This window comes from Myxocyprinus asiaticus, chromosome 13, assembly GCF_019703515.2.
Source record: "Myxocyprinus asiaticus isolate MX2 ecotype Aquarium Trade chromosome 13, UBuf_Myxa_2, whole genome shotgun sequence".
Taxonomy (NCBI): Eukaryota; Metazoa; Chordata; class Actinopteri; order Cypriniformes; family Catostomidae; genus Myxocyprinus; species Myxocyprinus asiaticus.
In genome coordinates, this window is record NC_059356.1 from 12,775,752 (window position 1) to 12,847,840 (window position 72,089).

General features: G+C 38.8%; 1 protein-coding gene across 1 annotated transcript; it reads left to right on the forward strand.

Moving 5' to 3' along the window:
* The first annotated feature begins 37,955 nt into the window (after nt 1–37,955).
* On the forward strand, nt 37,956–50,243 carry LOC127450653 (meteorin-like protein). The gene is made up of 4 exons (XM_051714924.1): nt 37,956–38,422; nt 42,017–42,405; nt 47,788–47,847; nt 49,373–50,243. Exons 1-4 carry the CDS (start codon nt 38,325–38,327, stop codon nt 49,684–49,686), a joined length of 861 nt encoding a protein of 286 aa, XP_051570884.1. The 5' UTR covers nt 37,956–38,324; the 3' UTR covers nt 49,687–50,243.
* Nucleotides 50,244–72,089: the final 21,846 nt, after the last annotated feature.

Here is a 72,089-nt window from a genome sequence, read left to right on the forward strand (position 1 = left end):
TCTCCCTGACATTCACCATGACCAAATCACTGCAATGAAATCAACATTTATTTTCCTTCTTATCTATTATTTTAAGTAGTATTTAAGGAAATATTAAGAGTGGAAACAGGAAATCTGATGGGAAAAAGAGTGGGATAAAACGTGGATTTGAGCCACGGCCGCTAGGACAACAGTACACATTCACACCGTCTTTAAACCGTACGCCACTGCAGCAATTGCATCTATTGGTTAGTTTGTCGTATATTTCTGTGGTTCCACGAGACAGTTGGGGTGCAAATAGCTGGCCTGTGTGGCAGATGCTATTTACACTGGGGTGCAAATAGACATGAAAAAAAAAGGCATGTTTAATTTAAGAAAATTAAGGCAACTTAACATGCAAAAAAATATGTTTTAAACTCTCCTGGCTTCTGACAAATATGCTTCTTTAAAATGACCTCTATAAGACAATAATATAATAAAAATGTTGAAAAGAAGTTAATATGTTGTGTTTTTGTGTGTGCATAATTATGAATTAGGGATGCCTGCATTTTAAGGCCATTTAATCCAAATTAGTCAAATTCCAACTTCCAATATATTATTATTTATATTCTGAAAGATAATAGAGAATGATTTGTTTATATAACATTAGCTTCCTCATTTATTACACAATGTGTGTAAACATGGGCAAAAAAAAAAAGAAAAAAAAAAGGGTTTTCACAACTTTTTACATAGTGTCTTATGTGTTTTGGGAGCAAATTGTATTGTGAAAATTATGGTGAGAATGATAATAACCCCAAAACATATACTGTCTCTGAAACCACCAGGATGTTATTTTCAAAATACACCAGGAACTTGCAAAATTGGCAAAGGATAAGAAGCAAGGTTAACAAAGCAATGAATTAGCCATTCATTTCGAAAGCAGAAAGCTGAAGTGAATCTTTGAACTTGTTTTTATTTGAACATTGGGTTGAGAAATACCAGTTGCTTCTGTTTTTTTCCCCTACAAATTTCACATCAAGAAACCAAGATCTAGTTTCATTGCATAGATCCTTGACATCTTTGATGAGCAAACAGCCACTCGGCAGCAGGTATTTACTCACAGAGCTGTCATCACCCTTTTCCAAGTCGAGTCAATGAAGCAGGTGTCCACCCACCTGTAAAATAGCAGTGCAAAACACCATCTTTGAAAGAGAAGAGCACTTGTTTGAATCCAAAGACTACCAGAAGAGACGGCTGCCTAACTGAACTCTGATAACCTTTGACCCCAAGGTCAATGTGAAACTGCTGCACAGAAAAGCTCAGGCCAGATGTCCCAGGAGAATGCCCCATTTCAACCTGCATTATTCTGCCACATACTGTATCTGAAGGTGTAGTTCATGAATATAACCAGTGACATACAACAAATCTGTGGGGCCCCCTGTGAACCTACAATTGTTGGGTGAGTTACTCAAAACAGCAATCCATTACAAACTATAATTACTTCTCTAAATATTGTAATGGGATTACTTAATTTACTGATTAATTAGTAAAAAAAGTAATCACATTATTAATTACTTTTAAGTTGCATTCTGAAACACTTTTCACAGAAAAGTTTGTGTCTATCCACTCAACGAATTAAAAATAATATTGTCATTGTCACAAGCAAGTCATACTGTATATGCAGCACCACACATTTCTTCCTTTCAATGACTCGTTAGGGGATGCACGGCCTTCAGCTCTCACAGAAATGCAAACAGACATATAAACATAATTCATATTCTCCTTAATATTATTTTAGAAATTTGTAGCCCAAGTAATGTAATAAAAAGTAATAACCTTAACTTAAAATCAGTAACTTTAATCTGATTACAAGCATTTAAAATGTAATGTGTTACACTACTTTTTGTTGTAAAAAGTAATTTGATTAATGTAATTAATTACTTTGTAATTAGATTACATCCACAGGTAGTAGGTAACACTTTAAAATATGGTTGTGTATATTAAATTTAGTTAATGTATTAAATAGGTATCATGAACTAACAATGAACAATTAATTTTCATAGCATTTATAAATCTTGGTAAAGGTTATTTTTTTTTATTTTTTTTTTTAAATACTATTGTTCACATTAAGTGTATGATAGTTCATAATACATTGTCTAATGTGAACAAATATAACGTTAAAAAAATTTTTTTTTTAAATAACTAACCAAGATTAATAAATGTTGTTAAACTATTGTTCATTGTTAGTTCATATTAAGTACTAGTGTTAACATATATTGTATACAACCTTATTGTAAAGTGTTACCAAAATATCAGCCTCACTGACGGAGATAGTGATGTTATTTTCAACAATCTAGCCCTCTTTTCTGTGTATTTCTCTTATTTGTTTCTGTGCTCTGCTGAAATAATTTCTGTTCATCCTTCATGTCATTTAAAAAGTGTAATTCTAATGGGACATTAAGTGCTGGAAATTTTGTACCAACCAGTAAATTACCGTGACTCAAATGAGAGAAAAGAGATTCCAAATGATATCACAGGAAAGCAGGATGGTGCCACGAGAATCAAATATTTGAGCTTGTGATACATTGTTTCCTGTGATTGTAATACCTGTGCAAAACATTTAAGCAACTTCTGACATAATAGAAAATTCAACATGTAAACGTAACCATACAATATGCTTTTTGGATGTGCCTTTGCAGTGTAAAAATGGCTCTAGATGGGCAAACATAAAAATTGTATAGTTGTATAATGCCATAAGGGGCCCCCACACAGTTGCCAGTGAATATAACTAGGTTAATAGGTTAAGACATCATGCATACCTCAGTGCCCACATGACAGGGACTTCCCCATCCCATACCATAGTAGGATAAATTAGGTATCACGCATAAAATAAATCAGTTGACTGCTATTGGAAATAAATAGATGATTACAAAAATATATGGTGTGTCTATTATTTCCATGCAGTCTCTGGTATTTGTATATGATTTTAGACAGTTCTGCAGCTGTAATTGCAGAAGAGCTGTACACCTGCTATCATCTTCACCTGCCAATAATCTGCTTTATGCCTCATTACATGATTGGAATCCACATGAGATCATTAAAACACACTGCTATAACAACTTGATTATGACTAGAAGTAAACTATATGCACAAGACAATGTTTATTTTATAATGTTTACTATTCTGTATTTAGGCACTAATGTTAAGGGCTAATGCTATTTGCAATTAAGACATGGTCTTGGAAAATGATTCATATAACTAAGAGTTTTAAAGTTATCAACCTCAAGTTTGAAATAGAACATTATCAGACTTGTGGCTTTGCTCCATTATGTTTCTATGTATCAACAAGGCCAGTGTCATAAATTATTTCATATAAATATTTATGAAAAAAATTAATACATTTCTGATCACTTTACACTAAATGTGAGCTTTTCTAACAATTTTTTTTTTCAGGACTTTTATTGATTTTTACTTTTTAACAACAAATGTCCAAGTGTCTCCTTTCAAAAGAGACCAAAATTATTCCTGTAATACAATGTGGGGATGAACTACAGCCATTGTATTTTGAGTATGTCCTTTTAGGATTGTGCTCAAAACAAGGGGATGCACGTTAACACATAGTGTTTTACATACTACTCCAGGAACTGAGAGCTTGTTTGACATTGATTTAAACAGTCATAAAGTCATAAACAATAAGATTGACAAAGTTACACTCATAGTTACACATAGTTAGGACAAACAATCCTGAAACTTTCTGAGGAATAACAAAGACCTAGTGCCAATCACTGTTCTCCAGTGTGTGTGTGTGTGTGTGTGTGTGTGTGTGTGTGTGTGAGTGTGTGAGCATGTAGTCATTTTTGCAGGTGTAAATACAGTCAGGAAAGCTATTAGCTTAACTACTGTGGTAACTTTACAAAAGAAAATGGAGGACCGGCTTAGTACACAAATATGTTTACTCAAAAGAATGTGTTACCTACAGCTTCTCAACAGGCTGTACACATTATACAAGCAGAGTTGGCCACAATCACTTTCTTAAAGGAACAGCACAGGGCATGCAGACTGAAACAAAGCATTACTAAATAGATTCTGTAACAACTACATTTCTCAGTAGTGAAGTGGTTGCTTCTCTAGTTTTTAAATTAAGTAGCTTTTAAGTATGACGCTATTTAACTGATTAGATAGGGGCTTAGCGCTGACAGCTACACCGCTATATCAAGTCGTGTACCCCTTGTTTACTGTTGCCAGTGTTAAATCTGAACTAAAGATGTCTGATTCACAATTGAATCACTCATTTGAGTCAGTGCTTTACAATGAACTGGTCACACGTGATACCAAATCTGTCCGAACCAGTGCGCGATTCAATCTGAAGGACTCAAATGTGCCCGCTGCTGAATCATTTGGAGTGGTTTCTGGCTCGCCAACATGCTAATAGAATACTTTAAAACATGGAAAATAAAGATAACAAAATAAAGATATTTTTCTACAGTCAATGGAAACCAAACCTGCAAATGCATCCAAGTGGAGAAATTTCATGTAATTTAACTCTAGTCATAAATTGGACGTGGCCCCTTTAAGAACCGGGGTTTTGCGACACCTGCTTTCCGGCACTCCCTCATGTTGGAAACGTGAGAGTATGCATTGTGCAAGAGAGTTCCCGGTTTTGTTCATCGGTTGATAATTCTCAGTGTTGGGGAGTAGCTAACTACATGTAGCGACACTACTAACTTAACTCTTTTCAGTAAAAATTTTTCAGTAGCTTGACAGTAGCTCGACAGTAGCTCGACAGTAGCTCAGCTGCTTTTAAAACGGAGTAGCTCGACAGTAGTGAACTACTTTTTCAAGCAAGTAGTGGTGTAGCGTGACCAAACGCTACATCAAGTTGGTCAGATTATAACTAATAGCCTTCCTTATTGTGTAGAAGCCAAACTTTTACCGGCAAAACGTCCAACGATCTGGCAGCATATTTCTGTCTGCTGATCAGAATCAAGCAGCGTCTTCTTCTTCTTTTGCAATGGCAGATCACAAACAAAAATAGTGAATTACCGACATCTACTGAGAGCTTATTACAGCTCAACTGGATAAGAGATTGTCTGATGGTTATGTAAAGTGAGCAACAGTTTGTTTACCTTTACAAGACGTACAGGGGCAGGTAAATCTGAAAATGATAAAAGAACACAATTTTATTCTTCTATGTAACAAAGAATGTTTCAGACACTTTGTTCTTAATAGATCACACAGCATATTTACCTTTACTATTTTAAAGAGAACCTATTATGGTTTTTCAAATATTACCTTTCATGTAGTGTGTTATATGGCTGTTTGTGAATGTAATAAAGTCTGCAAAATTTCAAAAATCAAAGTGCACAAAATATGGATTTATTGACACCCAAAAAAAAGAACTGATTCCGAACACCTGAAACAAGTCGTTAGTAATTCCAGACTTACTTCCTGTACTAACCTACATAATTTGGTAACAAAAACTGTTTACATTTACAGCCAGTGCATGCTGTTAACCTGTTAGCTGTTAGCCTCTGCTAACCGGCTAACTCACGTTATTGTCAAACTACATATAAACTTACCAATGAGAAACGTCCTGTTCTCGTTGTGCTTGCGATGGTGGTTCGGTTTGATCTTCCTATGTATCACTATCGGACTTGTGCTCAAATTGGTAAGGTAAAACAGACATTTTTTCAGATGGAGCTGAAACTCGGGTATGGTAGTGGGCGTTTCCTTTCCAACACGCGCTGTAAGAGGTAGACCAATTACAACAGACTGGGACATCTGACCAATCAGAGCAGAGTAGGCTCTCTGAAAGGAGGAGTTTAGAATTAATTCTTCAGAACTGAATCCTTTTAGAACTGAAGGAGTCGTTTTTTGACACTGGGAAAATAAGGTAATGCTGCAATTTAAATTATGAGCAAATTAAAGTGTTTTTTGACCTTGGATGCATGTAAATCTATTGTATGAGACCTTTAAAACAAAATTAGGCACGTTTAAAAACCATAATAGGTGCACTTTAAAAATATCTATAATATGAGTGCCGAATGCCATACTTTTTTCTAAGAAAGGTTCTACAGATATAACACTTCTGTTATGTTTGGGTCATTTTGACCCATTTAAGAGTTAAAAACAGTGAAAAATCTTAATCTTGCATTTGGTCAAAATGCCTTTAGATTTTCCACAGAAATTAGAAAATAATAATAATAAAAATAATAATAAAAGATACTTCTTTATATGCAATATCAAGGTGATTTGGGTGGTTACTAAGGCACTGCTATGGTATTGCTAGGTGGTTGCTTGGGCATTACTAAATTGTTACTAGAGAACATCCCCAAGTCTCTATGACATCCTGATCCCTAAATATAAGCGGTGAACTTTTCAGTGGATTGTTCGCAAATTTTTCATCTGCTGAATGAATCTTTTAGAACATTGAAGGAGTCGTTTGAGACACTGGGAAAAAAAAAGGTAATGCTGCGATTAAAATTAAAGTGTTGGATGCATATAAATCTATTGTATGAGGCCTTTAAAACAAAATTAGGCACCATAACAGGTGCATTTTAAATAAAATAATTCAAAGTTATAATTGCAATTTTGAGGGATTTTGTTTCTGTTCTAAATATGTTTATTTTGCTTCTCATCATCTGTGCGTTATTGGGAGAAGCGAGTGAATTATTATTATAATATTTATAAATATACAGTATATATTAATTATTATAATAATTACTATCATGCAGAACTATTTGATTTCTCCATTTCTTAGCATTTAATTAACTATTATTTTCATGTAAAATAAATCAAATGATTGGTAAAAGAAATAATTTATGGCATGTATTATTATGCAACAATCTAAGATGACCATACGTCCACTTTTTTTGGACCTGAACAAAGCAAACAAATATTTGTAGAGCAACCTCTGTATGTGACCTGTAAAGCTGGCACTTGCATGTCAATGGCAAAAAATTCTGAAAATACAATGAGCATGAACACAGGTGAGGGGAGAAACAAGCCCTGAGTCTTTATTCACATATTATCCACACTAAATATTATGTTGCAAGAACCATAAATGCCAGCCCAAGGAGAGTTTGTCATAAAAATGTGATCTTTAGGGAAGTAGGCTACACCTGGCCACAGCAGGACTGAAAAGTGTAAAGTATAGTATAAAATGATTTTTAATGGCATCTGATCTTTTTTGTTTTTATTTTATACTGTTGTATTTTATTTTATGGCCATTATTAACTGTATTAATGTTACTATTCATTAATACATTTAATTAAACACATTAAATGTATTTAATTAATACATTAATTAATAAATGCCATTAGTGTACATTTTGTTATTAATATTATTGGTTTGATAGTATCATTTAAAAAAAAAATATTGCCTCATTAAGTAGCTTAAATGTAGCTAGCTACATTTTGATAGTAACTTGTAGTGTAGCTAACTTCTTTTTCAAAAGAGTAGCTTGACTGTAGCTTAACTACTTAAAATTACGAGTAGCTTGTAACTTGTCAAACTACAGTTTCAAAGTAGCTTCCCCAACACTGATAATTCTTTGGGTAAATATCAAATTTTACACAAAATGCTCATAAATTGCATTAAATATGTGTTCAGAAGAGTCATATGTTAAAATTTAGAATTTGTTATGGGTTATTTTTGAAGGATGCATATGGATTGCATGTGTGGAGTTTGACCACGTTTTTACACATACAAGGACTGGGTATATACATTTAGTTTTAATCATATCTTATTTAATGATTTATAGACCAGAGTGTTTTCCAGTTTAGTGAATAAGTGTAATATGTCTTATATGTGAAAATATGAGTGGTATTGTTGAAACTGTTACACATGTCCTTAAAGCCTGGTTAAAAACAATGTGTTTAATGCATAAGAAGCTTTGAGTGGTTTGAGCAAGCACTTAAGTGCATAGGGTGCTGTGAATGGTATAAGCATGTATTAAGTATGTGTTGAGGCATGTGGGTAGGCTAATGCCCTATTTGTGTTTTCATTTAACATTAGCCTCTACCGTATTTCAGTTTCTGTGTTTTCTTTATTTTTTTATTTTTAAATACAATACGGCTCTATCGACCACTGTTTTTTTTTTATATATATATGAACAGCTGTCAAAAGAAAAGCCCAAAATATATTTTTGTATACTGTGTTGTTTCTTTACAACCTACCGGCTACATTTTTGGTATCAGGAGTGGGGTATCTGACTGTTGGGAGCCTATAGGTCAGTTATTTATTTATTTATTTATTGCTTGTTCATTTTAAAATACAGTAGAGGTGAAGATAGGTGCCTGTGGGACACAGAGTGGAGGCTGTCTTCAGTGGTGCAGTGGTCCAGTGAACAGATGTCAGCCAGAGGTGACATGGCAAGGTGATGAGACTGCTGGATGGGAGAGAGAGATCACCTGATTTCCGCTGATTCCACAGGGGTACTGTTTGATGAGACAACTATCCAGTGACTGTCTACAAGAGAACATAGAAGTATTATACAGACAGTTGGCAACATATCCTTTGGTTTCAATGTTACGGACTGATTAAGAGACATTTTGTTTTGCCCACAAGTGAACTGACACCGTTTTTTACAGTTTACATTTTAATTTTTCAAAATGTTACAATCTGATGATGATAGTCCAGTATTATAAAACAATGATGATAAACATGGTACAGGTGGTAGTATGCATGATGTTCAGGGACAGATTCAAGAACTTAACAGAAAGCATAATGAGACCATGGCAGTTATCGCCAATTTGAGTAGAGAGCCAAACAGATCTTATGTTTATGTGCAAGATAATGTCACATAAGTGCCCAAGCATTTATTGGTGATCTCAGCAATGATGGGAGAAATGTTGATGAGTCTGTTGACGAAGTAGGCAGTTAGACCTCCCTCTTAAAGGGTGCAGTCTTAGAAGAGGTCAGATTACGGATGGGGAATAAACGAAAGCGACCATGTGACCTCTTTGTGTACGTGAGAGAAGCTTTTCGAGAAAAGCACAGTGTGTCTCAGTTATTGCAAACATTCTATAGCTGTAAACAAATGGAAGGTGAGGATGTTCGTGCTTAATCTCATGCTTTGTCTAAAATTCTGAGTTCTATCCTGAAACAATCATCAAATAAAATATCAAATATGAATTTGGCAATCCAAGATCAATTCATTGAGGGGATTAGGGATGCAGGCCTTAGAAGGGAGCTTCGTAAGCTTGTGAGAGACAAGCCACAGTCAATACTAATTGAAGTGCAAGATGAAGCCCTTATGTGGTCTCTAGAAGATCCTAAATCTCGTGTCACAAAATTAGTCAGCAACAGAAGTGTTGTGTCTGAGACAGCACAAGCTCAGTGCACTACTGTTGGTATGCCTGAGAAAAACCCTGCTTCTCTTGAAAAAGTTTTAAAATTGTAGCATAACAAGGAAAAGCTATAGGAGAGCTAACACAATCTGTCGAGAAATTTTGCAGTGCACTAGGTCAGAACCTATTGCTCATTGTAAAGCCAAGATGCAGCCAAGGTGTACAGATGATGGCCAGCCAATATGTTTCCAGTGTAATGGCGTAGAACACATAGCTAAGAGGTGTGTGAAGAAAAAGAAACACATTGTCACGGAGAATGCTACATCATCAGTGCAGCAGGAAATCTTGCACCCTCACTTGCTGTGAGCCAGGCGGTACAAGGGCAGTCCATAGGCTCAGCCAGTATCGATACTTGTTATGACCGACTACTCAAGTGTGCTGTGGGAAAATGTCAAAGATTAGTGGAGTAATGGCCTCTTGTTTACTTGATACAAGAAGCCAATTCAGTACTATTTCTGAGAGTTTCTTAAGAGAACACCTGTCTGGGGAGGATGAAGATATCCTGTCCACAGCATGCTGGCTAAAGATTACAGCTGCCAATGATTTAGACATACCTTACCAAGGTTATCTTGAGTTGGATGTTGAATTCATGGGTATTACCCTAACAGAGTGTGGTTTTCTAGTAGTCAGAGACTCACAAAACTCTTCTGCTGTACCAGCCCTCATTGGCATGAACATCATTAGCAGAAGTAGACAACTGGTTCATGAAGAGTTTGATACTATCCTAGGTGGAGAGTTGCAGTCTGATTGGAGGGAGGCATTACAGCAGATGCAGAGTTCCAGCAGTCTAGATAAGCAAAGCATAGTCTGAGTAGCTGGAAAAGACATGGTACACATACCTGTGTCATCACTTACAATGGTAATGGTCAAGGAAGCAAAGAGTATGTTAAATGATGGTTCACGGGACTTCCTGTTAGAACCAGTGAACACACCCTTATCTGGTGGTCTGACTCTTGTTCCCTCTCTTGTGTCTTCAGATAAACTGGTGTTTCCTGTACAGGTTGTGAACCACTCCCCAGAAGATATCTGGTTACAGGCCAGAACCAGACTTGGTACTCTGTCTCGTGTCAAGAGTGTGAAGTCCAATGAGATGTGTGAGGTGAGATTTCAGAGAATTTCTGCTGATATTGAAGAGATCAGTGCAAACACAAAAGGCAATCATTTATTGGAGGACAGCTCCAAAGAGTTTCTCAACAAGCTACACATTGGTGGTACTCCTGAACAGCAGGTAGACCTGAGTGATTTGTTGATGAAGTACTCTGATGTTTTTGCTTTAGAGGATGAAGAACTCGGTTTAAAGACAAAGCGCAACATGAGATTCACGTGGTGGATGATGTACCGGTGGCTCAGGCTTATAGGCGTTTCCCACCCACTCAGTATAGGGAAGTCAAAGAACATATCACCAAGCTCCTTAAAAAAGAGGTGTTCCAAGAAAGCACTAGTGCTTATGCTTCACATATTGTGCTAGTTAGGAAAACTGATGGCAGTCTAGGCTTTGTGTTGATTACAGGCAACTGAACTCAAAGACCAAGCGAGACGCATTTTCTCTGCCTGGGATAGATGAAAGCTTTAATGCACTACAAGGAGCAAAGTTCTTTTCTTCCATCGATTTAGCTAGTGGATATCATCAGGTTGCTGTCCACGAGCGAGACTGCATTTACGACTCCATTTTGGATCTTTGAGTATTTTCGGATGCCCTTTGGGGTTTGCAATGGACCTTCAATGTTTCAACGTCTTATGCAGGCTTCCATGGGTGATCTAATTTTTCAGATCATGCTGGTGTACCTTGATGACATACTAGTGAACGTGCCCACTTTTCCTGAGCACTTGCGAAGACTGGAAGTAGTCTTTACCAGACTAAAAGAAACAGGCCTCAAAGTTAAGTCTGAAATGACATTTCTTGCAGCAAGAATTAACTTTCTTAGGTCATCAGATCTCAGCTCATGGTATTGATACTGATCCAGGTAAAGTTGAAGCAGTCAAGCAATGGAAAATTACCTGTACTGTTAAGGAATTACTCTCATTCTTTGGGTTCTATATTTATTACAAAAAATAATTCTAGAATTGTCAGCCCTCTTCATGATTTAGTGAACCTGTGTATCAAGCAGTTTGGCACCACAAAGTGAGAGTTTTGTGCTTTGCGGTCATCAGAGTGCCAATCAGCATTTGAGCTGATGAAGGAGAAGCTTACATCTCCTCCTGTGTCAGGATATGCAGATTTCAATCTTCCTTTCAAATTGGAGACTGATGCAAGCAGTGAAGGCCTGGGTGCTGTCTTATACCAGCAGCAGGGTGAGAGTAGGAGAGTCATAGCTTATGACAGTAGGAGACTTCGTGAAGCAGAAAAGAATGACAGAAATTACAGTAGCATGAAGCTTGAGCTACTGGCCCTCAGGTGGGCTATCTCTGAAAAATTCCATGGTTATCTGATGTGTTCCAAGTTTGTGGTCATCACCAGAGTATGTGAGTGGAGTGCAGTGGCAACAATTTCCCCTCTGTGCTCAAAGCATTCTTTAATCACTCCACTCCAGCTCCACTCCGGATTGTCCATTTCCCGCTCCTCGCTCGCTCCGCTCTCCTGGATTAGAGAAACCCCGCACTGTGTTCGCTCCATGGCAAAATTAGCGCCTAACTACCTCTCCACTGTAAAGTTATTTCAGTATGCTTTTTAATATCACAACCTTCCATGCAGAAGGTGTATTAAATGAAAAATAAATACACAATACTAGAAGAAAAGCTACAATGTGCTTTATTAGAACACTAACATTAGCCCAAGACTAAATTAAATAATATTTATAGCTTACTTTTGCAACATATCGGCAGCATTCTCTGAGTTTGATGAATTAAATAAATTGCTAGATGCAAAAAAACAAAAACAAAAAAATATATATTAAATTAAAAATATAAATTACCTAACAAATTGTTTTTTATAAATTACCAGAACAAAAACAAAACATTAAATTAAATCAAATTAATAAATTACCAAAACAAAACAAAAAAAAACATCATTAGGCCTATGTATTATTGCCTAATTATTGCCTATTATTTTCTATTATTGCAGTTCTTTTAATTAACCTTGCCCTAACTCAATAATAGGAAGCGTGAAAACAGAAAGCAAAAGTAACCTTCACGCTTGAGGTTGAACATTACCAAGTGCCGCTAGATTTTAAAGTAGTATTTTTTTTTAATCACATTCTTTCTGGTTATATCAGAAATTCCATCTTTCATTCATGCCAATAGTGTTTAACACTGCTTAACATGTGGTGAATTATTGCATTAAGGTCCATTAACAGGTGTTGTGCCCGTGATGGAGCATTAGTGGAGCGCTCTTGGAGTAAGAGAAAACAATGACGCTCCAATTTTTTAAAAACCCGCTCCGCTCACATACTCTGGTCATCACAGATAACAACCCTCTGTGCCATCTAAAAATGATTTTCTGAAAATACTGCTCAGGACGGCATAATGCTGCTGCTGATGCTCCCTCTAGGCAGCCAGATTGTATTGCCATCTGCAATATAAAAAACAAAGGAACAGCCTTAGATCCTGACTTAGTAATGGCTGGTGAAAAGTGCTATAGGGTTAGACAGATTCGTGCTTTAGTGTGTGGAGTAGAGGAAGGCAGTAACCCTCAAGGAAGTACGCCTACTCTGCCAGGTAATACAACAGCTGAACTGAAGGATTTTCAAAAGAAAGATCCCACTCTCAGTTCTTTCACAACCTTTTGGGAACATAAACAAAAGCCCACCACTCGTGAGAGGTATGGTCTATCAGAGTCCGTACTGTCACTGATATAGCAATGGAAGTGTGTTAGAGAGCAGGATGGCTTCCTTTATCGCATTGTGAATGACTAACATCATGGTGAGTGTCAAAAGCTGCTCTTACCCTCATGTCTAAAAGAACAGGTCCTTGAAAGTGTTAATGACAGTATGGGACATCAGGGCATTGAGCGCACGCTAAACCTGTTGAGGAAATCATTGCTTCTGGGTTGGCATGTATAATGATATGGAGCAGTGGATCAAATAGTGTCAAAAGTGCATCTTAACCAAGATGCCACAGCCAAGGATGCATCCTCCTATGAAGCCATTTGCTTCAAGGCCCCTTGAAGTAGTGGCAGTAGATTTTACTGTGCTTGAGCCTGCCTCTGATGGATGTGAGAATATGTTAATTGTGACTGATGTTTTCACAAAGTTCACACCGGCATTTCCAACCAGGGATCACAGGGTTGATACCACTGCCAAGATCCTTCTGAAAGAGTGGTTCATGAAGTATGGTGTGCCTGAATGATTGCATTCTGATCAGGGCAGAAATTTTGAAAGCAATGTAATTGCTGAGCTGTGTAAAATGTACGGTGTAAAGAACAGAACAGAACGCTCCATGATATATTACGTACACTTCCCCTTGAAAAGAAAAAGCGTTGGCCAGAACACCATAGTGAGTTGGTTTATGCTTATAGTGTAACACCACATGCAACCACTGGATACTCACCACATTACTTGCTGTTTGGAATCAACCTACAGCAGATGCACTGCTAGGTCAAGAGCAAACTCTGGATAGAAAACATGATTGTTAGTGATTCACCTAGACAGATGGGAGAAGCTCATGAAAAAGCCAGGGAATATGCCAAACACAAAGCTGCTGAGAGACTTGCCCCTTTGACCCATTCTCCTACAACACCACAATCAAGGGTAGAATCTCTAATAGGTGAACCTGTACTGATTTCAGAGAACATTGAACAACCAGGTTCAGTACCAGAGAGAGTTGAGTCTAACAATGACACAGCTTCTAGAGTGTATGAACCAGAGATGAAAAAGCCTGTATCAGCACCAAGAAGAACCAGAAGAGCCAATGCTGGCATACACTCAAACCCATTTAATGAGCCAAAATCAGCATGCATTGCTGTTTCACCCAGTCCTGAAGTCTTCTCTCAGGTGTTAACAAGCCTGGGTAGTGTGTTCTTTAGAGAAGCTGTAAAAGAAGTTAAAAATATGTATTAAGACATCGGGGACAATGACTTTTAGTAGAGGAGAATGTAGCCAAGTGGAGAATTTTCATGTAATTTAACTCGTCATAAATTGGATGTGGCCCCTTTAAGAACCGGAGTTTTGCGATACCTGCTTTCCGGCACTCTCTCGTGTTAGAAACGTAAGAGCATGCATTATGCATTTGCATTCTGGTGAAGTTGATAATTCTTTGGGTAAATATAATATTTTACACAAAATGCCCATAAATTGCATTAAACAAGTGTTCAGAAGAGTCATATAATAAATTGTTAAAATGTTACTTAAATTGAGTGTTTGTTATGGGTTATTTTTGAAGGATGTATATGGATTGCATGTGTGGAGTTTGACCATGTTTTACACATGCAAGGACTGGGTATGTCATTTTAATATTAATCATATCTTATTTAATGATTTGTAGCCCAGAGTGAATAAGTGTAATATGTCTTATATGTGAAAATATGACTGGTATTGTTGAAACTGTTACACATGTCCTTAAAGTCAGGTTGAAAATAAGTAAAATACTGTGAGTGATTTAAGCATGTGTTAAATGCATAAATACTGTGAGTGTTTAAGCATGTGTTAAAGGAATAGTTCACCCAAAAATGAAAATTATTTTTATTCACTTTCCCTTATGCCATCCCAGATGTTTATGACTGTCTTTCTTCAGCAGAATACAAATAAAGATTTTTAGAAGAAGATAGAGCACTGTCAGGTCCTTATAAAGCAAGTAAACGGGTGCCAGCACTTTGATTGTCCAAAGTCACATTTAGGCAGCATAAAAGTAATCCATGCGTCTCCAGCCGATCAGTGAATGTCCTCTGAAGAAAATCGATACGTTTGTGTAAAAAATAAATCGATAAGTAAAACGTTATTAACTTTTAAAAAGCGCTTCCTGCCAGCAGTTGATGCATCAGGTAGCTGTTGCATGATGTAAGCACGTTGGCGAGTTCACAAGAGAATCCTGAAGCGGCACTTGTTTACAGCAGAAAAACAAATGTTACACGAGAGTTCAGCCATTTCAAACAGCATCAGAGCCCTGGATGGAAGCACTGATTTAAAGTTAAAAAAGTTTTAATTATCAACTTGTTTCTTACATAAACCTATTGATTCGCCTCAGAGGAAATTAATTCATTCATTGATCAACTGGAGTCATATGGATTACTTTTATGCTGCCTGAATGTGACTTTTGGACTGTCAAAGTGATGGCACCCATTTACGTGCATTATAAGGACCGGACAGAGCTCTATCTTCTTCTAAAAATCTTCATTTGTGTTCTGCTGAAGAAAGACAGTCATACACATCTGGGATGGCATTAGGGTAAGTGAACAATGAGAGAATTTTCATTTTTGGGTGAACTATTCCTTTAAATGCATAAGATGCTTTGAGTGGTTTGAGCAAGCACTTAAGTGCATAGGGTGCTGTGAAAGGTATAAGCATGTATTAAGTATGTGTTGAGGCATGTGGGTAGGCTAATGCTCTGTTTATGTTTTCATTTAACATTAGCCTCTACCATATTTCAGTTTCTGTATTTTCTTTATTTCTTTCTTTTTAAATACATACATACATCGACTGCTGTTTTTTTTTTCTTTTTTTTTTTTATAATCAGCCATCAGAATAAAACCCCAAAAGATATTTCTGTATCCTGTGTTGTTTCTTTACAACTCACCAGCTATATATTATTCAGTTCAACATGTGTGCAGCTTGTGAATGCCCATACAAAAATTGAGAGTTCACTGCAAATTTGCCACAAACTTGCCGCAAATTCGCCACAGATAATTTTCACATGCAAACATTTGCGGCGAATCACAAGCTCATTTGCATAGGAAAATAATGAGCGGCACATTTTTGTAAGGGCGATTACTGCAAGTAAAGAAATTTTACTACCAAAGGAGTATCAAAACACTTAGTAACCTACACAAAAACACACAAACGGAAAAGTAACATGGCATTACCATGTTTTTTGGACATGCACCATTACCTGGAAGCACCACGTAAATACAGTGGTATATGAATATTGTAACCATATATCAAATACCATGGTAGTACCATAGCATTCTTTGAATTACCTTAAGGAACCATGTACATACGAAACTAGATTAATATGTTAACCATATATCAAAGTACCATGGTATTTCTTGAAGTAGGCTATTTTGAAGCACCATGTCAATAGAGCATGTTCCATAAGTATAGTAGCTGTATATCAAAGTACGATGGTATTACCATCTTACACCATCAGATACTGGTGTGGTATTGTGCAGATGTGCTCACACACATGAGCAAATTGCCCATTTTACAGAATCTTCCAGTACATACAGAAATACAACAGCTGGACACAGGATTACAGGATAAGATTAATAGTATATGTAGGTACAGTTGTTATACAGGAATGTGCAAAATAAATGATGTTCAAAAGGGTGTGTACAGGTAATACTATAAATATGAAAAATAAAATGTAAACAAAGTTATTTTGTATATTGAACACATGGACTTGTTTAGGTAGTAGCATGTACTGTATAAATATGAATATAAATGATTTATACATGCACATACATTTTATATTGCACCATACTGTATACTTGTACACTGTATATCACTATACTGTAGGCCTACTGTACTGTACCATGGCTTTGACATACGTCACGTGAATAATTCTTTTAGATGCTTTGTCTATGCTCCGTGCATCTGGATGAAAAAAAAGAACTTAAAAGCTACTTTTGGTGTGTAGCTTGTAGTATAACTTGCTACTTTCTCTGAAGTGTAGCTTTCAGCTAACTTTTTTTTATTTATCTGTTGAGTACCTGGTAGCTTAGCTAGCAACATTTTTGAATAGTTTGCCTAACACTGTAGCTGCATCCGAAATGTGTAATGTCACTGTATGTACTGTGTTTGATGAAGGACGCACGTATCTTCCGCCAAAACAGTACGTTCTTTTAGGTATGCATGCGAGTAGTATGAATAGATTTCAGACATACTTCATCTGAGGACGTGGGCATTGACCCGTGACCCTCATCTGCTCTGGTTTTGTTAAACAAGCTCAATTTGAGCACAAGGAAAAATTATTTTGGTATATGTAGCACTTACATTTGAGAAGAGCCATCTGACTCGCAATTCACCGGCGTTCTTTTAAATCCAGCATTTTGAATGTGACATCGCCTCAGCTCCCGAGGGGTTATGGGATTGTTAAGTGTCCAGTCGATCCGCACTTCAGAATCTCACCGGAAATATGTAATTCAGGTATTTCTCGCTTACTGCTTCATGAATACTGTGGATTCGGACATACTACTCAATTGGCATACTGTTTTTGGCATACTATATAGTAGAGAAGTATGGATATTCGGACGCAGGGTGTGTACATATACAGTGGCCCAAAAAAGTATTTGGAGTGACTATTTGCACCCTGGCGTAAATAGCATCTGCCACACAGTGCAACTATTTGCACCCCAATAGCCTGGTGAAACTACAGGAAAATATGACAAACTAGACAATAAGTGTCACTACAGTGGGGTGGAGCGTCAACCCTAGTTCGATTCCACTTTTTGTCCCACTCTATTTCCCATCCGATTTCCTGTTTCCACTTTATGGAAACAGGAAATATATTTCCTTTAATACTACTTAAAATAATTGATAAAAATTAATATAAAGGTTGATTTCATCACAGTGATTTGGTCACAGTGAATGTTGGAGAGTACTGAGAAGGGTTTGATTCGGAGGCGGGGTCTGTCGATCACACTCTTTCAGGCAGCTCGGCATCACTTGTGTGTAGATTGTATCACTGTGTTACTATAGTAATATTGTTGTGACCATGTTTTTTGGCAGTAATGCAATAAATTATGGTGTTACCACAGTTATATGGTGGTAATATAGTAACGTCCTGGTTACTTGCGTAACCTCCGTTCCCTGATGGAGGGAACAAGATGTTGTGTTGATGTAGTGACACTAGGGGTCACTCTTGGGAGCCTGAGACACCTCTGGTCTTTGATAAAAGGCCAATGAAAATTGGCGAGTGGTATTTGCATGCCACTCCCTTGGACATACGGGTATAAAAGGAGCTGGTGTGCAACCACTCATTCAGGTTTTATGCTGAAGAGCCGAGACAAGGTCCGGCCATTTCAGCGGGTAGTTCAGCGCTGTGGCAGGAGGGACACAACATCTCGTTCCCTCCATCAGGGAACGGAGGTTATGCAAGTAACCAGGACGTTCCCTATCTGTCACTCACTCGACGTTGTGTCGATGTAGTGACACTAGGGGTCCCTATACGAAACGCCACAACTGGCTGAACTGTGTTACGTGAACTGGCGGTGTGTGATGGGCAGACCACTGTGTGCCTCGTAGCCAGCACACCAGGTTAACACGTAACCTCCCCCAACATAGTTATGAGTGTCGATCGGCCCTTTGGGGACAAGTCGACTACCCAAAAGATAGAGACAGGCTAACCCAGTCGTGGCCTCTTTTCCCCTTCTTTTTTTCAACTCCTTAAAAAAGAAGGGGGGTTATCTGACTGGGCTGCTAGGTCTAGTCGGTGGGTGTCCCTCCCAAGGGGAGGACACCGCAGAGATCACACCTCGCCCAAAGTGAGGGGGGATATTTAAGTGGAAAAATACGTCACACGATCTTGACGACCAAGTGGAGAGTCTCAAGGTAGATCCTACCCAGCGGGGGAGGAGTTACTACAAACATGGAGACTGGGGCGGAGGGGCTCTGCCCAAGGAAGACGCAGTTTGCCAACAGGGAAACGAATTAGCGGAAGATATACATCGCATGGGGTTTACCTTACAGGGAACCGCCATATGCGGAACACCTACCCCAGAACAGGGCTCTTAGTTAGCACGTGTACTGGGCCGGCAGTGAGTCTCTCCGAAAACTCGACTGCTACAGGGCTCAGAGGAAGTCAACCAGGGAACATAGTTTGTGAACACTACTGGGAATTAATGCTGCACATCTTCAGCTCAAAAGAGGTGGAAGGCGCTATGTGCAAGCGATACACCCGGCCGACTATCCCGGGCTTATCCGCTTGTATTGCGTGCCACTACCTGGGATGAAACCGGTTCCACCCGGAGGTTGTAGAACCTTGCAAAAGTGTTGGGTGTTGCCCAGCCCGCTGCTCTGCAAATGTCTGTTAGAGAGGCACCCCTGGCCAGGGCTCAGGAGGCTGCTATACCCCTGGTAGAATGGGCTCATAGCCCTACCGGGGGCGGCACGTCCTGGGCGTGATATGCCATAGCTATGGCGTCAATGAGCCAGTGGGTGATCCTCTGCTTGGAGACAGTGCTTCCATGCCTATCTCGGGACTCAAGTCTGAAGCCAGTGCTGAAGCGGTCTCATATGCATCAACTCGAGCGGGGTGGCCACCGCTGAGGATGCCATATGCCCCAGGAGCCTCTGAAAGAGTTTCAGTGGAACCGCTGTTTTCTGTTTGAACGCCCTCAAACAGGCCAGCACTGACTGTGCGCGCTCGTTCGTGAGGCGCGCTGTCAAAGAGACTGAGTCCAACTCCAAACCAAGGAAAGAGATGCTCTGAACCAGGAGGAGCTTGCTCTTTTCCCAGTTGACCTGAAGCCATAGTCGGCTGAGGTGTGAGAGCACCAAGTCCCTGTGTGCACAAAAACATGTCCCGAGAGTGAGCTAGGATTAGCCAATCGTCGAGATAGTTGAGAATGCGAATGCCCACTTCCCTTAACGGGGCAAGGACTGCCTCTGCGACTTTTGTGAAGACGCGAGGAGACAAGGACAGGCCGAAAGGGAGGACCTTGTACTGATATGCCTGACCCTCGAATGCAAACCGCAGGAAGGGTCTGTGTCGAGGTAGAATCAAGATGTGGAAGTACGCATCCTTCTCAGGTCTAAGAACCAATCTTGATGCCGGACGCTCGCCAGAATGCGTTTTTGCGTCAGCATCTTGAACGGTGTAAAGCCCGGTTCAGGACTCGCAAGTCCAAGATTGGCCGCAACCCACCACCTTTTTTCGGTATGATGAATTAGGGGCTGTAAAACCCCTTCTTCACCTCGGCCGGAGGGACAGGTTCTATCGCACCCTTCCGTAGGAGGGTAGCGATCTCAACGTGCAAGTTAGCAGCATTTTCGTCCTTCACTGAGGTGAAGTGGAGACCGCTGAACCTGGGCGGATGCCTGGCGAACTGAATCACGTAGCTGAGTCGGACAGTCCGGACCAGCCATCGTGACGGATTGTAAAGCGCAAGCCACGTGACCACCCCCGGAACAGCCTGGGACGGGGGAGGAAGAGGCCTGTCCTCGTGACCCATGGAGACTGTCACATCGGTGGTGGATTTGTGCCACAGCTGGGTGCTCAGGGACGGAAAACCGCCACTGGAGCGCTAAACCTGCCAAATAGAGTGGTGGACGTGGTCGTGATGATGGCCGTGCACACCGGATACCTGACCCAGGGAACAAGGAAACCGCTCATGCTGAACTCTTGGGTACTGCAGCCACTTGGGCGTGCAGCGCAATTAAATGCAAAGGTAACAATAAGATTCTCCTCCCGGCATTCGACCGGGAGATGGAGAGGTCTGCTTACCAGCTCCAGAGCAGCGGGTTTCATTGTCCCTGGGTCGCCCGTCTCAAGGGTGCTTTGAAGCCTTTCACAGGTTCTTGGCGGCCGCGAAACGGGTGCCATCTGCTTCCTGCAGTGGGCTCCACGCTGGGGCTGGGCCGAAGGGGTTGGCTGCGTCGGAGCCAGTGCAGTCACCACAGGGGGACGCCCTTGGCGACGAGCAGATGGTGTGTGGGATCTTGAGCCTCCGTCTGCTGCTCCACCGTCGAGAACTGCTGGGCAAGGTCCTTGACGGTGTCACCGAATAGGCCAGCCTGGGAGATGGGGGCAGCAAGGAACTGTGTCCTGTCGGCCTCACCCATCTCGACCAGGTTGAGCCAAAGGTGGCGCTCCTGGACCACTAATGTGGACATCGTCTGCCCGAGAGACCGCACCATGACCTCCGTTGCTCAGAGAGTGAGGTCGGTCACCGAGCGCAGTTCCTGCATCAATCCCGGGGTGGAACTACCATTGTGCAGTTCCTTTAGTGCCTTGGCGGACTTGCAGGAGAGCCATGGCATGCAGGGCGGAGGCGGCTTGTCCAGCAGCACCGTAGGCCTTGGCCGTCAGGGACGACATAAACCAACAGGCCTTGGACGGGGACTTTGGGCACCCGTGCCAGGTGGCGGCGCTCTGTGGGCATAGGTGCACTGTGAGTGCCTTTATCCACCGGAGGATTGCCGAATAGCCCTTGGCCGCCCCATCATCGAGGGTAGTGAAGGCGGGGAAGCTGAAAAGATTGGGACCGGGCAGTAAAAAGTGCCTCCCATGACCTTGTCAGCTCTTCATGCACTTCTGGGAAGAAAGGAACTGGGGTGGTGTGTGGCTTTGAGCGGCACCGTGAGCCCAAGAACCAATCATCGAGCTGTGAGGGTTCAGGGAAGAGAGGAGGGTTCCACTCTAGCCCGACGCTTGCGGCTGCCTGGGAAAGCATGTAGTCATCTCCGCGTCAGCCTGTGACCGGGCGACTGCACCCGAAGGGAGGAGCCCAGCTGAGGCTTCCGCATCTGACTGGATGAGCACGCTCTCCGATGCTGCGCTCCAAAGCTCATTACCTTCGCGGGCTCCAAATAAGAGGTCGAACTCGCCATGAGATGAGCCGGCGGACTCATCCGGAAGCCCGATCATCGCAGATGAGCGTGCTGGGGAATGGGAGGTCTGCGGGGGGATACCCGGTGGAGGCGGTCCCATTGAGGTCCCCAAATCGCCCCCCCAGTGCTAGCCACGCTGGCCTCATACCCGTGGGTAAAAGGACCGAGGCGGGGAGCCTCTGGAGTGGCTTGCTTTCTTACGAAGGCAAGCCGCGACCGCACCGTTGCCATGGACATGTCCTCGCAATGATTACATGACCCATCCACGAATGCTGTCTCCGCGTGAGCAGTGCCCAGACATGAAAGACAGTGATCGTGACCGTCAGAAGGCGAGAGATAACGAGCACAACCAGGAATAACACACAAGGAAAGGCATCTTTAAAAAGACGCATCTTTAAAAAGACGTTCCGTGTGTGCCGCTCTTTTAGAGAAATATACTCTTTTAGAGAAATATACTCTTATTTCTGCCGAAGCACCCAGGGGCGGTCTCTGCAGTGCACCAGTGCAGAGGAGGGAGAAACTGCTGAAATGGTGAGGTGAATGAACAGTAGAATTTAGCACAATGAGCATGACCGTTCGGCTCCGAAGAGAAAATCTGAATGAGTGGCTGCATACCAGCTCCTTTTTGTCCGGGGGAGTGGCATGCAAATACCACTCGCCAATTTTCATTGGCCTTTTATCAAAGACCAGAGGTGTCTCGGGGTCCCAAGAGTGACCCTTAGTGTCACTACATCGACATAATGTCGAGTGAGTGATAGATAGGGAACCATGGTTAATTTTGTGGTTACTGTAAATTTACAACAAAATACCATGGTAAAACTATGGTTACTGAAGTAAAACAAAGATTATTTTTTTCTAAGGATAGGGTTAGGTTTAGGGGTAGGGGTTAATGTGGTGTGTCTGTGGGACTCTAATTAAACACATTAACATGCTACAGTTAGTATTTAAATATGGGTGCAAATAGTATCTGACACTATGTGCATTGGGGTGTAAATAGCATATATTATTATTTGCACCAGGGTGCAAAAAGCATCTGCCAAAAGTATTTGGGCATGTAAGCCACACTTAAAAAGATTCATTGCAATAGATATGCAATATCAAACCAAGTGGCATCTGTAAACAAATTATGTTTTCTCAGAACTAACTACACTTTTTTTTAGCCCTTTTTGAAATTACTTTTTACCAACTGGTGTCAAGGTGGAGGATTTTATTTAGCATAAAGTCATTTTCCCTCAAGTTCATCACATTAAATATGGACATATTCCACTAACGTTTGGCAACCATAAAGTGTTTAAATGCATTTTGGCTCTGTTTCAGCATATTAATTGAAATGGAACCTCATAAGTGACCATGTTGGAACACTCTACAAAGGCAGCATGTGCATCATTCATCTCTTGTTTGATCATTTAAAACCTGACAAACCACTTTTTCTTACATGTTTTCTTAAAGTGTGCTAGTGCTATCTTTCCTTAAAATAAATGCCACTCAGTTTGATATTCTGTTGTTTACTGCAATACAATTAATACAACTGTGGCTTAAAGGGATAGTTCACCCAAAAATGAAAATCCTCTCATCATTTACTCACCCTCATGACATCCCAGATGTGTAAGACTTTCTTTCTTCTGCTGAAAACAAACAAAGATTTTTAGAAGAATATCTCAGCTCTGTAGGTCCATACAATGCAAGTGAATGGTGATCAAAATTTCAAAGCTCCGAAAAGGACATAAAGGCAACATTAATGTAATCCATATGTCTCCAGTGGTTTAATCCATATCTTCAAAAGCAATATGATAGGTGTGGGTGGGAAACAGATTTAAATCCTTTTTACTATAAATTATCCTTCCTGCTCAGTAGGCAGCGATATGCACAAAGAATGCAAATTGCCAAAAACAAAATAAGAAGAATGCAGAAGTGAAAGTGGAGATTTATAGTAAAAAGGGACTTAAATAATTATCTGTTTCTCACCCACACTTATCATTTCACTTCTGAAGACATGAAAATGCAAAAAGGTCTGCACTCTAAAAATATTTTATTAGATTCAAGCAGGAGATAAAAAATAGTACAAACGTTTCGGCTGTCTGCCTTCGTCAGTGTAACACTTCACTTGTTCTCAATAGTTATATAAAAAGAGCACGCTACAAATCTTCAGGTGATCATAATCAAATAATCAACCAATCAATCCACAGACTCCAATTCAACTCCATATGAAACAACAAATAATACTTCTGAAGACATGGATTTAAACACTGGAGTCATATGGATTACTTTTATGCTGACTTTATGCGCTTTTTGGAGATTCAAAGTTCTGGCCACCATTCACTTGCATTGTATGTACCTACAGAGGTGAGACATTCTTCTAAAAATCTCTGTTTTTGTTCTGCAGAAGAAAGAAAGTCATACAAATCTGGGATGTCATGAGGGTGAGTAAATGATGAGAGAATTTTCATTTTTGGGTGAGGTATTCCTTTAAGTGTCAAAATGCTTTTCAGACCCACTGTGCATGTTTGATGCTCCTTTATGGTTGAATGTTAATTCTTTGAAAACTCTTACCAGCATTCACATTTCCATAATGGTATGACCTCTCCAGATAGCCTACTACTTACATTTATTTGGTGGTGTCAGATCAAAGCATCATTTGAAAACATTCGCTTCAGAGATTTGTTTGTTTCAGAATACTCTGTCTTGTATAACTGGTTTCCTTTACTCCTTTTGAGTCATGCAAGACTGAAATCAGAGGCTGGCATTGCCTTTGTAAAAAAAAAGAAAAAAGAAAAATTGTATTTGTTGAAAAGTCTGAATGTACTGCAGAAGAATCTAAATGAAAATGTTATCTGTTAAGCATGTTATCTGTGAAGCCAGGGGCCTTTACAAGAAACTGTAGTGCTCTCCTACACACTATGATCCCCACGCCTGTCTTCTGCCATCAGCTGCGCCAGTGGATGATGCTTTTTATGGTCTGCCCACCACGGGGTTCATGCGTATCTAAAATGATTGTCTTCAGCAAGCAATTTCTGATCTCTCCTCCCACACCAGGGTTGGAATGCTGTCCAAGAGGGAGCCGCTTCACCACAGGGCTGTATCAAAATCAGCCTGACGATACTGATCTGAAAAGAGGAAGGGCCCCACCTAAAGATGATGAGTTAAACTGTGATCACTAATGCTATCTCTGTGACAACAACCTTTAGCTATTCTCCCTCCCACAACCAGCTGTTACTAATGCAGCATTCTTTCTCAGAAGACATGAACAAAATCTGGAGCAAAATATAATGAGAAAACATTAGCAGCAAGGCTTGATATTAACTTTTTGGCTTACCGGCCACTGTGGCTAGTGCTGTTTAAACAGGCCCTCGCTGCTAGTTCGGACAGACACGAAACGAACTAAAGCACTTGGGGTGTTCATAGCCAATGTTATGTTGCCCTTACTCCGTTGATGAAGATGTGGGATTTCTGTGTATGATTTAAACACTCATGTTGCATTATGACATCCCTTCTAGCATACATTTTAACAGCAAGGTTATTCATTCTATAGTGATGTACAACTTCTGAATGTTGAATATATGTTGAGTTCAGTATGAAATGCACTTTATGTTGATGCATGTAGCATAAATGCAGGTATTAATTTAAATGTTGAGTTAGTAATTAGCGAATGCTTTTTTTAGTTAAGGACACTAACGAAAATTAACCATGGTTTTATTCAGTAATACTGCAGTAGCCAGTATTACGTATTTAAAATTCAAAATATAAGTAACTGCATTCCACTACAGTTACAATTTAAATCATTGGTAATTAGAATACAGTTTCATTCAAAAAGTATTTTGATTACTGAAGAGATTATTTTGCATTTTATTGTCATTTTTTTCATTTAATATTTAGTCCTTTCAGTTGGTAAACATTTATCCATATAAATGATGCGATCCAAAGTGCATTTGAACAGCGGTGAAACACTTTCTTATGATGTGTTACGTTCATACAAGCAGACAGAGAAGTGAGTTTGAAGTAAGTTTGGAGCAGAAGAAATAGAAATAAACCTTGTGTAAATTGTTAGCTTTACGCTAAGCTAAAATGCTATTTCTAGCCATTTTACATGCACGTTACCAAGCACGATCATATTTTTTTATCAAGAAAATTCACATTGGATCTTTTTTTCTAGTAAGACCTTTGATATTAGGGCAAAAATCTTATTCTTGATAATAATTTTTGTATTGTTTTCCTGTAAAAATATCGAAAAATTCTTAAAACAACATCAGTTTGATTTATCTTGTTTTAGAAACATCACTGCATAATATATTTAGGTTTTTCAGAGAATGTATTTTTAACATGTGTATTTTGTCTTACTGTACTGGCTGAGTTTTTATAGTCAAAACAAGTGAAAAAATCTACCAGTGCTGAAGAAGTAATCCAAAGTATTTACAATATGTTACTGACCTTGAGTAATCTAACGGAATACGTTACAAATTACATTTTACAGCATGTATTCTGTAATCTGTAGTGGAATACATTTCAAAAGTAACCCTCCCAACCCTGGTATTAGCCATATAGTAACCATGGTTTTACTATAGTAATATTGTAGTAGCCATAACTGAAGTAACAATGACTGCTGTCACCATTGTTTTCTTGGCAGAAATCATAGTTTTGATACAATTAACCATTGTTTTACAATAATAATACTGTGGTTTCCATATAGTAACCTTAATTTTACTATAGTATTGTAACCATGACAGTAGCCATGTTAATTTTGTGGTTACTATGATTTTACTAAAAATACCATGGTTAAACTATGGTTACTGTTGTAAAACCATAGTTATTTGTAGTGAGGGCAAATCTCTTGAAGTGTCTGTTACCAAATAGAATATATTTATTTTGGATTTGGCAGTAATATTTCTTTTTCTGAACATAACAATTACCGAACTGTACCGAAACTGTGACCCTAAAACCGTGATACAATCTGAACCGTGATAAATTTGAACCGTTACACCTCTACTATCTATCTATCTATATTGTGGCAAGCAGGGCATGGCCGAGCGGCATCAGGGCAGAGCAAGGCTGGAGAGATAAGTGGTAAATTAGTTCCACCTGTTTGCACACCGGTCTCGCATTCCAGGGAGGAGCGGTAGGAGTATTTAAGGAGAGAAGACAGAGAAGACAGAGAAGACAGCAGCAGATGGGGAGAGAGAGACGCACGGAGCTGTGTGTGACTGTGCCACAATGTCTGCTGAAAAGCAAGGCTGTTGAGTGTTGCTGAATGTGTTTGTTTATTGTGCAGAAAAGCACGTATATGTTTTGATGTACACTGAAAAGTGTGGCATTAAAGTCTAATGTGGATCATTCACCTGGCTCCTGCTTCCTCCATAGGAAACCGTGTGTGGCAGAGGTCTGCCACACACACACACACACACACACTATATATATATATATATATATATATATATATATATATATATATATATATATATATATATATATATATATACAGTGGTGTGAAAAAGTGTTTGCCCCCTTCCTGATTTCTTATTTTTTTGCATGTTTGTCACACTTTGTCAGATCATCAAACAAGTTTAAATATTAGTCAAAGATAACACAAGTAAACACAAAATGCAGATTTTAAATGAAGGTTGTTATTATTAAGGGAAAACAAAATCCAAACCTACATGGCCCTGTGTGAAAAAGTGTTTGCCCCACCTGTTAAAACATAACTTAACTGTGGTTTATCACACCTGAGTTCAATTTCTCTAGCCACACCCAGGCCTGATTACTGCCACACCTGTTCTCAATCAAGAAATCACTTAAATAGGACCTGCCTGACAAAGTGAAATAGACCAAAAGATCTTCAAAAGCTAGACATCATGCCGAGATCCAAAGAAATTCAGGAACAAATGAGAAAGAAAGTAATTGAGATCTATCAGTCTGGAAAAGGTTATAAAGCCATTTCTAAAGCTTTGGGACTCCAGAGAACCATAGTGAGAGCCATTATCCACAAATGGCAAAAACATGGAACAATGGTGAACCTTCCCAGGAGTGGCCGGCCGACCAAAATTACCCCAAGAGCGCAGCGACAACTCATCCAAGAGGTCACAAAAGACCCCACAACAACATCCAAAGAACTGCAGGCCTCACTTGCCTCAGTTAAGGTCAGTGTTCATGACTCCACCATAAGAAAGAGACTGGGCAAAAATGGCCTGCATGGCAGAGTTCCGAGACGAAAACCACTGCTGAGCAAAAAGAACATTAAGGCTCATCTCATTTTTGCCAGAAAACATCTTGATGATCCCCAAGACTTTTGGGAAAATACTCTGTGGACTGACGAGACAAAAGTTGAACTTTTTGGAAGGTGTGTGTCCCATTACATCTGGCGTAAAAGTAACACCGCATTTCAGAAAAAGAACATCATACCAACAGTAAAATATGGTGGTAGTAGTGTGATGGTCTGGGGCTGTTCTGCTGCTTCAGGACCTGGAAGACTTGCTGTGATAAAATGGAACCATGAGTTCTGCTGTCTACCAAAAAATCCTGAAGGAGAATGTCCGGCCATCTGTTCATGACCTCAAGCTGAAGCGAACTTTGGTTCTGCATCAGGACAATGATCCAGAACACACCAGCAAGTCCACCTCTGAATGGCTGAAGAAAAACAAAATGAAGACTTTGGAGTGGCCTAGTCAAAGTCCTGACCTGAATCCTATTGAGATGCTGTGGCATGACCTTAAAAAGGCAGTTCATGCTCGAAAACCCTCCAATGTGGCTGAATTACAACAATTCTGCAAAGATGAGTGGGCCAAAATTCCTCCACAGCGCTGTAAAAGACTCATTGCAAGTTATCGCAAATGCTTGATTGCAGTTGTTGCTGCTAAGGGTGGCCCAACCAGTTATTAGGTTTAGGGGGCAATCACTTTCACACAGGGCCATGTAGGTTTGGATTTTGTTTTCCCTTAATAATAACAACCTTCATTTAAAAACTGCATTTTGTGTTCACTTGTGTTATCTTTGACAAATATTTAAACTTGTTTGATGATCTGAAACATTTAAGTGTGACAAACATGCAAAAAAATAAGAAATCAGGAAGGGGGCAAACACTTTTTCACACCACTGTGTATATATATATATTCATTTTAAATTGTTAATTATTTTATTTTATTGCTAACTGATTAATTTAACATTTTTGCTATAATTTAATATAATTATTTATTGAAAAAAATATGTAGATCTGAAGATTATATTGTAATGAAGTCATTTACCATTTTTATATATCCCTAAAATTGCTTTAAATTAAATTAACAAATGTTATTCAGTGCATTAGGTGTTAAGTTGGTCTAGGTAGAGTTTAATATGAGCACAGAAGTCATTTAGCCTTGTAATTTTGTTGCAATTATGTGGCAACAGGTCTCAATTTTTTTTATTGGTGCATTTTTTCCTCTGTTCTCTTTCAAAATAAATGAAGTATATAAACTTTTAGTCTGCATTCGTTATTCATACGCACAACTTTAAATAGCCTTTAAATTATGTTGGGAAAATAAGGACATAAATTAGGTATTTTAGTTTAGTTAGGTGTTTATTCTACTGTGTGAACACATTAACAAACATTAACAAAGTTAGTTCTAAATAAAAATAAACTCTAGGAAAACAGTACTTTGGGTGGCAGTGCTGCGAAACTCATGAATATTAATTATTTTATGCACAATAAGAGATTATTTTAAATCACCTATTTTGATAAACAGTTATTCTTAATGACCTATTCAAGCACTCAAATAGATATTTCACATTATATGGTAATTTCATCTCTACATCTGTCACTATCAGTCGTGGGATGCAGGGGGGCTAAATTGTGAACAGATTATTTATATATCAAATGGTGTTGCCAAGGCGAGGCATTAAATTAATGGCGAAAATGGGAAACAGGAAGTGTGTCATATCTTCTGTGTGCAATGTGTGATTCAGATCAAAATTTAGATGTATGTTTAGTCTCGGGGGCTAATCACAAGGATGTGACTATTTTGGGTCACAGAGATAGCGCCACCACCTGGCAGCAGGAAGTGTGGCTCTTACAAAAGACTTTAAAATAGTCATTTTATATTTACCCAATTTGCTTCAAAATTGTTTAGAATATTGTCAAATGCCAAATGCATGTGTCCACCTTGCGAAAGCCACCAGTGCTTTGTCCCATCCTCGCTGCTTACAGCTATATTTAGTTGTTGTTATTCTAACAGATATTATTAGATACTGTAGGTATGTTAAAGTTAATAGGCTTTTGATTCCATGCTTGACTGAGAAGCAGACCTGTCATTGAATTTTATTGGGCTTAAAGCTACTAAAGATATCCAGCCGATGACAGGGAGTCTTTTTCTTTTCTTTTTTTTTTCTTTTGTCAGTATTGCTGTTTGATTAGTATTAACGATCTAACAGACAGCAGCAGGTCTATTAGGCTGCATTTACACATTGCACAGATCTGATATTTTGAGGTATAAGATTATTATTCCCTTACATTTTACTCGTATTGTACTTACCCTCATGTAATACAGTACATTAATGGCTGTGTTTACATTAATATCTCTTTGACGGCAGATTTGTTCACTTTAAGAGGGGCATTTTGACACCTCAAGTGCATTTGACTGTTCACGCGCGCAGCTGCATTCACAGCGAGACACGAGCGCTCACGCACAGATATACTGTACTATGCATGCTGGTACAGAATTGAGTCAGTACTTGGTACTGCTGTACCAGTACTTTTAACATTGGTTGCAATTCAAATATTAAACTGAGCAGAGATTACATGACACCCCCTCCCAGTCATGGCAGCACCCCATGGTGAATTCCCGCTCTGTTGTTAATGCAATGAGGTCTATTATTGCTGTCTTGTCTCATGTTACAATAATGTCGGGTTTAAAGGTTTAAAAACATATTGCAAAAAAAATGAAAACTAAATATTAAAGATATTTTTATTTTCTTTTAGTTAGTTTCAGAGCCATGAAAATACATTTTTATTTTGTTTCAGTTTACGATAATGTTTTTTTCCATTTAGTTTTCGTCTTCGTTTTCATTTTAGTTTACAATAATAACCTTGGAAACAACAGAGAAACATGATGCAATGGCCAAAAACGTCTGACTACATGTGTACAACCATCAATTAAAAATTAGTGCAGATGGAACGTGCAAATGCCTCCAAGGCCACGTCCACACTAATATAGTTTCATTTGAAACACATTGATTTTGCCATGTTTCAACCTCCCGTTTACACTGGAATAGCATTTTCCTCCATCGAAAACTGAGCATTATGAAAACGCTCACCTTTACTGCATCCTTTGGAAAACAATGACATTAGGAAACCAAAAACTGAGTTTTCAATGAAAATAGATTAGTGTGGATGTGGCCTAAACCTACCTCAAACAGATTGACAAAATTGATTTCAAAATGAATTGCTGTGGACTGTGGGGCCATATTTATTTTGAATTACATGAAAATTAAACAAACAACTGATTTCTAAAGCCACTTTTCGTAATGGCTATATAGTGTTTAACTCATCTGCCATAACATTGTTTTAATTGTCTTATTCTGGGTACTTTTCTTAGCCATTATTGATATATCTGATTGCAATAAATTCGACTACTTAATCAGCATACAATGTGCTGAATTTGATTTTTCTTTTTTTATCTAAAGCTGATTGACAGCCATACTGTTTAGTTTAGAACAAATTCAGTTTTACCATATTTTCACTATCCAAAAAAGCGAATCTGTGATACATTAACTAACATGGCACCGCCATCATAAAACAATAAGCTCCCACCTGTTAGGGTGAGTCTCTCTTTGTTAGAAAAGGCCTCTGGAGAGGGTTTGTGGGGTGAGGAATTGTGTAGATTTATGGAAAAGAGTGGGAGTGAAGTATGAGCTTGCTGATGGCTGACTGACACACAGCTTGAAAGCATTAAAAGCGCTGATACAGCGTAGCAGGGAAAGTGATACACAGCGCACACATGCAAAATGTCATCCTAGGCACTTATAATGCAGTCATTGCGCCATTTGGACTGACAAATGCTTCTATTGAAACGTTGCAGTACTTTTGATTAAATTTTGAATTTTCATTTTTGGGTCAAATATTCTTTTAAGAATGCTTCTCAGCACTGGCAAAAACAGCATCTATTTGCACAAATTTATACTCACTCAATAACAGTTTACCAGGAGCAATAACAGCCAAGGTGATGACTGACACTGCAGCAGCCACAGTGTTGAAATGCATGGCAGTGCTATGTCATTCAACGCATCAGTTCATCCTGCACTCTATCAATTAAATTCCATACCAAGTCAAGACTTTGTCTTTCACTTTAGACAGATAAACAATTGTTTTTAAACATGCTGAAGAATGCAAAGTATCTGGCTTTCAGATACTGGCCAAGTGCCAGGAATATGACAGGTATGTATTGCTTCAGTCCCCATTTGTAAGTGCAATTCTGCAGTTTACATCCAGCCTAAAAATTGCACTGATAGCTCAATCAGATTTAGTGGTGGTGATTTTGATTCATTTCAGTGATTCGATTCTTTTGATGCTGTTCACCAAAAAGATTTGTTCAGATTCATTCTTTGATTAGTTCATTGACCATTTCTTCGAGTTACGCCTTTGCACCTGTTGATGGCGCCACATGACCATCTTGTAAGTAATTGCATTGAACCAAAAGCACAAGAGTCATTCATGACCAGAATAAGTCTAATTATCCTTTATTAAAATTTGTGTGTCAAAATTCTCCTAAGAGACTTCAGCACTGCAGTGTGTTTAAGCATCTGAAGCGTTTCCCCACAAATGACAACAAAGCATATTGTAGAGCCGAGGAGGGCGGGGCCGGGCTGGAATGAGACACACCCGGTCCCCAATCAGCCTGATGGGGCGCGCGAGGGATAAAGGCGGCCGGGGACGACAGTTCGAGAGAAAGAGAATTACAGACAGCTGTGAAGTGTTTTTAGTTGTGTGTTTTTGGTTAATAAATTATTATTTAAGTTGTCAAGCCGGTTCTCGCCTCCTCCTTTCCACTGAACCCCCTTACACATATCAATCATACTGTGAACTGCTGAGTATGACTTGTTACCAAGCTTTACAAAAAAAACTACAATAATCCTAGCCTAAAAACTTATTATGAGCTTTAATGACGTCCATATGTTATTGTAATGTGTGGTCATCACTCACTTTTATTCATAATTCATCTGGCCACTTTTCTTGTTGAACGAGATTAATGAACTGAACAAATGACATGCAGCTCCTCCACTTGTTCAGTGGTCAGCAGATCATCGTTCACGAACGAGATGATTGATTCATTAAATTAGTTTGCGAACGAGTTTACCAGTACATTCAGTTCGTTCACAAACGCCATGACCGACTAGTTCAGTTAAGGGGTGTATTCATCCAGTGGGTCGAACCAATGATATGCTCCTTCACAGCCCACTCTCGGATGCAATAGGCTCATGCTACAGTCAGTCTTTACAAACATGAAAAGCCATCTAAGCAGTCTTGTGCTTCATACTACAGCTCATTGGCTTCGAAAAGAGAGTGAACAAGAAATATGTGTCAGTGTATGGAGGTGAACGAGAATGATTCGTTCACTTAAAATTTGTTACAACAAATGGCTATCACAAATTGGAATGAAAAGCCTTTATGTAAACACCTCAATCGAAACATAAATGATCAGATGATACAAAAATTCTGTCCAATTGAAAGAAGTGTTGCAGATCTTAAAATATAAAACAGAACCTTTGAATCCAACTACATTCATAAACGGATCTGAAAATATCCAGCATACATGTGTAGTGAACATTCCTTTGCAGAACATTTACAGTGCTTTTCTGAATAGTAAATTGATTCTAAATGGCGTGATACTCTGTATATTTATCCATAAAAATAAAATCAATATAATATATACACTGTATATAAATACTGTACATGTAGCAGTGGTTGTAAAGAAACAGCACAGGATACAAAAATATATTTTTGAGGTTTTATTCTGATGGCTGTTTTACATATATATATATATATATATATATATATATATATATATATATATATATATATGTGAAAAACAGTGGTCAATGGGGCTGTATTGTATTTAGAAAATAAAGAAAGAAAATACAGAAACTGAAATACAGCAGAGGCTAATGTTAAATGAAAACACAAACAGGGCATTAGCCTACCCACATGCCTCAACACATACTTAATACATGCTTATATTATTCACAGCATTTTATGCATTTAATACATGCTTAAATCACTCAAAGCATTGAATACATTTTTAAGCAGGCTTTAAGGACATGAATAACAGTTTAACCAAACAAATTCTCACTACACATGTTCACCCAATTGGAAAACACTCTGGGCTATAAATCATTAAATAAGATACGATTAAAACTAAATTTACACACCCAGTTCTTGCACATGTGCATCAAACGTGGTCAAACATGCAATCCATATGCATCCTTCAAAAATGATCCATAACAAAAACTCAATTTTTAACATACAACTCTTCAGAACACATATTTAATGCAATTTATAAGCATTTTGTGTAAAATTTGATATTTACCCAAAGAATTATCAACTGATAAACAAAACAGGGAGCTCTCTTACACAATGTATGTTCTCATATTTCTAACACAAGAGAGTGCCGGAAAGCGGTGTCGCAAATCTCCGGTGTCGCAAAACTACGGTTCTTAATTTACATGAAATTTATCCACTTCGCAAAATTTACTGTATAATAAATTTATATTGCATAGGTTATAGTACGTATAAACAGAACACATTGTATATCTGCAGTTGGATTGAATTGATTCGGATGGACAGAAATCTGTGCATGTATTTCAATGTTTTTTCAAACACACTTGTCTGCCTGACATTTCATGTGATTACTGGCATTGTGAAACTGCATGAACAACACAGCATGTGCTCCTTCCCTGTGCAATGCACTTGAACGGGACATCTGGTTGGTTAATTTCCTGCCTCACTGTTTAGGTACTGTTATCTCCATGAGGGATTGGTTCTCAATTTGCAAAGCGTGAAAAAAATGTTTCTCGGAACTTGGACAAGAGAATCAGTGAGTGGTGATGTCATACTATGATGCATGGTTCTCTCATCCTCTGGTTTCCTTCTTCATGCACACATACACATACACACCTTTACCACAGCAAACTCCACTTTGCATTTGCTTTTCACTGTGGGGACTGATGGTACATAGCTTAGGGTGACTCATTCTCTGCATGCAATTAGGCACTAACAGTAGCCAAACAGCCAAAAAAAATCTTCAGTTCTTTCCTTCTGAATCTCCAGTGTGTGCGTCTCACTTATATGCAGGGACCAAAATGAACACTTGCCAAATGCCAAATTGCAGTAAAAATAGTTGCCAGGAACTGTAAGGAACTTAACCTTAAAGGAAAATAATACATTGTTTAGTGATATAAATGACCTAAAAATGAGTTTACCTCAAAGTTTTTCTAGATTGCTTTTTATTTTCTCAATTCACTCGCTATTGGAAGGTGTGGAAAAAAGATACCTGTTTAAATGTACCAACCTGTTCATTTTTTGTTTTCTTCCTCCTGGAAGCTGCTGTTATATCCTTTCTAATCTTTTCTCTCGATGGAATAAAGAGAAGTTAAAGTAAAAACAGAGGGGCACCGCCGTCAGCCAACACACAAAATGAGATACCCATACACTAAACAGAAACCCTTTCAGCAACCAAAGGTCATGAATGTGGGATGTTTAGAGGTTGACTTGGGATTACGAAACCTAAGATGAACTGTATATATATGAACTGTTTACAGTAAATATGCTATATACTGTATGTTAAAGAATCTCTGCTTGTTGTCTCTTCAAAGACATAGAAGCATGTAAACTGTCACAGAGAAGGCATAATATGTGAAAATATCTGCAGTTGTCTCTGATTTGTGGTGTTCTTGTCCTGACATGCACGCGCTGCTCTTAGGAGGAGCTGTATCATTATCCTGAGAGACAGCAGCAGGCCAGCAGTCAGTCTTTATCAAAACAACACACACACACACACACACACACACAACATGTTTTGTGAAACCAGTGTTAAATAACTGTCTCTGACACCTCTAGTCTCTCCTGTCTAACGGGTTTCTTGACCACATTTGAGGATGAAGGAATAATAGAATGTCACTTTTCATGTGAAAACTAAAACTCTTTTATATGCAGCAGTTTTAATCAGACAAGTGTATGTGAAATTGTGAATAAAGCCCAATAAACTACAAACCATGAAGACAGAGTAGGATAGTTTACTGATAAATAATTAGTTAATTTTTGTAACAGTTCACTGGAAAAAAAAAATAAATAAATAAATAAATTGTGGTGAAGTAAATATAGCAGAAAAGATTTAGTAATTTCAACATTGATTAAGTAAGTTTAAGCATGAAATTGAAAATATTTAGTAAATTCTACATTTGTACTCAATTCAAACATGTCAAAGTTAAAGCTCTAGTTTATAAGTAAATATTATTTATTATTGTTTGTTATCTTTACAATTCATCATAATGTATCAGTCCAAAGTAGAAAACCTTTAGCTCGTTTTACTTAACTTTTCAAAGCTGGTGTTCTCAGCATGCACCAGGCTTGAATAATTAATGCTTGCATGGTTTCACTGTTTGCAAGTTTATTGCAAGTTTATCGTTTTTATTGTTGATTTATTTGTTATGTTTGATAACTCCTTCTTTTGTGGTCTGAAAGTTACTTTTCTACTAAAAATTACCCATTTATGAAAAGAAAAAAGCTGTTGATTGTTACCGTCCTCATGTTTTGTGCACCAAGTGTTCAGGTGTGCAGCTCTGTATCTTGTTTCTATCGCCAGTAATGCAAGGTGATTACATCTAATAGACTGCATAGCATGCATTAAGCTTCCCTATGGAATGCTTCCATATGTCATGTGGTACATGATTAAACATGTATTTAAAATTTCAAAATGTGATGTGTACATTTCAATAATACAGTTTAAGTTTCAGTACCATATACAAGTTACTGTATTAATGTACAAGTACAAGTTACTGTATTAACTGAGATGTTTAAGTTACATTTTCTCACTAACTTTAATCAATATTATGTCATGAAGTTAAGTAGATTTGACTTAATTTTATACCATTAAAATTTACTTAGAAAAACTGTGTGCAAAAACCTATGAAATAAAAAGTAAAACTTACTAGTCTTTTTTTTTCAGTGTTCCCTTAGAAAAAAACTAGCCTATACTGTGTCAGTACCATGCACAGTGATAGTATTAGATGGTAATACTGCAGTACTTTGATATAAACCATGATTCTAACTGATTACCTTCTTCATGGACCATATTACCGTATTACATGGCAATCCAAGATAGTAGCAACAATAATTTATCCGATTTTCCAATTTGAAACTGTAGTAGGTATGACATTTTGAAGAAACTACAGTGGGATCTGTTGAGACTTTGGATTTATTTCTCTCTCTCTCTCTCTCTCTCTCTCTCTCTCTCTGAACCTGGAAGTAAACACAAAGAAACACAAATGTGTGTAAAGTTTTGGCACTGACCATGTTACCTTCTTAAAAAAGGTCAGATCTCCATGCTTGCATCAAAGCATACAAGATGCTCTTCAGAACATTCTCATCTCATGCTGATAAAATGGATCATCAGGTTTTCCACAATCCTGAGTAGTCCATGTTAACTTGTGAGGCATTCCAAAATACTACAAATTCATGATATGTACATTTTTGCACTCAAATTGTCATTTCCACTGATGGTCACAGACTTTTGGACCCCACAGTATGTGTACCATGGTAGGCTATACGTTTGTAAGGGTAAGCAAATACAATGTATCACCTGTTCTTTGACATTTAACAGGATAAAGTTGCAATTCTATGACAAAATCAAGCCTAGGTGTCGCGAAACATGCTACACTTCGTCTCAATGAAGAAATGAACTATAGTCCGCTTCTGCGCATGCGTCCCGTTTCAGTCAGCTGGCGGTGACGCGCAGAGGAATCCAAGAAGAGCCGCTCATTGAACTCTTTAGGAACGCGCCTCGCTGGAGTAAAATCGCTGCTGCTCACTGCGCGTGCGCGTTCTTCAAAGTTCCGCGAGTGTTTCTGCTCGGATCCATCAGCACGACACCGCCGCCTTCACTCAAGTAGATCCGCTCACTGCGCGTAACATGGAGTGAGTGAGTGAGTGAGTGTGTGTGTGAGTGAGTGAGCGCGCCTGCCTCTCGGACTTTCGGCTTTACTTGCGCTGCTTGAGGAAATTCCGGCCGTAAAAAGTGAAACGATCTTGAAGAAAAACGACGATGTAGTGAAAATACAGACAGTTGACTGTTTTATTTCGTACCTGCAAAGCAGCTCTATCAAGGATCGCACTGGGGGAGAAGTGGACAGCGGTGGGACAAACATGCTCTCGTCGTTCTTGGCGTATTTGCTGTCGGTTCTGGTTCTGTGTCGGATTGCGCGCTCCCAGTACTCAAGCGACCAGTGCAGCTGGAGGGGCAGGTGAGACGCGCTCCAATGTGTTTATTACAGTGTTTCCTTAATATTTACATCGTACATTTAGTCATTTTTAATTCTAAATCTAACTAACTTTAAAGTCTAATGTAAATTTTAATAAATGTTGTTAAAAACGTTAAAAAGTTTGATAATGACTTATTATTTTGATATTATTTAATTATTGTAATAATTAGAAGTAGTAATAGTAACTGTAGTAATCGTATAATGATTATAAAATGAGTTATATTTAAATAATATTTTTAGTATTTGGCCTATTACCATTTATTAATATTAGTGTTGATGTTTTGAGTGGTGGTAATATATTATTATTACGTCCATTATTTTTACTGGCCTTTTGTTAATGGTATTGTTGTGGGTCGTAGTAGTAGTGTTTTTCTGCATAAATATTTGGTACATTTTATTATTATTTTCTTACCCTCTTAAAATGTGTTTATTATTATTATTATTATTATTCATTTGTTTTCTTGGTCAGGATAGTTTAGTAGATTTCTATTCTGACAATCTTTTTGACAGTCTGCACTGAAAGTACTTCTATGTTTAGAAAAGACAAAGCAGGAACTATCTAAGCAGTGGTTTGATTTGAACTAACCAAAGTTATTCACATATTTATAATATGCAAAACTCTGTATTCTTTGGTTGTACAGATAATTACATTTCAAAAAGGCAAATAAACCTAGGGCTTATGTACACACTGCTAACAAAAATACAAAAAGTTTTATAGAAAATCCAGAAGAACTTTGGTGACTTCTGGGCATATAAAGAGCTTTTTAAGTACTACAATCTTAGTGGGTCAAAGATGCTCTAAACCTTTCAACCATAACGTGCAATTAAATCTGAAGGCTGTTTGGTTTGCCTGGCTCGATAATAAATCTTTAACTAATGAGGAGTTTTGTTGATGCTACCGATTTCCCCACCACCTAACTTCAACTCATAACACATTTGTTATTATTTCTCAACAATAGCTCCCTTCCTTTTAAGAATTACTTTAACGTTCCATTTTTTTTGAGTCTCTGTAGTCTTTTCACAATAATAATAAGAGTGAATGTGCTGTACTCTTGAGTGTGCAGCCATAATCTGGTGTTGATTTGCTTGGTTTAGTTCAGCCTTTCATTACTGTTGAGCAGAATTTCAAATGCTCTAAATTAAAGAGGAGCCGTTATAAATGAGACGCCGACTGCTTGTGAGTCTGCTCTGCGCATGTGTCACCCCGGGCTACACATGATGTTTTGGACCTCACCTCTCATTTTGATGAGATCTGATTGTGGAATTTGGGCGACCCCACTTGCAGCAGGCCTAAATTCATTGCTGATTGAAGAACCGCTCGAGGGTTCGGAAGTAGATGGCTCATTTTCTGCCGAACTGACAGTGAGCCGCAGACTTCAGGCGCGGAACCGCAGAATGATGTCTAAAAGTAGTGGAGTGAGTCTTTTGTGCGGCCGGTGGACAGCGGCAGGACTGCTGCCCGGACATGCAGCTCCACGTGTTTTTGAGTAGTTGAAAGCAGGGGGAGGTTCAGTGCGTGACCTGCACTTGCATGCTCCGGGTTCGGCTACTGTCTCCGCCCTTGTCTGCGGACAGGCCAGTGTGTCCAAGGATTCTTTGACTTAAGATGCAAAAATCCTACCCATGCAGTTTGCCAGTGCTGGATCTTGCCAAAGCATTAGAATGGAGAGAAGAAAAGAGAGACGGTTGGTGTTTGTGTGTGTGCGCGCACACACGTCTGCACGTGACGGGTCATGCAGCAAGCCTTGCGCGTGGGTCTTAACACCTTGTGTGAAAAGACATTAAGTTCAGTCCTCCTGCTCAGAGAAAAGCTTTTCTTTGATATGAGGTTCGGCTTTTGACTCAACTCTAGCGCAGACTGTTGAGAACAATTCCCCTAATGTTTGAAGTTTCCTTTGCTTTTTCAGATACAAGGCAGCTAAAGTAAAGCTCACAGAATATCCAGGCACCATTATTTAGGGGATTAGCTTAAGGCCAAAGTTTACTTCGGTTGTCCGCATTGCTGATCGGAATGCGCACAGTATGCATTACGCCAATTTCGTCATCAACACAGTTGCCATGGTCCGTCCATGTGCGGCCCAGATTTTCTCGACACACAAACAATCCTCGTGTGCACATCGTCGGTATTCGTGTTCACTTACAATCTAAAAAGTATACTGTACTTTGGAAAGGCCACGCGCTCCACGGTGTGCGAGACAACAAAAACAAAGTATCCCCCTGAGCCTTTAGGTTAACTTGCTTTAAAATATACTTTTGATAAAAGTAATTATAAGTACATACCTGTATACGATTTAATCGGTATTTTTTCAACAAAATGTCAGAATTTGGTGTGTAATATTACAAAATGATTGACTATAGCTCAAAAACCAAGTGAGTTGCCTACCTAGACAGCATTTTAAAGCAAGCGAATACGCTTTTCTGCGTGCCGTTTATCTTGTGTGTGGTTGAGCACCTGAGTCTCTCAAATTATAGTCTTTTAACCGCGAGCCCAAATGGATGCGTTCCACACATGCACAATACGACTGCTTTGTAATACTCTTTTAGCATCGAATATGGTGACAACGTGGAAAGACGCGGACTGTCTGCAAGTCTTGAAAAACTCGGCTGCATGCGGATATACCCGTGTACTCTGTCGATGACGAAATTTGCGTTATGTGTACTGTGCGAGACGTACCACCGCATGAAAAACATAAGTATACAGTACTTTAACCAAAAATCATCCAAGAAGGAGGGTGAAGTCAAGAGAAATGTTGATTATAAATATATTTCTGAAGGGTACTGATAAAAAAAACAATAGAGAGAGAGAGAGATTTAAAATGTAATAATTGACAATTTTATTGATTGACTGATATATTAGCAAGGCCAATATTTTTCCATTCTGAGATTACTCCATTGGCTGAAAACTGTGCCCTCTTGGCCGATTAACAAAAGTATCGTATATATAGTAAAAATAAAAAAAGTATAACATACTTTTGACCTAAGGTCAAAGTATACTTCGGTCTTCTGCGTGCCGAAACATTGCAAATTTCATCTTCAGCACTGTACATGCATACCGTCCGTGTCCTTGTCTGTGCACATTGTCTGCACATGTGCCTGGCATTGACTGTAGTAAAGAGTATCACAAAGCGTAGTGCATATATGGGGAATGCTTCCATACAGGCTCACTGTCAAAAGAGTATACTTTGAAAGGCTAGGGCACCCACCCAAACGCAACGCGTAACGGCATGCAGAAGTAGCCTTTATTATTTTATTCTGTTTTCAAATATGTATTTTAACATCTGTTAAGTAAACGTTATGTAAAATAAATGTTTATTTCATTATTTGCTTAGCAACATGCTAACTTCAAACTATTGGGATCGACTGTGAGTTGAGTCTCTTGTGTGTTTCACATGAGGAGCACTTTTTGTAAGTTGCTGTCCACACTATGTAGAGCTTTTCCGTAGAGTTAGGATTCATTTAGTTTAGGTTGCTGTCATAGAAGATATCCACCTATGTAGGCAGTAGACCTCGAGGCAGCTCACTAGGGTTTGGAACTGAGACTATAACTTGTTTCTTCTTCTTTTCACCTTGTTGTAGTGGGCTGACCCATGAGGGACACACCCGGGATGTGGAACAGGTGTATCTCCGCTGTTCCCAGGGGTCCCTGGAGTGGCTGTACCCCACGGGGGCAATCATCATCAACCTGCGCCCTAACACGCTGTCTCCAGCAGCCTCTCTTCTCTCCGTCTGTATCAAACCATCTAAAGAGTCCAGCGGAACCCACATCTATCTGGACCGGCTGGGCAAACTGCGATTGCTCCTGCGTGAGGAAGATCAGGCAGAAGGGAGAGTGCACTGTTTTAGCATCCAGGATGGGGCGCTGTTCATCGAGGCGGTGCCTCAAAAGGATATCAGCCGAAAAATCACAGCCTTCCAGTATGAGCTGGTCAACCACAGACCAGGAGCAGATCCACATTCATTATCTGGTATGAGTTTTTGATGTTCTCTCTTATCTTCAAATGGCATCTTTAGCAGCGGTTTCCTTTCTTGCGTTGATGTATTTCCTACTGAAAGAGGAAGTTTTGGCAGGAAATATAAAAGTCAAACTCTACATTTTAAAATGCGTTTATATGCTATAAGATGATTTTGTCAACTTTCTGGAGTGCATTAGCATATAAACGACCTCAAAGCTAACAGACATGGACCCAAAAGCTACAAAACACATTTTTTGATTTTGTGAGGTCTTTAAAAGGACAGTTGACTCAAAAATGAAACTTCTGCTAACCTGCTTATTTCTGCTAAAGGAAATCTACTCATCCTCGTGTCATTTTTTTATTTTTATTTTTCCACACAGAAGAAGTTGTCTGAGCTGCTCTTTTCCATACAACCACAGTAAATAGAGACCAGGGGCAGCCAAGCTCCAAAGAGGACCAAAAAAGCTGCCTAAATGTAGTCCTTATGTGTGTTTTATTTTAAGTCTTCTAAAGCCATGTTTAAACATTAAACATCCCCCTGTGGTGCTGAGAATTGTGGATCTGTGTTCATATTTGCACTGGAAAGTGATACTGATTTGAACCTTGTTTGCCGTAGTGACTGTATGTTCCAGGACATGTGGCATAGTTCTACTGGTATCATGGTGGGATTCTAGAAGCACCCTTTTGCTATATCAGTGATTTACTCCGGGAAAGCCTGTTAAACAGTCAGCCTCTTTTTAGAAATTAATTTTCAAGTGGTGCACCTGCCAAAACCAAATAACTGAATGGCCTAAAGCTATGTAGATATAACATTTAACGGGTCTGCTTTTCCGCTCCCAAACAAAGCAGAAGTATTGTTCACTGCCCCCCCCCTCAGGGGGGGTATGCATTCATTGGCTCTGATAAACACAGCACTTTTCATTATTTTTGTAGGCATGGATACAGTTGTAGGCATGGAACGACATAAAGGGAGAGTAAATAATGAGAGAATTTTCTTTTTTGGGTGAACTGGTCCTGTAAAGCAGAGTAACTTTAAACAGGGTGGCATTAAACATATGGTTTGATGTGGCAGTGATGTCTGTTTGAATCTCTCCAGAGAGGTCACATGTTTGCCCCTTTTTGTAGAAAGGTTGTGATTTCAGCTATCTGAGGGGGCAGATCTGTAAGGTGACCTATTTTCTTTTTCCGAGCTAGTAGGAGGTTTTTTGCTTCCACCTCTGGAACGCTGACCTGCTGTGCTGGAATTGAGTTGCTTTCCATCATTGTGGAATGTGTCTGACACCAGCTGTTCGAAGGACATATTATCTCCATCTTATTCCAACTCCCTCTTCCTCTTTCCCACTTTTCTCCTCTGTCTCTGTGGCTGCCCCTCCCTCTCTTTTTCCTTCATTACTCTTTTCTCCATGTCTCTGAAGTGGCCGGGATGCAAGCAAAGTGGAATATGAATCTTTTCTCCATTAGTGTGGAATGCGAAGGGGACCAGATGTAGCAGGGACACTATCTTCCCCCTTCGCCCTACCAGCGTGTGAAGTGGTTGCGATCACAGCAGCGTTGCATTAATTTGGGGCATCAAGGGCTGCTGACTAAGATGCCAGTCCATTCCTGTGGTTCTGTTCGTTTGTATGTGAGCCGCGCAAAGCTTTTGAAAAAAACCCATCTGCGCGCCAAGCCTGGCTTTAGTGTTCAGGATGTGAACGCTAGCGGCATTAACGCTTCACATCAAAACTCTTCAAGGCCTAGACTTCTGTAAGATCACCAGCTTTGATGCTTTGGCTTTTACCAGCTGTTGCGAAGCTGATGCCTGGGTGACCTCTGGCCCCGTTGGTGGTGCGTTGCTCCTTGTGTTGCAACACTGGCCGACCTCCTGTCTGCTCTCCTCGCCCACAACTTCTATGATAGAACAGACTGTATCACATCCACTCTTATGTGAATGTCACCAGTTTCAGCCACCATGCAACACTTTACATATATACATTTGTTTTTTTGTTTTTAGTTTTGGGCTTGTTGCAAGTTTTATTTACAGAAAGAAAAAAAGAGAAGTGAAGGGGGGATGGGATCCGGGCATTTCGCAAGCGAAATTCGAAATTGCGTCACCATTAATATCATCATGGCTCAATGTGTCGGAGCATGTATGCTAACCAGAAGGCCATGACTCTGGCAGACACTTTGTAACTTGTAACAATGTAACTAACATTCCTCTTATATAAGAGCTATTCGATGAGCTGTTTGTTGCTGCTCTAGTACCGAAAGTAAAAATCCCATTCATTTTCTCCATGGGGAATTGATTTTTAATGACAGCTTTAGAATAACTTCCAAGGTTACAGTGCAAACCTTCAAGGACAGACCTACTGTGAGCTCTGAGGTTGTTAATCGAAGGCATATGCCTCTTTTGAAGCCATCAGTGTGCGTTATTTTAAACTTAAATTAAAACGTGTTCAATGGCGTAATTTCTGGTGAAGAGTCACACCATGAACGCACTGCGAATGACGCAACCGAGTCGGTCTCCCTACACTCTCAAACTACTTAAATATTTGCATATATCTGAATAGTTGTAATAAACGTAGGCTACGTCTGCATTCATCCAGACACTTTTTAAAACGGCGTGTTTTCAATCATTTTCAAAACGACTCTCCGTCCAACTGCTGTTTTCAAGCATTTTCCAAAAGTTGCTCACCCACACTGAACCATATAAAAACATTTAAATCCCCTTACTGCACATGCAAAAAAATCTCTGTTGCATGTATGGTCTGAAAAACAATCGTCCTCATGTTCCATCACCAGACACCAATTCTAAGTAGGAATGCAATGTGAATGTTGTACAAAGTAACAAGTATCTTTAACAACGCTATCAAAGTGAATATCAAGCAGAACAGCGCTGTTATATCACAGGCCGCCGCTTTGAATGTTGACTGTAACACATGACTGTGTCACATGACAACAAATATGTCATTTTTCCCAGTTCACACTACAACTTGAAGGCAGCGGTTTCAGATTTATCCACTTGGGAGAGCGTTTTCAAAAAGCTCAATTTATGATGACAATAACGCTGCATCAGTGTGGAAGGAAGGTCAAAGCATAGAGAAATAGATGCGTTGTCAAATGAAATGTATTAGTGTGGGTGTGGCCTTAAAATATATTGTTTATATACTTATAATAAACAATGTTTGGCTAAAGGCACTGGCACACATTTTCTTCTGGAAAAAATCTAGTTATGTTTTTTTTTTTATTTTTATTTTTTTTATATATTTTGAAGGCCTCTAGCCCACCTGCAATAACACAACTAAACACCTGAATCAACAGGTCACACGCTCAGCCCTTGCCTGGCTGCAAGCGTGAGGGGGTCAAGACCCTCCAGACAAACGTGCTGGATTATATCTGCACGTGGGGGTTGTAATGACCCCTGAGCCACACGACTGTGCCCTGATTTATTTGGAGAGAGAAAACACACTGATCAGAGCCGACGTGGCGCAGGCAGTGTTTAGGTTTCACTGATTGCCTTGTTGCAGTAAAATGAATAAGCTGCAACCTGAAAGCAAGGGAGTGTTTTTATCTTGTCATGTGTCGATATGGGTTGTAAAATAGTACAAAGTGTTCAACTCTCTCTAGGTTGTTGGCACAGGTGGACGCGTGGTGCAACGTGGGTTCCTTTGGACATTTTTTCTTTTTTTTGTCCAGAGCGTCTAGTCCCTGGAGTCGCTTCTGCTTGTTTGAGTTCTTCTCAGCTGGATCTCGTTTGCGTTGGGGTGTGAGGACGCCATGTGTGTTTTTGTAGAGGGGGAAGGGTTGATCTCTAGTGCAGTAGTCTTGTGTAGCTTGACCTTTGACTAAACTGCTAAAGGTCTGGTTCATATTCCAACTTATTTTGGCCATGAACCGCCCACTTATAAGAGCCGTCTGATTGACATGTACAGTGTTCAGTGACAGTTGGTATTGTTCCTATATGCTGTTTAGGGGTGGGGTAATCTAAGACATACGATAAATTCATTTAAATAATGGCATGGCAGTCTTTCTGAACAATTGCACAGAAAACATAAAAATAACAGGAAATGTGTATAGACTTTAAGTACAGTACTGAAAATAAGTGCTTTCAAAATTTAAAAACACCAGAATAAACAGTTCTGCTTGTGGATGTCTAGTTTACTTTGAGTACCTCAAAAAAATCAAGGATTTTAAGGCAACAACTTGGCAAATGCAGTGATTTATATAATCCTCAAAAATGCTCATGGGGCCTGGGTAGCTCAGCAAGTACTGACGCTGACTACCACCCCTGGAGTCGTGAGTTCGAATCCAGGGTGTGATGAGTGACTCCAGCCAGGTCTCCTAAGCAGCCAAATTGGCACGGTTGCTATGGAGGGTAGTGGTAACCTCCTCGTGGTCACGATTAGTGGTTCTCGCTCACAATGTGGCGTGTGGTAATTTGTGCGTGGATTGTGGAGAATAGTATGAGCCTCCACATGTTGTGAGTCTCCGTGGTGTCATGCACAACGAGCCACGTGATAAGATGCGCGGATTGACGGTCTCAGAAGTGGAGGCAACTGAGACTTGTCCTCCGCCACCCGGATTGAGGTGAGTAAACGTGCCACCACGAAGACCTAGTAAGCAGTGGGAATTGGACATTCCAAATTGGGGAAAAAAATTCCTCAAAACTGCTCAGTGTATCAACCTGGTACCTCATAATCACAACCTTAAGCGCAAGAGTAAAAGAAAATGTGACTATATTTAAACAAACCATGAACATAATGTAAACAAATGTAAAAAAGGAGGGTAAACTTGGTTTGTGGTGACCACAATGTGTGTTGTTCAGTGAATTATTGGCCGAGAACATGAAACCATTGATATTCAAGAGACATTTAGAAACCAAACACTCAATTTTGCATAGTTTTGAGCCTGTGTAGTTCATGGTAATATAAGTGTTTTAGTTTGGAGACATTTTTGTTTGCTTTGGTACTGTGCTGGGTCACCACTGTTTTATTTAAAATGTGCATCCAAAAGCAAAAAATAGTTCCTCCATTGCCACTAATGCAACATCCTGTCAGTTTTCTACAGATGTTTTTTTTTTTTTTTTTTTTTTTATTTTATTATGAGGAGCCTTTTCTCGCAGGCCACCCCACTTTTCTGTTTGGTTAGAAACTAACAAGCCGTGACTATATAGTCGGCCTCCACACAGTCAATAAATAACTATCTGCTAAATTAATTATGTCTTTGAAGTTCCAATGTGTACTGGGAGCATGTGGCTGGTGTAGAAACATCGGTGTGCTGTAGGGTTGATTTCTTAGAGAGATTTCTAAAAGATAGCAGGGTACATTGACGTGATATTGTTGTTTCTTGTTTTGTTGCTTTTTGTCGCAAGTTTTGAGTGTTTTGCCTGATTTTGTTCTTTTGATTTCTCTACAGCACCCTGCCAACCCTGCACTGATGCTGAAGTCCTCCTGGCCGTTTGCACCAGTGACTTTGGTAAGACAAGAAGCAGCTTTAAGGAAATGTCTAATGTTCTTGATGATCCCTTGTCAGAAATCCTGAAAAAATGTGTACAGGTATGTGTATTGGAATTTTTATCATTGTTTGGAAGCAATCGTAAAGGCACAGTCACATTTACCTTTGCACGGCGAAATTCAGTGGGCGAAATACGGTCATCTCAATGGGATTCTGTACGGCTACCGCAACTTCCGGCGGTGAAGATTTTCTCTTTGTGGATTTGTTGTGGAGTTCAAGTTTGGTGAACTCTGACAGGCGAATTCGCCTAGTTGACCAATAGAAAGTTACTTGGTTTGGCAATAATTTTAGCAGTGAGTTTCTTTTTAACTTTACACTCATGGAGTATAAAGTACTGCATTAAATAGAGGCTGCTTGGCAATTCGTTTTTTGCTGGTTTCACACGCACTCGACATCCGCCCACGCCTTCTATGCCTACGAAATTTTGCAGTGCACAGATAAATTTGACCGCACCTTAAAGCATCAAAAACGTATCTTCTAAGAATCTAATAAGATTCTACTGAATAAACTAAAATAAGGATTTTCTTTATTCCTATTTGATTCTAAAGATTAGTACTAGACTGATATTCAGTATCAGGCAATTAATCCACCAATATCTGGCCATTTTGAGATTATTGACATTGGCTGAAATCTGCTAGGGCGATTAACAGAAATGTTAGGAGCTGTTCACCATTTCGTTAAATAGTTTAAGTAATATGCATAAGTACTAGACAGATGTCTTTGACTGTTGCGTAGCATCTTGTGCATGAGATGCCATGTCAAATTTAAAAATGTTGCTCGAGACACTTGCGTTTTTTTTCCCATCGTTGCACTTCGTCTAGCTTTCTTTAACACACAAACGTGTGCAGTCTGAACGGCCCTTTAAACCCTTTTGTCTTTGTATCCAAAATTTACTAACAATGCTAATGCTACTTGGATGATAAATGGATAATAAAAAAAATTCTTCAGTGGGTACTGTGTTAAATAAGTGTTCATTTCATCTCCGCAATTTTGTGTCCAACTTATTTGCTATCATCAAATTGTATAGTGTACATATTGACATCATAATGGCCATCGGCCACCCTGCTCAGTATCGGCATTGGTCATTGAAAAACCCATATTGGTCAACCACTAATTAAAGACTTCTGTTGGATACTACATTATGTATGTTTGTAATCTTTATCAAAACTCTACTTTTGTTGTATTGGAAAAAAAATCCTGTTAGATTCCTAAATGTCCTAAAGGGACATTTTATCCTTTTGGCAATCATAATAGCCTTATTTTTGTTTGTGTATTATGTTTATGAGAAAATTCCCATTAGGCTCCTTAAGGATTGGTTCCCAATTATGATATGAGAAATTCGAAAAAGAATCCTGTACACATTCTTAGAGGGGTTTTTTCACTATGGACATCGCATAAAGCAATCAATAAGAGAAAATAACTATTATTCAAATAAAATAATGTATCGTGGTTTATTTAGAATAATTTCTCTCTCCCTCCTCTACAGTGGCACGGGGTACTATACTAGGCGTGACACAAGAGGACGATCAGACGTCTGTCACTGTGTCCCTGAGTCGCCTCTACAGACAGAAGACACAAGTTTTTGTGTCGGGGGGTGGCCAAGCCAAATGCTGGACAGGTTTTATGAAGATGCCCAGACAGTGCAGGGTTAAACCCGGGGAGGGCGAGTTCCTCTTCACTGGGACGGTGCGATTCGGGGAGGCCTGGCTCAGCTGCGCTCCACGATACAAGGACTTCTTTAGGGTGTATCAGGACGCACAGCAGCAAGGGACAAACCCATGTCACTTGGACACAGACTGAATTCTTTCCAGGAAACCACACGTTCCGCCCAGTCGCTCAAAAACTGTGACCCTTCGAGCAGCTCTTTCGCTCTATGTGTGTGTGTGTCTGCAGACAGGAGCAGATATAAATTGGTATAGACTGGAATACCGCAATAGAATCATCTTGCATGCTATCCCAGCAATGGCTGAGACAGAGACTCAAGCTCTTGAAACATCTCACAAAGAAAACTAAAGTTGGACTTTTACTTACTAAGCCAATGCGGATTTCTCCTGACATGTCTTAAGACGTTTTCTGATGTCTTATTTTTCTTACGGTCACAATGTAGCAGACCTCACTGTTGAATGTGTAAAAATGTGAAAAAAGAAAATTCTAAAATGGAAGTTCCAAATGCTTTGTAAAAAGCTTGTTGTACAGTTTTGCAGTTGTTTCTATGACAGAAATATATTGAAGAAAAAGCCTGCTTTTTAATGTAAATTTTTTAAGAAAATTTGAAGTGCAATTCCTGCCTGTGTTTTGTCTTCAGGCTGTTCAATTATAAATGTGTCTTTCCAAGGATTAAAACAATTTTTTCTCTTTGGAACCAAATCATGCCTGTGTTTTATTTAAATTAATCTATCAACAAATTGTCAGATATTCAAAAAGATTTATTTACATTTACAAACTAGATTGTTACATGTTTGAAGATGTTCTAAATGTTTTTTGTAGCAAGTTACTATGCAGTTGCTAGGGTGATCTGGGTGGTTACTTACTGGCCCAACTCAAAACAGCCAACCCCCTTGTATTTACAACATCTTCAGTCAGGCTGGGTATTGATATAGATTTCCTGATTCGATTCCAATTCACTAGTTTTCGATTCAATCTGATTCCGATCTTGATTCGATCCGATTCTATATCGATTCATATGGGTACATTTCTGATACAATTTCCATTTTGCTTACATATAAAATAAATTCTCTTTTAGCTAATGCTCTTAATTATAAAGGAACCTTTTAGGCAACCCTTCTAGGTACAATTCGAAAATATTAATTGGTCACATTATAGCTTTTGAAAAATTTTCAAATTCAGTCTATTCCTTCAATTAATGTCTTGAAATTGCATAATATGTTGCATATATACAGTGTATGTTAAATTTTTACTGTATAATTGCATAATTTGCACTATTTACTAGTATGTACATCGATATGTACAACACAAGCTTAATCTGTACTGTCTCTTTATACTAACGGCATCTTCCAGTAAGCTCATACAACGAGAGAAAACGTGCGTAATTTTTCTAGGGCATCCATGTGCGATTAGAACTAAATGTTAATTTTTTTGTTCTTTTTAATCAACAACTGTGTAAATAAACAGAAAGGGAATTAAAAGAGACATTTTTCAATGACAAATGGATCCGTATTCCTCATCTCTGGAAACACAGAACGAGTCAAAGCAAACTTTTACTCTCAACATGCAGTGAAAGGACCTCTGTGCTAATAACTTCTTCACTATACTACTCAATCACTGGTGAGTGAAATCTGAACATTTATTAGCCAGTGGCCAATCTCAGACATTTGTAGTTGCATAGCGTGAGATTTGGTTGCACATGCGAGTGATATACTTGCATTATAGAGGGTTGCCACATCTTTTAATTTAAGAATCAATATCGAGATTGTTCAAACTTAGAATGCTATGCATCGGAAAATATATATTTTTACCGAGCCCTAATCTTCAGTCCTTAGATATGGCTTGGGTGCCTGAGGTAAGGCTTTGTGATTTTATCATCCACCAGGTTAAAATTGTAAGTCTGAAGTAATATTACACCTCTCCTCAACAAGCTGCATGATTTGAGGCATCATTGATGTCAGTGGGACGTCTGTGAAATGGTGTGGGATGAGTTACACACCTAACTTTAATAATTTGAGTGGTTTGTTCAAATTCCTAACTCTTTAAGTGTGAGCAATAATAATAGCGCTGCTTTCTGTAGCAGGGTTCTGGTTTCACAACAAACTTGATGATCATTTAACAGATTTACTGACATAAATCACATTTTCTGAAACCCTTCCCTCTCTAACAAAATTCCTTTGTCATTATTCACCAGCCTCATGTTTGTGATTAACTAACCGTCCTCTCCCTCTCCCATTTTTATTAAATCAGGGACATAATGCTTAACAAGCTTGATCCATTGAGCATTGTGTGCACATTTACTTCCGTCCAGACTCTCTGTGAGATATGTGAGCTTTTGTTGGTGGTTGGTTTATTGGTTCACTCCATATGAAATGCATTACTTTTGGTTTTAGAGCCATACAGGAGAGTTATCATTCACTGGAGGTAGACCTGGCAGATTCCTCTCCACGGGTTGCTGTGGTGCCCAGGGAGGAGCTCAGTCAAGGTCAGAGTGAAAGGGCCCTTTGTGTTAGCTGGGCCCGGTCTGAGAGCGAGACGGATTCAATAAAGCCCTCTGATGCCACACAAAATGGAAGAATGAACTATTTGCACTATGAATTTGACCATTTCAAACTCGTGTGGCTTATTTTCAGGGCATTTATTTATTTAAAAATATCAAACGGAATGAGGGGAAGCCATGCCAAAGAAATTCATTAAGTTATTACTGAGTCTTTTGGTTACTGAGTCTCAGGTTCTAGATTTAATCTTGTATAGTTTTTATATTTATAGCGGCGCTTTAATTAGCATGCTGACAGTGTGCTTTGCTTAAGCTTTTTGAAAGTTTGTTTGGTAAAACCCTCTTGAAAAAAGCCTAGTCTTTAAAATCATCCCCTTTAAAGGTGAAGTTATTTTAATCCAATACATTTTTTGTAAAATTCCGTGAATATTTCTTCATGGTCTGCTAGCTGTCTGTTCTGTGTGTGTGCTGAAACAAATCTGGTGTTTGTACACAGCCCTGCTCTGTAAATGGACCAATCCACACAACACTATTGCGCGTGCATGAATTTGGGGGGCGGAGCTTCTGAAGGAGCACTGAAGGGAGGGGTGTGTTTGTTTGGCTGTTGAGTTCAAATATCAACAGTCTTTCTCAGGAATCGCTCCAATTAATCCACCTTTAAAGCAACACGGGCTGCAGTTAGGGCTGAATAAAAATATTGATTTTCAGATTCATTGTGATCTTCATTTGAACATATTCTATTCTAGGTCTAAGTATTACTACACATATTATTTCATAAAGCATTTTTCTTTTTTTTTTAATAAATTGATTATATTGAGATATTGGACATAACTTTTTTTTTTTTTATTAGAAACCTTATGCCCTCGTAAAGGTAAAAAAAAAAAAAAAAAAATCTTGGGGGCAAATATTGTCTCTAATGGAAAAGTAAATTTCTGACACTGCCCAGCCCAAGCTAAATCCATACACATTCAGACACATTCAGCCCTTGCTTCTTGCACTGTTTTTTGAGAGTCCTGCCATGAGTGTTGTGTTTTTAATAGGATGTGCTAAATAATAGGTTTTTTTTTTTTAAAGTCTCAAGACCCCCTCCATTCAGTTGTGCTCTGTCTAGCTTTTTTTAATGCAACGGAGCATCTTATGTAGATGTCCACTAAGAAATGTGTCAGACTGGGCTCAGGTGAACCCAAAACCAGCCTAATTTTACAGGGCTTCCTTGAGACTGATTAGTTGACTGGTTGTTCTGACAACCCACCATTTAGACCATTATGTAAAAGCATAGTTCTACACATCCCTAATTTAAAAATCAGAATTAGGGTAAGCTGTTCCTAAGAAATTCCTTCTTTTCGGTAGAGATTGCCTCTGGTCCAGAATTTTTGTCCTTCTTGTTCAGTTTTACTTTGACAGAAAAACACCCATAATGTCTCTCAGTAAGTGGCCACAAATAGACAATTGCTTTTCCAGACTGATCTCGGCGATGAATGGTGAGTCTGAATTCCAGTCCAAAGGCAGCATCTCTGGAAGCTCTTACTGGGAAATGCAAACAGTGTTCCTATGACAACGGTGTGGTGCCACAAACCTTCGCTCTAAGCTTCTATGAGGAGATAGAGAAAAGAAAGTAAAAGAAGCATGGTTGTCCATTTGCACCAGCACTTTATAAGTGTCACCCTGGCGGCACACATTCCAAGTGTATTTTGACCACAAAATTGGCATCCTTACCAAGTATTTAGATCACAGAGGAGCATTTATGGATAAGATATTTCCCAGAACTAGAATATGTCCCTGATGTGAAGACATATTGCCAAGTTGTTGATGTAGACTTATATATAAATTGAGGAAGTAAAGCTTTGCCCTAATAACCAAGATAAAGTTGCTGTGTCTTGTTGAACGACCTTCCCCAAACTGGTTGTCCATTTGCACCAACACTTTATGAATTTCTCACATCCTGACCACATTCGACATCCTGATCAAATATGTTTGGATCATGGAGAAAGGTTTATGAATACGTTTTTCCTGTGGAACTAGACACCTACGGTAACGTGGTGTACAGTAAGGGCATACTGCCACTTGTGTTAAGCTGTTGATGAAGTTTAATATACACTACCGGTCAAAAGTTTTGAAACACATTCATTCTTTTTTATAATTTTTTTTTTTTCACATTTTAGAATAATAGTAAAGTCATCAAAACTATGGGAATTATGTTGTGACTAAACAAAATCCAAAATAAATCAAAACTGTATTATATTTTAGCATCTTCAAAGTAGTCACCCTTTGCCTAGAATTTTCAGAAATGTACTCCTGACATCTATGTTGGGCACTTATTGGCTGCTTATTGGCTCCAAGTCATCAATTTCAAATACGTTTTTTTGTTTGTTTTAAATACATTTTAGATTTATAATGAAATAAATTAATATGGTGGCACAATTATATTTATATTTTTGCTAAAATTGGTCTGTGCTTGCCAAAATTTGAACCACTGCCCCCAGTGGCCGAAGCAGGGGGTGTTGTTGAAAATATGGACACATGTGAGCTCCATTTTCCAGGTGAAATGTCCACTGAGAGGCACCAAAAGCAAGTGTTTTTTTTTGTTTGTTGTTGTTGTAAATGATGTAACAGTAAAGACGAATGCATTATTAACCATACACCAAGCACACTGATGGCAAAGTTCTTCTTTGTTCTTCACTCAAGAGTCAAAAAGAAGTTCGAAACATCTGAGCAATGACAAACTGTTTGTGAAAATTCAGACACAGCTGTGGGAGGCATTTAGAGGAGTATTTAAATATGACTATGCTCAAGACTACATGTAAAACATTAAATGTTATGACATTAAAATGTGTTATCAATGACTTCATGCCTCATTATATGAGTAGAATTCACACGACATCAGAAAAAGAAGCTGTATTAACTACTCGACGATGATTTAAAGTAATACAGTATATGCAGTAGATAATGTGTAATTTGTAATGTTTACCTTGTGCATTCATGGCGCTAATGCACAAACATGCTACACACAGTCATAATACGTGTCGGTTACACCGTTAGCGTTATTTATGATGACACTGATACTACTGCAAAGATGGGTGTATAAAAGTGTATTAATGGGTAGAATACAGACAAATGAATGATGATAGGCATACCTTACTTTGGGTAGATCTGTGAATGGCTTTCAGCTGCAGACGGCACATGAGTGAATGGGCACTTAAGAGTATTTGCGTAAATTTGATTCCTTTTGTAGACTAATCACATGACATGTTTTTTGAAAATGTCTCTCCGCAAATGATCGTACAGATGTAGGTAAATTTTTACCAGCTCGCTAATAACTCTACAGGCCATCTTAACTGACTGAATGGGAATTAGCGGTCGGTCTCAAAGTAGGTCTAGCTCCAGGTCACACCTACCGATGACATGGACCAATGGCAGTAAGAATGTGTTAAGCAGCCAGAAAGAAGTTTTCCTGAAAGTTTGCGCTGGCGCTCTGTTATGTACAAACTCAAAAACACCTTTTTGGAGGGGCCTGGGTAGCTCAGTGGTAAAATACTCTGGCTACCACCCCTGGAGTTCACTAGTTCACTAGTTTGAATCCCAGGGCGTGCTGAGTGACTCCAGCCAGGTCTCCTAAGCAACCAAATTGGCCCAGTTGCTAGGGAGGGTAGAGTCACATGGGGTAACCTCCTCATGGTTGCCATAATGTAGTTTGTTCTCAGTGGGGTGCGTGGTGAGTTGAGCGTGGTTGCCACAGTGGATGGTGTGAAGTCTCCACATGCGCTATGTCTCCGTGGCAATGCACTCAACAAGCCACATGATAAGATGCATGGGTTGACAGTCTCAGATGCAGAGGCAACTGGGATTTGTCCTCTGCCACCCGGACTGAGGCAAATCACTACACGACTGCGAGGACTTAAAAAAAAGCCATTGGGAACTGGGCATTCCAAATTGGGAGAAAAAGGGGAAAAAAAAAAAAAAAAAAAAGAAATTGGAGAGTTTTTGTAAACCGGTAAAGGTAAACACATCTGAATTAATGCAAAAATGTCTAATGGGGATGGTTCTTGTCAGTAATTTGGCAGAGTGGGGTCAATGTCAGGGTACTGGAACATTCAGTAGCAACATGTTGCTTTCCGTGTGATCATGTGGGCTTTTGCCTACAGCCAAATCACGCACAAGACATATGCACACGCACGCTTTTTGAGAGAAAACCTTTGAGAGTTTTGCGTAGTTTTTGAGAGAAATTTAGCTAGTTGCATAAAATGTAAACTTCAAGACCAAGCAGAAGCCTCTGCCAATTTGTAGCGATGGCAGTAAGCGGTATGCCCAGCACTGACTTTGCTTTTCAGCAAATCAGTTTGTACAACTTTGCATACCACATCATGTAAATTATGTTTATAATTCATTATCCCAAGGAAAAGCTGATAAATTTTATATTGTGTGTTTCCACCTACACCACACACACTTTTCAGAACGTTCCTATGCCCCTGACTAAAGCTATTTTTGCCCGCCCAGTTCTGTCCAAGGTTGAGGTTTGAGCAGAAAACACACAATTTCATGGATTCTAAATGCTATGATCACAATGAATGGTTCTGGTCCAATTAATGCTGGAACGTACATCCAACCATACGAATTATGAGAATTCGGGAAACTGTTCATTGAGGACATCCTTGGGGTGGACCGAATAAACATTGAGTGGTTAAGATATTTGCAGTAACAGCAAATTGCACAGTGACTTGGCAGCAAGAGAGAAGGAGAGGGAGCCAGGGGTCCCGAGGGAGAGGAGATGGGCAAGCGAACAAAGCGAGTGATTGGTTCTCTGCAGGCCAGTGACATCTCTCCTGCAGGGGAAGTGGAGGAATGCTGGGAATGTGTTGAATTCACACGCGCACGCCTCCCACAGAAGCCTGGCCTTGATGAGGGGGAATCAATAGGAGCTCTGTGGTGTCTGCACGTGGCACTTCCTCCAGTACAAACACTATGCCTCGGCCTGGAGGACACCCACCAGCAAAACACTCGTGCACAGACAAAAAAAACATACATCTCTCGCTTCCAAATGTCCTTATGACACCTCTGACTATGTTTTGAGCTTTTGCATTGAGTCTTTTTGTCCACTTAGCACTGTTTGAGCATTTCTAACAATACGGGAACTGAAAACTAACTTCATAAAGGAAATGAGGATCCATAGTGTACAATTTATAGCTATCTTTATACAGCATGTACGTAATAGCGTACTATTTATGCAGTATTCAGTATGTGAATAGTCATAAGACCTACTGTTTGTCAAGGATACAGCAGAGCACGCTGTGTGGAATAGTGTATCCCGAAATGCAATGCTTGACTTGACTTTCCACTTCCAATGTGAAATCAGAAGAAATATTAGCCATGCTTGTAACATCTTTTTCTTGACTCACAAAGTTGGATTAAAAATGCAATATCACTACAGTACTGTGCAAAAGTCTTAGGCACATTATATTTTAAAAAAAATTAAATAAAATAAACTTTCTTAAAACGGTTATTTTATACTGTATATTCTGCTTTTAGTGTATTGGTAAGAAATCTCAATTTTAGATTTCAACATTCCCTTTGCAAATATAATTGAATAGAATAAGAACTAGGAGTCCTACAACAGATGGGATGGCCCCCACAAAGCCCAGATCAGTCAGTCTGGGATTACATGAAGAGACAGAAGCAATTGAGACAGCTTAAACAGACAGAAGAACTGTGGTAAATTCTCCAAGAAGCTTTGAACATCCTATCTGCCAACAACCAAGAAAAACTGTGTCCAGGTGTACCTAGAAGAATTGGTGCTGTTTTAAAGGCAAAGGTGGCCACACCAAATATTGATAAATATGTATAATAATATATGAATAATATAAATATGGATAATAAATATGACATTAATTGATAAATGAAAACTATTTATGGCATTATTTTTTAAGACATCCTAACTATTTTTCACAAGTGCCTAAAACTTTTGCACAGTACTGTATATTTCTGAGATGATAAATGGCCACAACTTGCAGAATTACAAGCAACATAATGAGGTCATGTGACAACAATGTAGCATAATACTGTTTGAAACAACCCGGTCTCATGACAAGTCATAATAAGTACTATGACATGGCGTGATTGTAAGAAATTGAACAAGTTGGCTCCTACAAAAATTTACAACTTTTACTCCCATAGAATAAAATAAATGAACAATGTTAGTGCATCTTACAAGTCGTCATGAGACTATGTTTCTGTGTAAATTGTTCATAAAACCATTCTTATGTAAATTGTTGTCCCTGCCATTGTATAAGGTACTTATACTACAATTAAAAAAATAAATAACACCTAAAAAAGCAATACCCAACAAGTGGGTGAATCTCCAGAAGTGGTTCTGGAAAATACGTTAAAGTGTTTTAGATATTAATAAAAATGACAATATGGTAAAAAAATTACTTTTTAATTATAGGGCTTGGATTAAAATGGCACAGCAAGATGATAAAATGTTCCATAATAATCAGAGGAGAAATCGGAGAGCACTCCCAGTAAATCACAGAAGACTTCAGCCCTCCTGCACATTTATAAGGAAAAATTAATTCTTGCCTCTGTCATAAACTCTTTGTTAATCTTTAGCTGTTTTATTCTGTGACATTTTTTCACATAAACCCTATAGAGCAAAACATGCATATAGCCCAAATGGCTTGTGACAATTAGATTAAGTACAGGGTCTGACATAGTATCTGAATGTGAATGGCCAAAACCCAGCATGGAACTGTGTGGTGTGGACTACTTTGAGTGTTTTATGATCACCAAGTGCATAAAAGTCTGTGAAAGTCTGTGAAGAATTTCCATACTGCACAACTTCAATTGGCCCTTAGAGGGGCATGGAGGTCTTTTGTCTTAAAGGTGCACTCAGAAATTTTTAGTTTTTTTGTCGTGTTGGACTCCTTGTGTTGTGGATGCAGCATCTTTCAAAAGCAATTGTTTTGAGTTACTGATGCCATTTTAGAAATTCACAGTCACTATTATTAATTTATCTATAAGTGAAAGTGTCCAATAACAGGGAGATTAAGCAAGTAGTATTCTTGTTATCCAAACATGGCTGCCCCGATGAGGGGACCCTCACTATGTAGACTTAAACAGTTTTTATAAGTCTTTATTTCATGTAAGTGTTCTTAATTTTATACATATGTTTAAAAATAAAATAAAAAAATTAATGAAAAAAAAAAAAACTAAGTTCACCTTTAAAGAGCAGAGCGCAGAGCATAGAATAATTCTAAAATACAGTTGAGTGTAGAAATGACAGAATAGTCATTCGCAATTTGATATGCCGCTTGATTCTATTTTTGGTTGTCTGCTGGTGTCAAATACAAGGTTAAGTTAGTTCAGATTTACTGATGCCTAAATTAATTTTATATGTAGGCGTACTTGTTCACATATGTCCTGACATCCTTTTAAAGACCCTGAGAAATGGCTTGAGAAGCACATTTTTATTTCCCATGTTGACGTATTTCAAATAGAAACAGAAATTCTGGGCAAGACATATAAAAGGTCACATCCCCACTTTTTTTTAAAAATAGGCAATAGCCTTTAGTGTAGCTTGTAGTTTGTAATATGAACAGAAGCAGTGAAGACACTTCCTTTACAACCAGTCATGATTGGGAAAGACAATAAAGTACGACTGTAACACAAACAATGATTAGCTACTTGCTATTGCTAGCCAAAGGCATAGGCTATTAAGGGGTAGGAACATTCTCATTCTACAGAACACTTCATTGGAAAAATGTATATTCATATGAAAAGATGGGTCATCAATAATTTGGGACATTTTACCAGAAGAGAGAGACTGCAATTTTTAAATGTGTTTTTCTGCTAAGTTCATTTTGACTTTTAGCTTTTAGAAGTTCACTAACATATCTAGCATATTAGCATACTTCAGAGCTAACAGACATGGACTAAAAGCTACAAAACTCTCATTTTTATTTAAACAATATTACACAAGCAAGAGGGCCTCATGTCTACAGTCAAATCACAGCAGTGCTGATATACAGGGAACAACAGCACAATTACAGTTGCACTCACCGGTTCAAAAAACAAATAATTCTAGTTCACTTTCATTGTTTCTGTCAGGTGAACGACTGTTTTTTGATGAATCATTTGAGTCAGTGATTAAATGACCACATACTGGCGTGGATATGCAATCTCCTGAAACTGGCACTAAACGAATCAGTGTATGAAATCATGCAATCAAATAAATGAAGCCGTACTTTACAGTGATTTTACCATGGACCAGTGGAGTTCTTAGGCACAAAGTGAAGCAGACCTATTATAAAACAGAGGCAACAGCAATATTTCAAGAGACACCAATGCTCAGTAGAAAGTTGAATATATCATTGATAATAATATAATAATAAGTAATCAATAAACACATCTTGAGCTAAGTAATATAATTCCCTTATTTAAATGTATACTGTTAAGGGGGCCTGGGTAGCTCAGCGAGCAAAGATGCTGACTACCACCCCTGGAGTCGCAAGTTCAAATCCAGGGCATGCTGAGTGACTCCAGCCAAGTCTCCTAAGCAACCAAATTGGCCCAGAGGGTAGAGTCACATGGGGTAACCTCTTCGTGGTCACTATAAGTGGTTCACTCTTGGTGGGGCGTGTGGTGAGTTGTGCATGGATGCCTGCGGTGGATGGCATGAAGCCTCAACATGCGCTATGTCTCCGCGGTAACACGCTCAGCAATCCACGTGATAAGATGCGCGGGTTGACGTTTCAAACGCGGAGGCAACTGAGATTCATCCTCCGCCACCCGGATTGAGGCGAGTCACTATGCCACCATGAGGACTTAGAGCGCATTGGGAATTGGGCATTCCAAATTTATACTGTTTATGGTTGGCAACTAAGCAATTTGGTGCATTCATACAGAATGTGCAAACACAGGTTTGTCTTTATCACCATTTTACAACAGCTTTGAACCATCCTTTTTATAAAGTGTTACAAACAAATTTATCAGCTAACACCTGACATTTGCGTCAGGAAATCTGCCAGTGCGGTTTTTATTGGGGCCATTTAAGTCCCAGTTTATCTGTTCTGCAGACTCAAATGATGTATAAGTATATGAGTATGTTAAATCAAATTGAGTCCAAGGGCAAGATGATATAATCATGTCACACTGGATTTACAGTCTTCCCCTTCTGACATTCGCAATAACTGTCACTGTGTGTTGAGCCTCTGTCCGCTCACATGAGTGGATGATGCCGTATATATGGGATCTTTGAGTAAATACACACGGCCCTCGAGAATGGCCCTCTCAACACCCCGAAAAGAAGCAGTGTCTAGTTGTGAGAAGAGGAAGATGTTGGACAAACACACTACCATTTTGTTTACTTTCACCCTCCCCCATTCGCCATTTACAAAAAGTTGGCAGTGCCATTTCAGTGGCCCCATGGCAACAAGAGAATATGTCACTGGGGTAAGTACTTTCTCATGATGTCACGAATTCATTATCTTGGCACAATGAAATACTGTATTGTCTGGTACTTTGATAAGCCCACCATTTAGGGGAATATGTTTATGACAACTTGGAATGAAGTGTCTTTAAATCAAGATGGATTTGTCAGTAAATGAAATTATATTGTTCACTGTTGATAAACAGAAATACAGTGTTGGGTCATTGAACATTTTGAAGTTTTACTACACAACACACAAACATAATGATTAGAGTAACCAGATTTTTAAAGTCTCAAACTGGGACACTCACAGGGCGTATCCCTTTGAATTTTTGGGAAATGACCACTGAAATAATTATAGTAATAACATTAGTTCTAAAATGTGTTGTTTATATTATCAAAATGAGAGAAAATGTCTCACAGTGTAGTTGGTGCAAATCAAGTGTCAAGTTAAAGCGTAATGTGTCTAATTGAGCCTAAATCAGCCATCTTGCTGGGCACCCTCCTGTTTTATTCAGTTTCAATTTTTAACAGAATCAAATGCAAAAAACAAAATACATAACAACAGATTTATTGTTTATTTATGTTTTGACTTGTTCATATGATCTGCTTTGTCCAGTTTACTCCCGTAGGTGACAAAATAAACATGACCAGAAGCGTGTTGCGTCAGCAGTGTGGGCAACCCGGGTTTGAATTCTGCATTGAAACTAGGAAGTAATCATGTATGCATAATCAGAGATTATGGCAATTTGAAGATTACATTTTTCCCACTAACATTAAAGTTTTACTCCACTGATGGTTAGGTTTAGATTTGGGGTTTGGGTTGGGGGGTTCCGTTAATAAAAAATGCATTACTCTTCACTGTTTTACAGCCTGTACTGCTGAACACAACTCGCTTTTGGAGCTCCTCTGTGGACATTTCACCCGGAAAATGAATCTCACACGTGCTCATACGCCCAACAACACTCACCGGTTTGGCCACTGGGGGCAGTGTTTCAAATTTCGGAATGCACACACTGATTTCAGCTAAAGAAATGTCAACCTAGTGTTTCCAATTTCACTGTGAGATCAGTCTAAGACTTTTTTTGTCTCATCATTGAAAATATGTTTATGTTTGGCTATTTATCCAACTTAGCTAGCTAGGTAGCTAACTTTGTAAATTGCTTGCAGTGAGAGGAGAAAGTGTGTGAACTTATTGTCACTGCTATTGATACCCAGATTCTTTCATGTGGAATTACTGAAAGACCTTGAATGCAATTAAAGTATGTTAATAACTTGCAATGAATAAAGTAACTTCGGAAAAAAACTTCTTTCTCTCCAATAGCTAGAAGGATACTAAGGTTTATTTTAAGTCAGTGAGGCTAACAACAGAAACATGGACATATTCACCTTTTTTCGTGAATTGGCAGGACACAGGGACACACCTCATGAAACCAGGACTTTTCAGTATAAGTATAATTTATCAATTTATGTAAAAAGGTGTGTTGATAACGTTTAACAAAAGCACCATTAACAAAGTACATTGGTGCAAGTTTAGGCTTGAGCTACTCCCATATCTTAAATTTGATGAGTGTACAGACATTAGCATTTGTAGAGGAACCACAGCTCCATTAATTCATAAGCAGGCATCTCCGCCGACTCTTCCACACTTAAATATCATTGCCGGAGTCAGGCTGCAAAGCAGACTGTTTGTTTAGAGTAAAGAGCGTCTGTGGTGTTACCGCTGCTCTAACGGAATCCCTGGCAACCAGAGCGGTCAACCCTGACCTGAACTCCTTCATGGAGGACGTGAGTGGACCTGAACTATCCCACGATAAATTGAGTCATTAGAATAAGGGCAGACGGGGTCACAGCAGAGTCCCACAGACAACAGCCATTGTGAAGTGAAAATGTCGGTTTGGTCTCAGCAGGAAACAGCAGGCAGATGGACTGTGATGATGGATGGGCTCTCTATGGTACAATGGACAAGGAGATTGTTAGGGGAATGGAGATGGCAGGCCACACAGAGGCGGATGTGAGCTGTTTGCTGGAGCACAAAGTGAAAGTGATGGAATGAAGGGGGCTTGAAGGACATTGACAGAGATATTGATTCTATTTCACAGTGTATGTGTGTGTGTGTGTGTGTGTAAATGTTTGTCGTGGAATGGGTAATATGGTGAATCTCCATTTTGAGAAGATGAAAAGATGCATTTGTTTTTGGTGCAAATATTGTGGGATGTACTAAAGCAATAAAGATGATAGACCATGTTACAGTGATTATACTAATTTAAGAAATGTTATTAGGCACAAAGTGAAGCAGAGTGATAAAAGAAAACAATGTTCAATGAATAATGACATTTATTATTATTATTATTATTATCATCATCATCATCATCACATTAAACTATTTTTCAAGTAATCTAGTTCATTAGCTGGTTATCAAGCAGCATTAATACATTGCAGCAACTATTATAATCAATTTGTTATTATAATTTCATGATTTCAAACCACTTTTATATTTTATTAGTGTCCCTCATTTAAAAGTAGGCTACTATAAAGTATTTTACAATGGAAGTGATTGGGGCCAATCCATAATCATTAAAATACACACTGTTTCCAAGGTATATCCACTAGACATTATACATATTAACATAATTTTAGTGTGATAAAATTAAAAACTTCATTTGTTACATCCAATCTTGCAACTTTGCTAAAAAACCCTGTAATTTGGTAAATGCCATAATGCCAATAAAGCACTGATTTTATCACACTAAAATCATGTTAACACATATAATGTTTACATCTTGTCCCTATACTTTAGAAACAATGTGTATTTTAACATTATGAACTGGCCCCATTCACTTCCGTTGTAAGTGTCTTACTGTAATCACGATTTCTGTTTCTTTTCTTTTTTTTAATGAAGAATGAGTCGAATTGTTTTTGTGGTAATCAACATTACAACACAAATGCTGTTGATTGAGCTTAAAGGGTTAAACATGTTTACTCACCCCTGTGTTGTTACAACCCCATTTGGCTTTCTTTCTTTTTCTTAACACAAAGGAAGAAATTGTGAAAAAAAAATTGTTCTCAGTGATGTCATGCAATGGCAGTTTATGGTGACCACCTCTTCAAGCTTCAAAAGGATACAAAAGTATAATTCAGAAGTCTAATCAATTATTCCATGAGACTCATGATTGTTCTGAATGCGGTTTGGTGAGAAACAAACCAAAATATAATAGATATTATTTAGTGAGACCACTGCTGTCCTCTGCGCGTTCATAAGACTGCACAAGAGCAAGTTCAAGCAGCTCCTGCTCACGAAATGGGGCATTCACAGCTGCACACTAACCAGATCTTACTAAACATGTCTGAAAGGTTTGTAGTCGAAGAATAGATGCATTTCTATGTCCAGCCTTATTTGTTTGAACCGGAGTACTCAATCAAACTGAGAGATAGAGGAGGTGGGAATGTCCGTCACCTCTTCTCCATTCTGAACCAGTGAGTATTCGTGATAGAGTGAGACCTCAGCGAAAACATTCAGTGGGTGTAACATTCTTGACCAATTTCGAAAGCGGGTGTGCGTGAGCTGCTGCTCTCGTGCACTCTCATGAACGTGCATAGGAAAGCAACGATCAGTCAACAGTTTCACTAAATGAAACATTAGATTTTGATTTGAATCTCACCCAACCTTACCGTACGCTTTCAGAACAATCATGAGTCTCATGGAATAAATTATTAGACTTCTAAATTATACTTTTGCGTTATTTTGAAGCTTGAAGAGGTGGTCACCATAAACTGCCATTGCATGACATCACTGAGCACAACATTTTTTCACAATATCTCCCTTTGTGTTAAGAAAAAGAAAGAAAATCTTATAGGGTTATAACAACACAGGGGTGAGTAAACAATGACTGAAAATTCCTTTTGGGGTGAACTAGCCCTTTAACTTTTGAACCCCAAACATTCCTTTAAGTTAATGTGTGTAACCTCTTCTGTTAAAATACGTTCTCCTAGCCCAATATAATATGCAAAGTCAACTATAAGTAAGGAATTTGTAGGTTGATTCCCCTGAAAAGTATATATATATGTTTTAATCTTTTGCTTTTGCCCGACACGGCAACATTATAGCTTGGGGTGGAATCTGTTTGGTAGACCTCTTCTTTACCACCATTTACTACCCCTTTACCAATGGTAAAATCACTGTCAAGCATTGCCTCAAGGCTCAGTCCTTTATTTTATGACAGTTTTGAACATAGCTCCTCCAATCAGAGTTTAAAGCCGGTTTCATCTGTTGAAAATTTTCAGTTTGAATGTTTTAATATGTCTGACACTTGAAACACATTCTCCAACTTGGTCTCAGCTACTGTGTAGACAACAATCTGTCATCTCATACAGGAAAACAAATAATTAAATTCTCTCTGCACGTGTGTGTGTGTGGTTATATATGTATCTATACAGTCAATGTATTAAAACAGTATACACACACACACACACACACACATATATACATACATACATACATACACACACATACACAGTATATAAACACACACATATACTGTATATATACACTACATATATATACAAACACACTGAATTAAATTCTTTGTTACATATTTTTATTTTAGAATGATGTAGCCCAAGTATATATACTGTATATCAATCATGACAGACAGACTGATTGACTAACCTACAGACAGACAGACAGACAGACAGATAGATGGATAGATGGATAGATTTATGCATTAGACATCATCAAATCATTATCATACACTATCTATGGCTGGTCCCGGTGTGATGACAACCTATATGAACAGGGACAAGTGTGTGTGAGACAGCTGAATTATCAGCTGTATTAAGAATGGCTGAGCAGAGGAAAAGTAGATATTAAACAACAGTCACACGTGTACACACTGTCCACCCTGGTTACAGCAAACATGCACAATCCTGACATTAATATTCTTCGTATGGTCAACACTAACAGGTCTCCATAGGATCCGGCCCCTTGAGAACTGGGTTAGGCAAGGAAAACAACCAAAGAAAGCAAACACTGATGACTTACAGGTGTTTAAATATCACCATTTCCTACCTAAGAGGGTCATGCTTTGCCACAATGAACAGAGCAACAGATTTCAGCAGACATACCATCAGCTCATTCTTCACTCATTGACTGCATGCCTGACCGCTGAAACAGTTGTTGCTGTTTGCTGCTGTGAGATTGATTATGGGTGGACAGACGTGCCTCTTAAACTAGAAAATGTGCTGACGAAAAATTCCCTCAACCTCGGCTATCTATAACATGTAGAGCTGCTCAGGAATGTCAAATGCCATGAATTACCCACTTAGACAGATAATGTGAGTAAATGGGAAATGTCTATTAGAACATTTCTAGTAGATAGATATTCTCCAAGACCCTCTTTTTTCTTAGGATATTTCCTAAAACAACTGTTACAGTGAAGAAAATATATATGTAAGCCATAACCCAGGCAAACACGGAACTTTCAGCTGACGTTAGTAAGTAGTTCCCGTTTTATGGGAACCAATATTCTAAAAGGTTTAGGTTGTGTCATAGTCCCTTTCAAGGCAAGTCAGTCCACACGGCGGCCATATTTGGAACGCTCCCGCCGGGCAGCTACTTTCTATAAATACAACTGGTATACTATAAAAGTGAAGCTCCTATTTACTTAAATGGGGAAGTAGATAGGCACGTTCTTGAGCTGACAGACAGGTAATGTCTGTTTCCAAAATGTGATTGCTCTTTTACCTGTAAGGCGGGACTTCATTTTCTACATCCGCCATATTGGAGATCCAAATTCTCCCATTTATTTTAAAAGAAGTGCTCCGTCTCGGGATTGTAGTCTCTGGATTTATATATATATATATATATAACCTAAAAATAACATTCCCAGAATGTTGCAGGTAGATTTTTTTCTGACAACCTAATTAAAACATAATACTAATGCAATGCTGTTTTCTTTTTAAGTAAAAAGGTTGTTTACAGTTTTATTTTATTTTTTTACGTTTTTCGTGTAGCAACAGCAATAGACCTTATTCACAGCAGCTCCATCTTTGTTTTTTGATGGGAATGACAACAAGGCTGAGGGATAAACGTACAGTTTCTTCAGTGGGCTGTACTTCAGTTTAAAGTGTTTTTGGATCGTTCCATGGACAAAACATTGAAAAACATATCTTTATATAAGAACACTCAGTAGACAAAAAACTCCAAAATCGGATTGGATCTAGGAGCTTTAAACAGCTTTATACCGTACGTGCCATTGAAGAGACTGCACGTCAAAAATCAAAGTGGTGCTACTGTGAATAAGGTCTGTTTGATAAAAGACATCAATGTTCAGCTAGATAGGTAAAGTTTTTCAAGACAAACTCTGATGTTGGCTTGACAAAGTTTTAAAAGTTTGAGTTTTAAAAGTTTGAAGTTTGATGGTTGGGTTGCCACCCATCCTGTAAAAGTTGTTCCGCATTTAAAGATGAAATAATGCGTCCCGTATCGAATCAATACAGGACACAATTTGTCCCGTATTTAAAGGATCATGAAACCCCAAAACAAATTTTTTGAGATGTGAACAGATATGTACAGGTTGCCATTTCATTCTTTCGGTTTCAAAACGAAAGTTGGTAAATGCGTAAACTCTGAGTTATTATTGGTAGGACAGCACATATTTACCACCGATATTTGTTGGCTGACCAATCTTGCGCTTCAAACGTGAAACAGCTGTGTATTCCAGGTGTATTTGTGGAGGCTGTTCTGTTTAGACGGCGCCAATCACGTCTTCTCGTCGAGCATCAGATCATAAACAGGAAAACACAACGGCTTGTTCAAAAACAGAAGGCAATAATGAAAACCGAAAACTCAGTCACGTCAACTCTATTTTTTATCTACTTTACATCAAGTTTCAGGGGTTTACGCCCATTGTTTACTGGTGTTACGTTATCTAGACAATGGAGTTGAAATACTGGATAACTTTACACAGACTTATGCCGAGTTTACACTGCACGATTTTAGGCCCGATATTCACTCGCCAACAGTTCTGTGGAGATTGCCAACAAAAGCCTGAAATCATATGCAAATCAGGGATGATATTCTTTTCACTATAGGCCTTGTTGACCCCTCTCCAAACATAGCGCTTATGGTTGTGACCATAAAGCTCTATTTTGCTCTTGTCACTCCAAATTACAGTGTGCCAGAAGCTGTGAGGCGTGTCAAGGTGTTGTCGGGCATATTGTAACCGGGCTTTTTTGTGGCATTGGCGCAGTAAAGGCTTCTTTCTGGTAACTCGACCATGCAGCTCATTTTTGTTCAAGTATCGTCGTATTGTGCTCCTTAAAACAACCACACCGTCTTTTTCCAGAGCTCATGAGGTTACCTGTGGGTTTTTCTTTGTATCCCGAACAATTCTTCTGGCAGTTGTGGCTGAAATCTTTCTTGGTCTACCTGAACTTGGCTTGGTATCAAGAGATCCCCGAATTTTCCACTTCTTAATAAGTGATTGAACAGTACTGACTGGCATTTTCAAGGCTTCGGATATCTTTTTATATCCTTTTCCATCTTTATAAAGTTCCATTACCTTGTTACACAGGTCTTTTGACAGTTCTTTTCTGCTCCCCATGGCTCAGTATCTAGCCTGCTCAGTGCATCCACATGAGAGCTAACAAACTCATTAACTATTCATACACAGACACTAATTGCAATTTTAAAAGCCACAGGTGTGGGAAATTAACCTTAAATTGCCATTTAAACCTGTGTGTGTCACCTTGTGTGTCTGTAACAAGGCCAAACATTCAAGGGTATGTAAACTTTTGATCAGGGCCATTTGGGTGATTTCTGTTATCATTACGATTTAAAAAGGAGACAAACAACTATGTGATGATAAATGGCTTCATATGATCACTATCCTTAAATAAAAGACCGTTGTTTTTTTTTGTTTTTGTTTTATGCATTATCAGTCATATTTTCAAAATCAATGCCAAAATTTCACAATTTCTGCCAGGGTATGCAAACTTTTGAGCACAACTGTATATATATATATATATATATATATATATATATATATATATATATATATATACACACACACACAGTATATAAACACACACATATACTGTATATATACACTACATATACACACACACACACTGAATTAAATTCTTTGTTACATATTTTTTATTTTAGAATGATGTAGCCCATCTATCAATTATGACAGACAGACCAATTGACTAACCTACAGATAGATAGACAGACAGACAGACAGACCGAGCGTCAAATCAGAGCTCGCTCCCGTGAGCGACGAACGCAATGCATGAATTATCAAAGACGCGATCTGAGAGAAGCGCCGACGTGTCGCCGATGTCAGTAAGATATCTAGCATGTTAAATATCTGGACCTGAGTTTTGACTGAATACAACTGCAGCGTTGACCTACAGCCAATGAGAGAGCAAGAAACGGAGCACAGGAAGTTTCAGTGAGAGGAGTCCTGATGTACCTGCAACAGAACATCAACTAGCATGGCTGCGAGATGAAGAAAGTCTCATTGGACCGAAGAAATGGAGAAACATTTGTGGAACTTAGGCAGGAGCACCAGTGCCTATTTGATGTTTCCTCTGAACTGTACCACAACCGGGTAAGTGCACAAACAAAGTGTATCACCAGCTTCTTGCGGTCCACCATTTTCAAAAACCCGTCCGGACAAGCACGAGAACGCCTACTCACGCGTGATCTTGTGTAATTCTCGTATCACTTCTCGCGTGTACTCTATTGTGAAACATAATTTGGAGTCCAGGCAGAGTCGTCGGGGATTCATCAATAGTGAAATGTTTTGTAATGTGTTCACCCCTATCGCCGATTCCTCGTGTAATTTGAAAACCATACGACTTCCATGACAAGACAGACAGTTGTGTAATATGAACGGTACCATAATCCGACGTCTTTGAAAGTCGTGTAGTGTGTAGGAGGCATTAGTTAGTAAGCGATTTTTGATTTTAGATTGATTTAGAGTCATGTTAAAACGTATTCTGCTTAAGTATTTTAGCTATACTTTTAAAAACAGTTTGTATATGTTTTGTATATGAGACCAGTTTACTTTCATTGTATGTGCCTTACTGCACTTGATTTGTTTCTTTAGGAAAGGAAAGATGAGTCTAAATTATTTTCTGTCAATCAACATTATTTCACAAATGCTATCTATAGAGGTTAACTTGTATTAAACCCAAAACACTCCTTGTAAGAATAAATATTTACATATGTACATATTTTCCCACACATTTTGAGACTCCTTTCTCAGTCTGAAGTGTGAAAAATTGGGGCTTAAGTCGGTGTGTTTCGTGACCCTTTAAGATGGTCAGATGGCGTCACGGCTAAATTGTTCTAGAAATATTGCCTACAGTGGGTAAGGGGCCGTCTGAAAAGTCCACACATTGTGCTAAAACTGTGGAGGATGTGGTAAGTGACCGTCTGAAAACATCATGCCAACACCCCCATAACCCCCCATTTTTATGCCATCTATTTCCACCCCATCTCTCAGCGGTCTTATGTGCTTTCACGTCCATCCAATATTACATAAATAGATAAACTGCGCCCTCTAGTGGATGAGGATTCAAAAGCCACTCACACGCCAAGCTTCGATGGGTTTATACTGTATATCTATGGAAATTACAAATTATATTTTAAGTGATTTTTTTCCCCACCCTAAGCTTTTTTACCACAAGAGAAAGTCTCAGACATGTAAACACTGAGTACATATTTCATCCTCAAAAGGACATGGGCTTTCTCAAATTGCCTAGCATGGCAAATAAAGGTTTATGATGTGGCCTTTAGACACTGGCCATGATTAAACTGCTAAGCGACACATAAAAGGCACTGAGAGGGCAGCTAAAATTTCAGCCACTATCAACATATTTTATACAGTGGTGACCATTAATCAAAGGTCACTGAGCTATTTAGTCGATGCATGAAAAGTCAAGTTTTGCACAGTATGTGTCAGTGCAGTATGATTTGGATTACAGTCCAGTGGCTTGCAGTCTGACTACCACACAAATATTAGCTTTTTGTTTTTCAGGCCCAAATTGGCTTCACAACTGACTTTAACAAAAATGTTACATCTAATTTAACATCTAACGTAAAACAGTGTCCATTATTTCACTACTAGCTCACCAACTGCTGTTTCAAGTCACTAATGTGCTGCTAATGAAGTCAGTTTTTTGAGAGCTGTGTTCAGATAAAGCTTAGTGCAATTTGTCCACAATGTAAACTGAAAGTAAAGTCTCATTTAAAGAGTTAACACTCTCAGAAGTTTATTTAGATCTACTAGCAATGTTCATTGTACAGTATGTACAAGCATCACAAGAGATTTATATGTCCTTTCAGTCATTTTTTTTTTTTGTAAGTCATGAAATTCCCCATCACAGTGGGATTTCCAGCACATATCAAATTCTGTTTGTGTTTAACAGAATTCCATGGTGGAAATGATGTTGATGGAAATTACATTTTTGAAATAAAATGGCCAACTCCTTTGTCTTGCTAAAGCGGATTTCACAACTAAAATGTTATGTATCCTTAATAAACACAATAAAATATTGTTTTAAGACATAATTTGGTAAAATTACTGATTGGTTAGTAATGTCGCCCAA

Bases quoted from the DNA above. Each gene is read 5' to 3' on its own strand.
- LOC127450653 (XM_051714924.1), top strand. From the start codon at position 38,325: ATGCTCTCGTCGTTCTTGGCGTATTTGCTGTCGGTTCTGGTTCTGTGT. The intron at 42,406-47,787 runs GTATGAGTTTTT...ATTTCTCTACAG, and splicing joins AGATCCACATTCATTATCTG to CACCCTGCCAACCCTGCACT. The intron at 47,848-49,372 runs GTAAGACAAGAA...CCTCCTCTACAG, and splicing joins CGTTTGCACCAGTGACTTTG to TGGCACGGGGTACTATACTA.